At 37.9% G+C, this 72089-nt stretch overlaps 1 protein-coding gene and 1 pseudogene across 1 annotated transcript; one reads left to right on the top strand and one right to left on the bottom strand.

The window, feature by feature from the left end:
• Positions 1-24262: 24262 nt before the first annotated feature.
• On the bottom strand, positions 24263-24803 carry LOC134374626 (NEDD8-conjugating enzyme UBE2F-like; annotated as a pseudogene).
• An 11100-nt stretch (positions 24804-35903) lies between these two features.
• TMEM41B (transmembrane protein 41B) lies at positions 35904-61022 on the top strand. Its single transcript, XM_063095522.1, has 8 exons — positions 35904-35957; positions 36073-36198; positions 46191-46308; positions 49978-50106; positions 56518-56611; positions 57255-57359; positions 58588-58726; positions 60290-61022. The coding sequence occupies exons 2-8, from the start codon at positions 36078-36080 to the stop codon at positions 60457-60459; spliced, it is 876 nt and encodes a 291-aa protein (XP_062951592.1). The 5' UTR covers positions 35904-35957; positions 36073-36077; the 3' UTR covers positions 60460-61022.
• Positions 61023-72089: the final 11067 nt, after the last annotated feature.

The following is a 72089-nucleotide window of genomic DNA, read 5'->3' as shown; positions in this document are numbered from 1 at the left end:
TCTGATACAGGTTGATAATGCTTGAGTGGATACTGCAGGTGACTCCATGATCTGTTGCTAATGAATGCTTTCCTCAAAGGGCTCATTACACAAAGCTATATTTTCTCTGATTTTGTCCCAAGGGTTTCACTGTTCTTCAGAACAGTTATATAAAAAACACTCTATTCATGAGAAATGGTCCATGCCTGGCTTGAGTCCTATGGTGGCTTAGGGCCAACTGAGAGGAAGAGACTGGGATCTGGTACCACAAGAGGAGACAGTGTGACCTGCAGTAGCACTAGACAGGCCAAATCTGCCATTTTGGGGCACAGTGACAAATAGCAAGCAATAGTATAGGCAAGCAGTTGCATTCTGGGACCAAACAGGAAATGACATGCTCTCTTAATGGGATTTAGAGAATTCTGAGACAAGAAATACTCATCAGGATTTCCCACATATTGCACACAGGTATTGATATTCAACACTGTACCCCACAGATATGTACAATCAATTATGTTTCAATAAAAAAAAGGAGGGGGGATTTCAGACACAGATAAGTCTGGTCAGCAGGTATAGGACCCCAACTGCTAAGCTAAAGTTCAAGAGCATTCCGGTCCCAAGGAATGGGGAATTGAAAGGAGCAGGCAGGCCTCAGTTACAGAAGGATCAGGACCCTGGGAAAGGTATCAAGATTGGATCTAAGGCACTAGGCTGAAATCCATGCATTGGGTCTGGAGTCCAAGGTGAGGCTGCATCTCAAGAATGAGACTGAAGGTAAGTTATCTAATGGAACTGGGATGTAAGTTCAGGCTAGCAACAGCCTTGATAGAAAACCCTAGAGTTGGGGACTGAAGTGTCGTAAATTTCTCTTTCCTCTGGGCTGGATTATGCCTAGTGACTAGATCAAGACTGAGCCTGCAGGTAGTATTGAATGCCCCCACTAAAGAGAAGGAGGATACAGAGTGTATTCATCAGGGTTCTCTAGAGAGACAGAATCAGTAGGATATGTTATAATTATATGAGGGGGATTTATTAGGGGAATTAGCTCATGTGGCTATGAAGAAAAGTCCCACGATAGGCTGTCTATAACTGGATGCCAGTAGCGTGGCTCAGTCCAAGTCCAAAGTCCATCTGGTGGTGGCAACAGTGACCAAGGGGTCTCACACTGCAAGATGATGGAAGCAGAGAGAGCAGAGAGAGAGAAAGACAGACTCTCCTTTTAAAGCCCTCGGAACCACGCCCCTGACCACCATTTTTAATCCATTCACTAGTGCGCAGTCCTACGATCCAATCACCTCTTCAAGGCTCCACCTTTAAATTACCATAATAGGATTTCCCACCCTCTTAACAGTCACAGTAGAGGCTAAGTTTCTAATACATAAAACTTGGGGGACACAATTCAAGCTTCAATGAGTTTTGGGGGGACATAATCCACTACACAGAGGCTGGTCCCACAACAGGGTCTAAGAAACTCAAAAATGTAAGAAGCATGTGTTCTCTCATGGGAATGCATAACCTAATAGAAAACTAAGTTAAAATATTTCAGCTGGAATGCATTAAGAAACAAAGAGAACTGGGAAGAACAAATGCAATTGAAATAGGATGTTAAATGAGATTTTCCTGTTTTCTTAGTTTTGGAGCTTGGAACAATAGGTGACAAGTAGTCCCATGTTATAAGGAGATGTGTCTGGTTATTTATGCAGGACTTGCTCAAGGAGTTGCTCCTAAATTCGTTTTGAAACCAGTAGCTCATCATCCACTTTTGGCTTGAGAAAAGAAAATCAAGGAGAGGAAGTTTGAAAAGTGAGGATTTCTTTGAAGAAAACTGTCAGAGTGCTGTGGTTTTCTCACTCACCAGGAGGGTAGACTGTCATCTCACAGTGGATGTGTGCTGAGTGGAAGAAATACTCTGTGGCTGCTGTGAACCAGAGCAGTGGGTGGTGAGAGAGATCTCAGGACAATATGACCTGAGTCCCCTCAGTTGTCGTGTAGAGAGACCTGAGAGCTAGGTGAGAGACTGGCTAGAGAAGAGCAAGGACAGCAGATTATGGGGCTAAGAAGAGGGAGTCAATGAAGTGAATTCAAAAGGCAGTGGTAAGAAAAAATAAAATTGTTCCTTCCTTTGGACAAAAGGTAAGAAGCCTGAATTCTCTTTTCAGCTGTACCACCAATGAGCTGTGCTAATGTGGAAAACCACTTGATCTCTCTGGGTCTCAGTTTTCTCTTCTATAAAAGGAAGAATAGGACTAGACTGTCTATAAGGTACCCTAAAGGGACCTTCATGACTGTCTAATTCTGTGGTTGTATTCTGCTGAACTCCTTAGTGATTCATGGACTGGGATGTGTTTTTATGGTGTACACACACACACACACACACACACACACACACACACACACACACACACACACACACTCCATTATACTAAGCCTTAGAAATTCAGGTCTCGAGGGGGTGACATTCTTCCCTTCCTAACCCCTCTTCCCTTAACAAGTATTTTACAAATTAATTAATTTAAAACTTTAAAAATAAAAAGTTACCCATAATACCATTACTTGACACATTACTAATTATATTTTGGTGTATTCCTTTCCAGACCTTGACCACCTGTCCTTGCATTTGCCCCAGCTGCAATCACTAGCATACACTTTTTGTGTTCTTACAGCACATCAATTAAGTAAACTGTCCATAACCAAGAGGAGTGGAAGTTTGGGGTGCTTCCAATCATTGCACAATAAAAGCAGGGAAGGAACAAGCTGGCCTTTGATAAAACAGTCTTCAGGGGCACAGAACTACTCTGGTGTAGCCTTTCTTCTTCCTTAAGTCCCCTGCCTCCCTCCCCACCTCATTTCCTGATCTCTTCAGCAACAACAGGAACTCAAGAGGCCCAGTAAAGCTAAGCCATACAGCCTCTGACCTACATGACACTCACTTTGAGGCTGCTTCTCTGTTATAAATGCCAGGTGATTCATTTAGCAGACGTTGCAGCATGAAAGGGATGTGGCGATGCCCTACTGATCCTGCTGTTGTTAAGACAGGAATGAGATGTTGACAGGCACCTTGCTAGGTGATGACACTCCATCCACCTTCATGCTGACTCTGGTGTCTCAACCCTATAACTTCAGTTCTACTGACAGGAACATACCTAGTCCAGCCCAAGCAAACTCAACCTTTTCAGAGAAGTCTTTATACATTCTCATATAGGCATCGATGGAGCTGATTCAGATTGGGCCTTGAGAGGCAATCCCTTCAAACTTAGTCTAATATTGAGAAAGCTTAAAGAGGTGAGAAGTAGAGGGCAATGAGGCTACAGAAGCAGGTACATAGGGATTGGTTCTTGGAGTTCTTGGAGCTTACAGGGGTTGAAAACCTCGAATAATTTGCAGCAGAGATGCAACATGTTCAGATCTATATTTTAGAAAGATCACTCTGGTAACAGTGTGAGGAATGATTTAAACAGGGTGAGACTGGAGGCAGAGACCAGAGGTTATCATAATAGTTCAGTTTAAGACATCAAAATTTCTAGGAAAGCATAGGATTTCATCATTAGAAGAGTGGAAAAGGACAAAATGCATTAGAAGACAGAGGAAATTCTATCCCCTTAGAGAGCTCCACAGGTAAAATACCCTTTTCTGTGGGGTTGCCTTTTGGGTGCATTGAAATTTTTAAAGAAGTATATGTTTACATATTTTTCTGATTACAAAAGCATCTATACTCCTAAAAATTTCAAACAATCCAGAAATACTTACTTTAGGAAGTAAAAGACCTGTACAATCTTACCCACCAGGGGTAACGGCTATTATTAGTAAAATACCTTTCTCACAGTGGGAAATCCTGCTCTTACCAAATAAAGCAACTTGAAATACCTCACAACCAGTACTCAAAAGGCAATGCAATGCTCAGACTCCCTGAAGAATAAATGATGAAAGACTATTCAGAGGAGGAAAGACATACAGAAATAACTGGGGGGGGGGAAAGAGCAAATGCTAAAAGAGCTGACTAATTCTCAGTTATATTTTCTGCTCAGGGGTTCATTTGCCTGAAGCTGTCTAGGGTTCTCGACTAAGTGAGTGGCTAATGTTTACATCTGTGGAATAAATGAGCTCTAAAAGTTTACTGTTGGTTAACTGTTCGTATGTTGCAGTTTTCTTTTGAAAAGAAAGTGTCATCTGAAGCTGGAAAGGATTTTCCAATCCTAACAGGCCTTTTAACACAGTGGATAACAACACAAAATAATGCAGTGTTTTTATGCCCATTTGTTCGTATCAGATTGAGATAATAATATCTGTCTGCCTTCCCAGGAAAGTAAGAAGACAATTGGATGATTTCTTCTCGGTCACTTGCTCTTGAGAAAATTTCTTTTTTTCTTTTTCTTTTTTTGGCGGCTGGCCGGTGTAGGAATTGAACTCTGGACCTTGATGTTATCAACACTATGCTCTAACCAACTGAGCTAATTGGCCAGCCCTGCTTTTGAAATCATAGGGAAAAATTTAGGCTTGAGGCCTTTTAAAGGAAAGAATAGTCTTTCCTAATTCTTGGAGAGTTTCCTTAGAAAGAAAGCTTTTCTTGGAACTCATTTAGAGTTTAACAACTTTTACCATCAGAAATTCTGAGCTCTTTCAATTGCGTGTAAAAGAAACCCAACCCAACAAAAACCCAACTCCTTAAGTGGAAAGGGAAGGTTATTATTTCACCCTCTAAAGCCTGACAAAGGTAGAGGTGGCTTTGGGGTCACCAGCTCCAAAGAAGGAAAGTTGTCAGGACTTGCCTTCCCCATCTCTTCTACCATCTTTGTTCTCTTTGCATGTTGACCTCATTTCTTCTCCTATAAAAAACTGGCATTTTCCAGTCAGTCAGAAATGTGGTAGCTGGTTGGTCTGTTTTCCACACCAAAAACTCTGAAATCATATAGTTTATAGGTTCTTTTCCACTTGTGCCAGTCAGAAAAACCCTTGAAAAGACACAAATTGTTCAAGCCTGGGTCATCTGCCTCTTCTTCCTAACACTGGGGTCAGCGGCATGAGGTAGTATGATAGGCCAGTGGTTTGAGTATGTTGCCAGAAATAAAGGGGTGTGCTCAGAAGACAAAGACACTTCACTTTGATATAATCCAAGATCATCATAATACCGCTCAATAATGCCATTTTACTTCAGAAATATTTGATTCTCAGCTGTTTATTTTTAAATTCATTTAGTGGAAACCATAAATGAACTGGCTATTTTTATTAAACCTCATTATTTATTGTATTTGTGCTTTTTGCTATAATTAACTAAATTAAATCCAAGAGAAGCCCTAGAGCATTATGTTACTATACACCGAAACATATCTGACCTAAGAAGTCTCAAATTAATAAATCTGATGATTAAACAGAACATATATGAATCTAAAAAAATGAACATGTTCTCTTTAGACAGACATAGAACTCTAAAATTCAACATTATGGATATTTTTCGGAGAAAATGCACTATTTTTTAATATTTATTTTTGCATTCCCCATGTTTCATCCCCTGTCCCCTCCCATTTTTTCTTTCTTCTTTTTTTCTAACTGATATAGGCATTTTTATTTTATTTTTATTTTTATTTTTTATTTTATTTTGTCGATATACATTGTGGCTGATTATTGCTCCCCATCACCAAAACCTCCCTCCCTTCTCCCTCCCCCCTCACCCCCAACAATGTCCTTTCTGTTTGCTTGTCGTATCAACTTCAAATAATTGTGGTTGTTATATCTTCTTCCCCCCCCCCCCGGTTTGTGTGTGTGTGTGTGTGTGAATTTATATATTAATTTTTAGCTCCCACCAATAAGTGAGAACATGTGGTATTTCTCTTTCTGTGCCTGACTTGTTTCACTTAATATAATTCTGATATAGGCATTTTTAATTTTTTTAAGTAAGAACTTTATTTTTATAACAGCTTTAGGTTTAGAGAAAATTGAGCTGAAAGTACAGACAGTTCATATACCACCCAACACACAAGCACAGGTTTTTCTATTATTAGCATCTTACATTTGTACATTTGTTAGAGTTATGGACCAATATTGATACATTATTATTAACTAAAATTTACATTAGGGTTCACTTTTTGTGATGTACAGTTCTATGAGTTTGTCAAATGCATACTGTCATGTATTCGCCATTATGATATCATACAGAATAGTTTCTCTGCCCTAAAAATCCTCTGTGTTCCACCTATTCATCTCTCCCTCCCTTCCTCCTCCCCCGAAAGCCTGGTAACCACTGATTTTTTTCCCCATTACCTCAAATATTTAACATTTCTTTGTGTTCGGAACATTCAAAATCCTCCTTTTTAGTTAATTGAAATAGTATACAATAAATTGTTCTTTATTATAGTTACCCTACAGTACTATAGATCACTACTAGATCTTATTCCTCCTATCTAGCTGTAATTTTGTATCTGTTTACTAGCCTCTCCATATCCCCCACGCCATAGCCTTTCCAATCTCTGGTAACCACCATTCTACTCTGTACTTCTATGCAATCAACTTTCTTAGCTTCCACATATTTGGAACATGCAGTATTTCTCTTTCCATTCCTGGCTTATTTCACTTAACATAATGTCCTCCGAGCTCATCCATATTACTGTGAATGACAGGATTTCATTTTTACTATGGCTGAAAAGTAGTCCATTGTGTGTATACCACATTTTCTTTATTCATTCATGTGTTGACAGATACTTGGGTTAATTCCATATCTTGTATATTGTGAATAGTGCTGTAATAAATATGGGAGTGCAGATATCTCTTCGACATACTGATGTCATTTTCTTTGGGTAAATACCCAGTAGTGGGATTGCTGGATCACATATAGTTCTATTTTAAGTTTTTTGAGGAATCTCAATACCGTTTTCCATAATGGCTGTACTAATTTACATTTCTCTTTACCCTTGCCAACATTTGTTATTTTCTGTGTTTTTATAACAATAGCCATTATAACTGGGGTGAGATGATAGCTCATTGTGGTTTCGATTTGCATATGCCTGATAATTAGTGATGTTGAACTTTTTTCTCATGTACCTGTTGACTATTTGTATGTCTTCTTTTGCAAAAGGTCTTCAGCTCATTTGTCCATTTTTAAATTGGAATTTTTTTTTTTTTTTTTTTTTTTTGCTGTTGAATTGTTTGAGTTCCTTGTATATTCTGGACATTAATCCCTTATCAGATGCATGGTTTACAAATATTTCTCCCATTCTTCAGGTTGCCTCTTTACTCTGTTGATTGTTTCCTTTGCTGTGCAGAAGATTTTTAGTTTGGTATAATCCCATTTGTCTGTTTTTGCTTTTGTTGCCTGTGCTTCTCCATTTGTGGAGAAGACCTTGCCCAGACCAATGTCCTGAAGCATTTCCCTTATGTTTTCTTGTAGTTTTACAGATTTGGGTCTTATATTCAAGACTTTAACCCACTTTGAGTTGATTTTTATACATGGTGAGAGATAGGGGTCTAGTTTCTTTCTTTGGCATATGGATATCCAGTTTTCCCAGCACCATTTATTGAAAAGGCTGTCCTTTCCCAACGAATATTCTTAGTGCCTTTGTTGAAAATCAGTTGCCTATAAATATGTGGCTTTATTTTGTAGCTCTCTATTCTGTTGTATTGGTCTATGGGGCTCTTTATGTCAGTACCGTGCTGTTTTGGTTACTATAGCTTTGTAGTATATTTTGAAGTCAGGTAGTTTGATGCCTCCAGCTTTGTTCCTTTTGCTCAAGATTGCTTTGGCTATTTGGGGTCTTTTGTGGTTCTATGTGAATTTAAGGATTGTTTTTCCCTATTTTTGTAAAGAATGTCATTTTGTATTTTGAGGGATTGCATTCGGTCTGTAAATTGCTTTTGGTAGTATGGTCATTTTCACAATATTAATTCTTCCAATCCACAAACTTGAGATGTGTTTTTGTTTCTTATGTCCTCTTCAATTTCTTTCATCAGTCTTTTATAGCTTTCTTTGTAGAGATCTTCTACTTCCTTGGTTAAATTTATTCCTGGGTATTTGTATTAGTCCGTTTCTATTGCTTATAACAAAATACCTGAAACTGGATGATTTACAAAGAAAAACAAAATTTATTGCTTACAGTTTCTGAGGCTGGGAAGTCCAAAGTCCATCTGGTGGTGGTGTCAGTGACCAAGGGGTCTCACATTGCAAGGTGGTGGAAGCAGAGAGAGCAGAGAGAGAGAGCAAGACAGACTCTCCTCTTCTTTTAAAGCCCTCAGAACCACACCCCTGACCACCGTTTTTAATCCATTCACTAGTGCACAGTCCTACAATCCAACACCCCTTCCGGGCTCCACCTTTCAATTACTATAATAGGATTTCCCACCCTCTTAACAGTCACAGTGGGGGCCAAGTTTCTAATACATAAAACTTGGGGGACACAATTCAAGTTTCAGTGAGTTTTGGGGGGACATAATTCAATCCACTATAGTATTTTATTTTATTTGTAGCTATTGTAAGTAGGATTGCTTTCTTGATTTCTTTTTCATCTTGTTCATTAATGGTTTACAGAAATGCTACTGGTTTTTATATGTCGTTTTGTATCCTGCAAATTTACTGAATTCATTTATCAGTTCTAAGAGTTTTTTGGTGGAGCTTTTAGGGTATTCTATACATAAGATTATGTCAGTTTCCAACCAAGATGGTGGAATAGAGGGTTCCCAGTGTCACCCTCTCCCACAATCGACCAATTTACAATGATTAAAAAAGCAATGACAGCCAAGCTGGGGCTGCTGGAACTCAAGGAAAGAGGAGAGACCTATGGAGTGCATGAAGTCAGGAGAAACCACAATGAGAGAACCACCGCTCCTACCATTTCGAACCCCAGCTGCTTCAAGGCTGTCCCTGTTAAGCACATGCAGCAAGAGCCAGCAAAAGCCACTGCTGTGCCTTTGTATGAAGTTGCTTGGAAGCTGCTGGAAAGAAGAGGACCTTGGTGGCCCCCAGGCCAGAAACACCACTAACAGGGTTCCTGTGGACCCATATAGGAGCAAGGAGCCACAGACAACTGAAAAAAGGAGCCACTAAGAGGCCGGTGAGTCATCACAAGAGACTGGTGCATGGCCCAACCCATGGGAGGTGTTTGGAGTGCAGGAGGTGAGGAAGACAGGCCCACCAGGGGAGCACTGCGGCACAACATGGACAGCTGATCTGCCCTCCAATCAGCACAGTACCACTCAGTGCAGACTGGTCAGGAATATAGAACTGCAGGGGTGTAGTCTGCTAAAAGACTCAGGCCCAGGCATGTCAAAAAGTCCCCAGAGAGTTTCAAGATGGCGGCGGCTGCGGCGGCTGGCGCGGAGTAGCTGAGGTGGAAAAGGTGGCCACTGGGCCTCAGGCAGCCGGGAAACTTGTGGACCTTCCTCTGGCCATCTCTTAAGGGAGGACTGCTGCTGCTGGCCGGTCGTGGGGGCTCAACGCCACTTTGCCCCCGGCAGGAGAGGCTGCCTCATTTGCAGGCAACAGCTTTGAAGTGTGGAGCAGGAAAAGAACTGATTCTTAGCTGCAAAAGTGAGTCTTGAAACAGGGAACACGGCGCCAGGGCTGCTGTGGATGCAGCCAGGATCCCGGAGGCTGGGGCCGCACTGAAGGCGGCCAGCTGCCCTATCCAGGATTCGAGGTTTCAGGCCGGCATTAAAGAAGACTCCTGGGAGCGCCCGAGCGGCGCCGCGACTGAACAGCCCGAGGCGGCAGCGCCGAGAACACGGAAGGCAACAAACCAGAGACAGAGCGAGCGCCCGACCTGGCACAGCACTGTGAGTGATCCCTGGCACAGCTCTGTTCGGGGGGTGGATGCACACGCGGCTCCCCGCCTGCACCACCAGGCCACTCACTACCCCGGTGCTGCCTCCATTTTCCCAGGTGCGGGCAGCTCCGCCCTGCTCGGCCATCACTGAGCCCATTTGCTTGGCCTGGCGCGGGGCTTTCCGGACCCTGCGGGCCGACCTCCTCTCCCACTCCCTCCACGGTTCTCTGGCAGGGCTGGGGGTGTGGGGCGTCCCGACCAGTTTTGGGAGGGCTAGGAAGTACGGGCGGGCCGACTGTCACTCCACCACACCCTGGACTCCGGCCCCGGTAAACTTCCTGTTACTGGGAGGCAGATACCATCTCTGCAACCACCAGTTTGGAAAAAAGCCTAACGAATTTCTGGTTGGGAATAGTGTGGTAGGAGAGTTCCCAGGTCCGCTTGAACCTGCCGGAGAGCAGGCTGCAGGCGGGCACTAGACTCGGTTTATACCGGGGGGATACAAAGGTGAACAAGACCCGAGAAAGATCTACACAGTGCTACAAAGGCACCCAGAGAGACCGGTCGTCTGTGCCTAGCAGAAACCTGGTAGACTTCCTGGGCGAGGCGGTGCTGAGCAGGGTCTTGAAGGCCCAGCTGATAGGCGAGGGGTGCAGAAGACACGCCCCAACCCAGCACAGTGTGCACAGAGGGGGGAGACGTGCGGCCAGGGAGGCGGAGACTCGACAGAAACCACACACCCGGTGGGGTCGCCACTGCACGATCTAACAGCCTGGGCCAGAGCACACCGAACGGGGAGAAGTCCTGTACAGAAAGTGAAAGCTCAACAGAGATCACACACCCTGTGGTACGTGATCCACCAGCCCAGCAAAGTACAAGCTGACCAGAAAGGTGGATCCCCGGAGAAGCCCAAGACCCGAGGCAACCACACACACAAGACACTAGAGGCCAACTGAGCAGTCACGGTGGGAGCCATACCAAATTGGCAACCACAGCAACATCCTAGTTAGTCATTAGTCTTAAACCGGTGGACTGTGAAACCCCCTGCCACAATGAATAAACACCAAAAAAAAGACACCAGAAATACAAAAAATCAAGAAAGTACACCACCAAAACTTAATAAATCTCATACTCTAGATCCTATAGAACAAGAAGCCCTTGAAATAACTGACAAGGAATTTCGAGTGATAATTCTAAGGAAACTGAATGAGATACAAGAAAACTCAGCTAGACATCATGATGAAATGAGGAAAAGTATACAGGATCTGAAAGAGGAAATATACAAGGAAATCAATGTCCTGAAAAAAAATGTAGCAGAACTTGCTGAACTGAAGAAGTTATTCAGCGAAATAAAAAACACAACGGAGAGTTTAACCAGCAGGCTTGTCGAAGTTGAAGAGAGAACCTCTGAACTTGAAGATGGGCTGTTTGAAATAACACAAGCAGACAAAAAGAAAGAAAAAAGAATCAAGGACATGGAAGAAAATCTGAGAGAGATATCAGACAACCTCAAGCGCTCAAATATCCGAGTCATGGGTATTCCAGAAGGGGAGGAAAATGGAGATTCCATTGAAAACATATTCAACAAAATAGTGGCAGAAAACTTCCCAGGTATAGGAAAAATCACAAATCTTCAGATCCAGGAAGCTCAACGATCTCCAAACGTATTCAACCCCAAAAGGCCTTCTCCAAGACATGTCATAGTCAAATTGGCAAAACTCAGAGACAAAGAGAGAATCTTAAAAGCTGCAAGAGAGGAGCGTCAAATCACCTATAAGGGAGCCCCAATCAGGTTAACATCAGACTTTTCATCACAAACCCTAAAAGCTAGAAAGGAATGGGATGATATTTTCAAAATACTAAAAGACAAAGATTGCCAGCCAAGAATACTCTACCCTGCAAGGCTATCCTTCCGAAATGAGGGGCAAATAGTATATTTCTCAGACAAACAAAAACTGCGGGAGTTCACTACCACAAGACCACCCTTACAAGAAATCCTCAAGGGAGTACTGGGTTTGGTTCCTGAAAAATAACTACCACTGCCATAAAAACCTAAGAAAAATCTAAACCCGCTAGTACAATAAAAATGGCATTCATGAAGAGAAAACAAGCTAACAAAAACACTATCTACAACCTAAGGAACCAACAAACAAAGAAACCAAACAGTAAATCAGAAAGCAAGGAACAAAAGACACCTAAGACAACCAAACAACCAATAAAATGCTAAGAATAAATCAACACCTTTCAATAACAACTCTTAATGTTAAAGGCTTAAATTCCCCAATTAAAAGACACAGACTGGCTGACTGGATCAAAAAGCAGGACCCAACTATATGCTGCCTACAAGAGACCCACCTCACCCATAAAGATTCACACAGACTAAGAGTGAAAGGATGGAAAAAGATTTACCATGCAAACAGAAAAGAAAAACGAGCTGGAGTAGCTATTCTTATATCTGACAAAATAGACTTTAAACTAAAAACCATAAAAAGAGACAATGAGGGACACTACTTAATGATAAAAGGACTGATCCACCAAGAAGACATAACAATCATAAATATGTACGCACCCAATGTTGGAGCAGCCAGATTTATAAAACAAACTCTATTAGACCTAAAGAAGGAAATAGACACTAATACCATAATAGCAGGGGACCTGAACACTCCACTGTCAATATTAGACAGATCATCTAGGCAAAGAATCAGTAGAGAAACACAAGATCTAAACAAGACTCTAGACCAATTGGAATTGGCAGATATCTACAGAACATTCCACCCAACAACCTCAGAATATTCATTCTTCTCATCAGCACATGGATCATTCTCCAAGATAGATCACATATTAGGTCACAAATCAAGTCTCAACAAATTCAAAAAAAATTGGAATTATCCCATGTATCTTCTCAGACCACAATGGATTAAAACTAGAAATTAATAACAAACAAAACTCTGGAAACTATACAAACACATGGAAATTAAACAGCATTCTACTTAATGACATATGGGTCCAAGAAGAAATCAAGCAGGAAATCAAAAAGTTTATTGAAACTAATGAAAACAATGATACATCATACCAAAACCTGTGGGATACTGCAAAAGCAGTATTGAGGGGAAAATTTATTGCATTAAATGCTCACTTCAGAAGAATGGAAAGATGGCAAGTGAACAACCTAACACTTCACCTTAAAGAACTAGAAAAACAAGAACAATCCAATCCTAAAGTTAGCAGACGGAAAGAAATCATTAAGATCAGAGCAGAACTGAATGAAATTGAAAACCAAAAAACAATTCAAAAGATCAACGAATCAAAAAGTTGGTTTTTTGAAAAGATAAATAAAATTGACAAACCATTAGCATGGCTAACAAAAAAAAGAAGAGAGAAGACTCAAATAACAAAAATTAGAAATGAAAAAGGCGATATTACAACTGATTCATCTGAAATACAAGGAATCATTCGAGACTACTATAAACAACTATACGCCAACAAATTTGAAAATCTGGAGGAAATGGATAAATTTCTGGACACACACAAGCTCCCAAAACTGAACCGTGAAGACGTAGAAAATTTGAACAGACCAATAACAATAAAGGAGATTGAAGCTGTTATCAGAAGGCTCCCAACAAAGAAAAGCCCAGGACCAGATGGATTCACAGCAGAATTTTACCAAACATTCAAAGAGGAATTGACACCGATTCTTTACAAACTATTCCAAAAGATTGAAATGGACGCGAATCTCCCAAACTCATTCTATGAAGCAACCATCATCCTGATACCAAAACCAGGTAAAGATATAACCAAAAAAGAAAACTACAGGCCGATATCCTTGATGAATATAGATGCAAAAATCCTCACTAAAATACTAGCAAACAGAATACAGCAACACATACGAAAAATTATTCATCACGATCAAGTGGGATTCATCCCAGGGATGCAAGGTTGGTTCAACATACGCAAATCAATAAATGTGATACACCATATTAATAAACTCAAACACAAGGACCATATGATCATCTCTATAGATGCTGAAAAAGCATTTGATAAAGTTCAGCACTGATTCATGACAAAGACCCTCTATAAGTTAGGTATAGAGGGAAAGTATCTCAACATAATTAAAGCCATATATGCCAAACCCACTGCCAATATCATCCTGAATGGAGAAAAGCTGAAAGCTTTTCCTTTAAGAACAGGCACTAGACAAGGATGCCCACTCTCACCACTCCTATTCAACATAGTGTTGGAAGTACTAGCCAGAGCAATCAGAGAAGAGAAGGAAATAAAGGGCATCCAGATTGGAAAAGATGAAGTCAAACTGTCCCTGTTTGCAGATGACATGATCCTATATATCGAACAGCCTAAAACCTCTACAAAAAAACTGTTGGAATTGATAAATGATTTCAGCACAGTAGCAGGATACAAAATCAACACACAAAAATCAGTAGCATTTCTTTTCTCCAATAGTGAACATGCAGAAGGAGAAATCAAGAAAGCCTGCCCATTTACAATAGCCACCAAAAAAATAAAATACTTAGGAATTGAGTTAACCAAGGAGGTGAAAAATCTCTATAATGAGAACTACAAACCACTGCTGAGAGAAATTAGAGAGGATACAAGAAGATGGAAAGATATTCCATGCTCTTGGATTGGAAGAATCAACATAGTGAAAATGTCCATACTACCCAAAGTGATATACAAATTCAATGCAATCCCCATCAAAATTCCAAAGACATTTTTCTCAGAAATGGAAAAAACTATTCAGACATTTATATGGAACAATAAAAGACCACGAATAGCCAAAGCAATGCTCAGCAAAAAAAATAAAGCTGGAGGCATAACACTACCTGACTTTAAGCTATACTACAAAGCTATAATAACCAAAACAGTATGGTACTGGCATAAAAACAGACACACTGACCAATGGAATAGAATAGAGAATCCAGAAATCAACCCTCACAGCTACTGCCATCTGATCTTTGACAAAGGCACCAAGCCTATTCACTGGGGAAGGGACTGCCTCTTCAGCAAGTGGTGCTGGGATAACTGGATATCGATATGCAGGAGAATGAAACTAGATCCATACCTCTCACCGTATACTAAAATCAACTCAAAATGGATTAAGGATTTAAATATACACACTGAGACAATAAAACTTCTTAAAGAAAACATAGGGGAAACACTTCAGGAAATAGGACTGGGCACAGACTTCATGAATACGACCCCAAAAGCACGGGCAACCAAAGGAAAAATAAACAAATGGGATTATATCAAACTAAAAAGCTTCTGCACAGCAAAAGAAACAATTAAAAGAGTTAAAAGACAACCAACAGAGTGGGAGAAAATATTTGCAAAATATACATCTGACAAAGGATTAATATCCAGAATATATAAGGAACTCAAACAACTTTACAAGAAGAAAACAAGCAACCCAATTAAAAAATGGGCAAAAGAGCTAAGTAGGCATTTCTCTAAGGAAGATATCCAAATGGCCAACAGACATATGAAAAAATGCTCAACATCACTCAGCATCCGGGAAATGCAAATCAAAACCACATTGAGATACCATCTAACCCCAGTTAGGATGGCTAAAATCCAAAAGACTATGAACGATAAATGCTGGCGAGGCTGCGGAGAAAAAGGAACTCTCATACATTGTTGGTGGGACTGCAAAATGGTGCAGCCTCTATGGAAAATGGTATGGAGGTTCCTTAAACAATTGCAAATAGATCTACCATACGACCCAGCCATCCCACTGTTGGGAATATACCCAGAGGAATGGAAATCATCAAGTCGAAGGTATACCTGTTCCCCAATGTTCATCGCAGCACTCTTTACAATAGCCAAGAGTTGGAACCAGCCCAAATGCCCATCATCAGATGAGTGGATACGGAAAATGTGGTACATCTACACAATGGAATACTACTCAGCTATAAAAACGAATGAAATACTGCCATTTGCAACAACATGGATGGACCTTGAGAGAATTATATTAAGTGAAACAAGTCAGGCACAGAAAGAGAAATACCACATGTTCTCACTTATTGGTGGGAGCTAAAAATTAATATATAAATTCACACACACACATACACACATACACACACAAACCGGGGGGGGGGGAAGAAGATATAACAACCACAATTATTTGAAGTTGATACAACAAACAAACAGAAAGGACATGGTTGGGGGGGATGGGGGGAGGGAGAAGGGAGGGAGGTTTTGGTGATGGGGAGCATTAATCAGCTACAATGTATATCAACAAAATAAAATTTAAAAAAAAATAATAATAAAATAAAATGATTATTGATAAGGAAAAAAATAAAAAATAAAAAAAATAAAAGACTCAGGCCCAGACCAGAGTTTCCACACAAACCAGGTGTACTGGACCTCACAAAGACCTGGAAGTACTTACAAGGTCAACAATTAAAACCTGAGCTGCACAAACAGCTTTCCCCAAAGAATCAGCAGCAAAGCGGCAATTTAGCTCAACCATAGGGCTCAAGTGCTGGTTCCCACAAGAAGTTCCCCATTTTAAAAGTAACCAAAGGACAACAAATTAGTTCCAGTGCAGAGTTTAAGTGCCTGGAATGGCAAATAATCCAACACAGAACTGAAAGAAAAAACAAAAAACCCACAGATCAGAGACAAAATTCTGATATTAACCAGTAAAGGTCTAATACCACTGAAGAACACCTATAAAACCTAGAAGGACTAGAAGCCCCCTGGGCTCCCAAACTGAGGTGGTGGGGGGCTGAGGGCCTCAGCCACGCCCCCCTGATGTCTGCATCCAGCCTAACAACAACCACCAAGCCACTGCCAGAAGCGCACTGGGCTCCCAAGCCAGGGCAGTGGGGACTTGAAGGCCTCAGCCACACCGCCCCCCCCAAAGTCTGCATCCAGCCTGGCCACAACCGAGCTGGTGCTGGAAGCCCCCTGGGCTCCCCTGCCAAAATGAGGGGGGTGCCACAGGCCTCAACCACACCCCCCTTCCTTCTTCCTTCTCCTCCCACTCTATCCCCTTCCCCTTTTCCTTCTCACCCTCCCCCCAACTGTTCTGCAACAACATCTTGGAATGTAAAAATAATAATAATAATAATAAATAAATATATCTTTAAAAAGATTATGTCATCTGCAAATGGACAATTTGACTTTCTCCTTTCCAATTTGAATGCTCTTTATTTCTTTCTCTTGTCAAATGCTCTGGCTAGGACGATATGGGCATTTTTAAAAAAGCAGTCACCCTTCTGCAAGTATGAATCTGAAAAGAAATTTTTTTTTAAAAAAGGAAGAAAAAGGTAACCACTTTGCCATTAGTATACCTAGGAGAATTAATAATAATTCCTCAATATCATCTAATATTTAGACTACATTCAAATTTCCCTGACTGTCTCAAGGATATCTTCTTACTATTGTTCATTGTTGCTAAATTCAATGGGCACTTTTTCTGTCCTTTTAAATTTTGTCTTCTTTATCCATGTGCAGACTCTTTTCACCTTAATTGAGTAAATTTTTTCATTACTAAATCTGCATGTTTCTTTGAATAATAATGTGTTTTAGGATGACTTTTCCAATAGCTATTGAGGAAAATTTGTGTTATGGTTACTCTAAGATTTCCTTTCGTCTCAGATACCAGTGGTGAAACTAGCACTGTTTGTGGGTGGGGTACAGTTGTCCCAGGTACCAGAAACCCAGGGCCAAGGGCACAACAAGAAGCTGGCAGTGGACATGATAATACCAATTCACTTTTCTTTTTGGTAAGGAGATAATTCATTGAAAATTAAAATCCTCCTTTCAAATCCTTAAACAAATCACTCCTCCAAAGCTCTTGCTCTTAATCACTATTGCCTGCCATCTATCATCCACCTACTCAATTACAAATAGATATAAAAAACCTGCTCTGTGCTTGACACTACTCTATTAACCATGGCAGACAAGGTATTTGCTTTCATGGTGCTTTCAGACATTTGACTGAAACCTGAATAAGAAGGCAGCCACTCAAAGATGTGGGTAGAGGAGCTGGCTGGTTGGCTCAGTTGTTTAGAGCATGGCATTGTAATACCAAGGTCAAAGGGTCCTGTGCCAGCCAGCCACCAAAAAAAAAAAAAAGATTTGGGAGAAGAGCCTCTTAAGCCAAGGGGAGAGCATGTGCAAGGGCCCAGGGAATTATTTGGGAGCTTTCAATGTTTTGGGTACTCAGAATGCTGGCCATGAACTAGTGTCATGTATTCCCCTTTGTTGCCCCTCCCTCCAGCCTTCCTCCCCACCCCCTACTCAAGAGACTCCAGCAGGAAGTACAATGCAAGATTGGAAGATTTTGCTTAATTTACAGTAGATAGTAGACCTGGCATGGAAATAAGCAGAAGTCAAGAAGAAAACGGAGGTGAATTGGAGCCTGAAAGTGTACTAGGCCAGCTAAGAAGTTTTACTATTGTGAAGGTGCATTCTAGGAAGTTTGATTTAGTTTTGTTGATTCAATAAAGTTATTAACTATCAAGGAATCCTCCCTAAAACTCGTCTATGCTTAGTGCATCACTTTATTAGTAACCAAATGTTTTCCTGAAGTAAAATAGGAAACAGCCATTTTGCTTTCTATATGTAAACTTCTCAATAGAGACCCTATAGTAGACTTTCTCACACTTTTGGTAAACTGCTTTTACCCATGCTTCAAGGCAATAAAAATCGTTTTCATATGATTATGTCTTTGGAAGTCTGGCGTAAAATGTGATTTCACTTAGTGAGTATGGTGTGACAGCTGTAAATTGCCACATTACAGCTTAGTGCTTCAATATTGTATTTTCAGTGTATTTGAGTTGCTCACTTCTTCTGGCTTTGACTGCCTTTTCCACAGAAAGGCTGGCACTCAGACAAATCCCCTGAGACACCCTCACAAAGAGATGTTGACAGATCACAGTCTCTCAGAGGTTCTCAGTGGGAAGCATCCCATCCAGATGTACTGGGCATGAGCGTGATTGTCTGTGTCTGTTGGCCTGTGGAGGGTCTTGTAATCCTGTCTGTTCAGCAGTCAAGAGGCATAGAGAGCCTCTGGGATGGGAATTCTGCCCTGGGGCAGGCATGCTTCGGTAGAAAGGCATTGGGCTAGTTTAATTGGGCAGGGAGTATTATTCAGGGAAGTCAGAAGTAATGTAGTGGACTGAAGAATCAAATTCCTCTCCAAAGTGTATGGTTGGGTCATTGTGTAAATACTTAGTAACTAAACTGTAGAGTGTTCAGGCACACTCCTGGGTACTTGAGATGCATAAGTGAATGGCTAACTGGAGGAACTCATCTTAACTTATTTGGGGAAATACCCGATAGCTGCTAATCTTTTGTTTTTAGCCACCCCACCCCAACCCCAAAACTGCCTACAACTCATTCAGTAAATTTTCAAATAGTTTTATCAAGTACTTCTGTCTATGCCAGGCAATGTGCTCTGCTTAGGATATACAGAAATAAACAAGACAGATTGTTCTAGGACTAATATTGTATGCAAAAATGTTATCACAGCTATCTTGAGGGAGTAGAATTAGAGGGAGATATGGACAGAAACTCTTGATTTTTACTTTTTGAGTTTTACCATTTGACCTTTTTGTAACAATTTTTTGGCAATAATTTTTATGTAACTTGACAAAAATCTGAGCAATTGTTTGTGCCAGGCACTGTTCTGTACTTTGAGAAGACAACAATGAATAAAGCAGAAAAAGTCCCCTGTCTTCATGCAGCTAACATTCCAATTGGGGTAGTACCACAAAACAAACAAATCCATACAAATATGTCATATAATATAATGATGATGGATGATATATTTTACGGAAAAAATAATTTTGAAAAATAAAGCTGTTCTTTTAAAAAGGTTATCATATTCTGATTTGTTCAGATTATCTTCACTGTTTAGAGACCAGGATTCTTTACCTACCTGGACAAAGAGCAGCACTGAGAGAAATGGGCCAGAGGGCCAAACCTCAAAGCCTGAACCATTTGGACTGTTGTCCAGTACTCTCTCCACCCAGCGCAAATGAAAAGTCAATTTGAGTCGTGTTCTTTTGGCACATGAGTGATGTCAATCTAGAGTTTGCTGGTTGCCCTTGACTGGAGCGCAGGCCCTTCCCCACACAGTTTGGGGACAGAACTCAATCTGTGCCAGTATTTGAAGCTGCCGACTCTGTCTACCCTGCATCCGTAGCCTGCTGCTTCTTTCCACCTTTACCAGCTAGTTAACAGAGACCCGATACCGCTAGCTTCTGGTCTGCCTTGTGTGAGAGCTGCCTAAACACTGGGACTAGATAATTAGTTCTGAATGCCTGACTCCAGCCACCACATTCTGATCTATTTTTAGCACAACATCCTCCTTCTTTGGCTCCTAGAGAAACTGCTGTTCTTTTCCTGTTTCTAAACTGTTTCCATTCCCACTTCAGACTGAGGTGTTCTCACCAGGGAATGCAAAGCTTTGGGATTCCTGTTTCTGCTCACAACCAAGGAGAAGATGCTGTTTTCACTAAATTCCAGTAGTCATAGAAGAGGTAAGGCTTGATATGATATTAAATTAAATACAACAAACGTATGCACACTAACATTACAAGCATTTAAAACTCTTTTTTGCTTTAATTCTTTTATTCCAATGATGAAAGTAACACCAACTTATTGCAAAAACTTTAGAAAATATGGTATAAATAAAATACTTTAACGTATTATTTTCATTTTGATCTGTTCTAGTGCTCACAAGTTTGTTATCGGTTGAATATATTATTTATGCACACAGTGCAAAATTCAACAAGTGAAATCTCACTGTCCTGCTGTCCAACTCCTCTCCCTAAAAGTATCCACTGTTAAGAGTTTCTTTATAATCTTTGCAGTGATATTCCAGGCATATGAAAACATATGTATACATTCCTTTTTAAAAATACGAATATAAAATTTAAAAAGAAAAGCAAAAAAAAAAAAAAAAAGGAAACAACAAAAAAAGATAAAAACACAAATGTAACATATTATGCACCTGACTCGCACCGCACTTTTTATCTCTTAATAGTATTCCTTGGAACTTCTGTACTAGAGCTTCATATAAATGGAATCATATAGTATGTACTCGGTGTAAAGCTTCTTTAACTCAGCATAATGGTTTTGAGATTTATCACCATTGTTGCATGTATCAAAAGTTTGGTCCTTTTAATTGTTGAGTAGTATTTCCGTGTGTGAGTATACCACAATTTGTTTATTCATTCTCGTATTATTGGATGTTTGAGTTATGTCCAGCTTTGGACTCTTAAGAATAAAGCCATTGGGTTGGCCGGTTAGCTCAGTTGGTTAGAGTGGGTGTTGGGAACATCAAGATTTGGATCCCCATATGGGCCAGCTGCCAAAAATAAAAAATAAAAAAAGAATAAAGCCACTATTGACATGCTTATACATGCTCTTTGTGGGCATATGTTTTCATTTCTCTTGGATAGATACCTAGAAATGGAATTGCTGAGCCATAGGGTAAATGTATGTTTACCTTTTAAAGAAAGAGCTAAATATGTTTTCAAAGTGGTTGTATCATTTTACAGTTCCATTCGTAATGTATAAGCATTCTGAGAGTTGAACATCATCTCTAACACTGAATGTTGTCAGATATTTAGGATTTAGTCATTGTAGTGGGTGTGAAATAGTATCTCATTGTGGTTTTAGTTTGCATTTCCCTTATGACTAATGATGTTGAGCACTTTTCCATGTGCTTCTTCTTGGCCATTTGTATATCTTCCTTTGTAAAGTGACTGTTCAAATCTTCTGCCCATTTTTATTTTATTTTATTTTATTTTATTTATTTATTTTTTTTTAAATTTTTTTTTTTTTTTTGTTGTTGTTGTTGTTGTTGGTTTTTCGTGACAGGCACTCAGCCAGTGAGTGCACCGGTCATTCCTATATAGGATCCGAACCCACGGCGGGAGCGTCGCGGCGCTCCCAGCGCCGCACTCTACCGAGTGCGCCACAGGCTCGGCCCTTCTGCCCATTTTTAAATTGTTTGCCCTATTTCTAGGAGTTCTTGATATATTCAGGATACAAGTTTATGTTAAGATGTTTATACTGCAAATCTTTTCTTCTGCTCTGTGCCTATTCAGCCTTTTGATGAAGAGAAATTTTTAATTTGATGCAATGCAATTATCAATATTTTTCCTTTTATGATTAGTGCTTTTTGGGTTCTTCCTGTCCCAAGTTTACAAAGATATTTTTCTATATTTTCTTCTAGAAGCATTATTATTTTAGCTATTACATTTAGGGCTATGATCTATTTCAAATTAATTCTTTGCAAATGGTGTAAGATAGGGTTGAAATTCATTTTCTTCTTTTTTGATATTCAACTGTTCCAGCATCATTTCTTGAAAAAACTTTTGCTTTGTTAAAAACAAATAGACTGAATAGGTGTGGGTCTATCTCCGGACTCTGTATCCATTCCATCAATCTAGTCGCTGGCACTATCACACTGTCTTGAATACAATAATTTTACAATAAATTTTGAAATCAGATAGTGTAAATACTCCACCTTTGTACTTCATTTTCAAGATTGTTTTTGCTATCCTAGCACTTTTGCACTTCCATATAAATTTTAAAACCAGCATGATAATTTCTATTTTTAAAAAAGTCTGATGGGATTTTTATTGGTATTATAGGTGTTAAATCAAACTAAGAAGTTTTGGCCTGAGAAAGCCTCTGTATTCTCATTCCTGAGCTCTCACATTTGAACTGCAACCTAACTTAGCATGTAAGCACATGGGCAAATTGAAAACCTAACTAGACGTGTGCTTCTGTGACAATAGCTGAATCTCAGCCAATTGCAGGCAGTCAACTGTTCTGTACCTCACTTCTTTTTCCTGTACCATCATTTCCCTTTTTCTGCTGTAAATCTAACTGACCATGCGTTTTTGGCCATAGTCCCTCTGAATGTGTTCTGACTCTAGGGACTGCCCAATTCACAAATAGTTTTTTAATTTTATTTTTCCTTTTCTTCCCCAAATTCAACTTTGTTAAATTCAATTTGCCTAAAGTTTTTCCTTTAACAGGGAATTCATCGATCAATTTGGGAAGAATAACTCTTACACTAATAATTCTTCCAATACACGAATACGGTATACCACTCTGTTTATTTAGGTCTCCTCTAATATCTCTCTGTAATAATTAGAAAATTTTGGTGTACCAGCCTTGCATATATTTCATTAAATTTATAACTAAGTATTTTGTTTTCTATGCTATTGAATATTTTGTTTTAAATTTTTTATTTTCCAGTGTTCATAGCTAATATAGAAGAATTCAGTTGATTTTTATATATTGGCCTTCTGATCCTATAACCTTGAGAAATTCACTTATTTGTTTTAGTAGGTTTATGTGCGTACACGTGTGTGTAGATTCCTTAGGATTTTCTACTTAAGACAGTTTGATCTACTAATATGTGCTTAAAATTTTTTATATCTGTGTTCATGAGGAATATTAGTCCACATTTTTTCTTCTTGTAGTATCTTTATCTGGATTTGGTATCAGGGCAATGACAGACATATAATTAAAAGGGAAGTGTTTCCTCTTCTTTAACTTCTGTGAGAGTTTGTGTAATATTGATATTATTTATTCCTTTAATATTTGATAATTCACCAGTGAATCATTTGGGCATAGCCTTTTCTAGGTGGAAAGGTGTTTTAAAACACAACACAATTTCTCTAGTAGATATAGGTCTACTTAGAATCTTTGTCTGTTTTCATTTTTATTATCCAGATCTAGGTTCAAAGAGCTCTGAAACATTCTTGCCACATCTAAACTTGAAAGCAAGAACAGATTTTTAAGAACAGAATTCTCGTTGTATTGAATAGAATGAAGAATGTGTCTTCCATATTCTCTTTGTATAGCTCTTCAATAGTTACTTGACCCAACATTTCCATCTTCTCTATAAAATGAAAATACAAAGTAAATGAGAATAGAAAAATTAAAGCATTAATTTGCACAAATTACAAATCTGTTCTAAAATATATTTAAATAAAATATGCATTTGAGTAGGAGATCTACAGTGAATGACTGTATGCATTCTGGGAAGCTTCATGACATCTAGGCAGGGCCAACATGTGTGGAAGAAGCTGAGAGACTCTGCACCCAATCGCAGTTTGTAGCGGGGTTCTTATTGCCAATCTGAGAGTTACACCGAACACACCATTAGCATCACCTTTGTAGGAAAATGATTTTGCTTATGAAAAGGGTAAAGCAAGCTCTACCTCAATTTTGAGTTCATTATAACTTCTCAAGAATTTCATCCACAGCCTATACAGGACAGATTCAAAAAAGTAAACATCTTAAGGTAAGCAGACAACACTTTAGAAGCCCACACACATTTTCTTGCTGTATTTATGTTGAATTCTGCATCTACAATGGGCAGTCATGAAGATGGTTTTCTTCAGGACAACATGGTCACAGGACAATCCAGTGGGACTGAGAGGAAGCACCAGGACTGGGGAGAGGAGGGGCTAACTCCCACTGTTTGATGTTAGGGACAAGTTGTAACACACAGTCCACAGGCTTGCAATCTTCTCCTTTTATCATCTGGCATAACACTTGATGTAGTTGTCTACTTTATTCTGGAAGTCCTCCTTGTCCCGCAAATGATGTTCCTGGCTTTAATATTTAGTGGATCGTCAAAATCCAAAAGATCAGTAAAAAATGAGTTTAATCCCCAAACAACATCTTTTAATGTTCTCTTGGGAGCACAGCCAGTGCCCAATCGAACGTTCTCTCAATAAACTTAGACATATTTCACCTGTCTATAATGTTAGGGTACCAGAATTGGTCAAGTATTTCACTTTGGGAGGCATCATGTTGTACATATGGGGAACTTCAGTTTCAAACTGTAATTTCCTCCTGGTGGTAACTCTCATCTGGGGTTACAGTTAGCTGAAAGGAATGAAGCCTGTTTGGTTCAGGAAAATGCACTTTACATGTGCAAGGTAAATTAGCTTCAAGTTCTGAAACCTCTTTAACCAGCAGCTTGTCTCTCATGGAAACCCTCCATGTGGAGTCAGCTGCCATTCCAGACCCTTTGAGATCGTCATCCCACTTCCATTTGCTTGCCAGCGTTAGCATTACTGCTATCTTTACTCTAGGCACCTACAGACGGCGACCAACACCATGCCCGGCCTGGGTGGCAGTGGGAGACGTGGCCCTTCTCAGCTACACCAGCTTCAGGTGGTGGGCTACTTAGAATCATTATTTAATCTTTTGCCAGTTTTAGTAATTTTGTCTTTCAAGGAATGCATCTGTTATTTTTATTGAGATTTAATTCACATACCATATATTCACTATTTTGAAGTGTAAAACTCAAAGGTTTTCAGTACATTCACAAAACTGTGCAACCATCATTGCTATGCAATTCCAGAGTATTTTCATCACCCCCCCAAAACAAATTCTGTACCAATTAGTTGTCACTCTCCATTCACCCCCACCACCCAACCTCTGGCAACTGGTAATCGACTTTCTGTGGCTATAGATTTCCTATTCTGGACAATTCATATTGATGGAATCATACAGTTTCTCATCTTTTAGTTCTGACTTCTATCACTTACCATACTGTTTTTGAGGTTTATCCATGGTGAAGCGTGTATCAGTATTTACTCATTTTCATAGCTGAATAATATTCCTTTGTTTGTATTTACCACATTTTATTTATCCATTCATCAGTTGGTGGACATTTGGTTGTTTCCACTTTTTTGACTATTATGAACAGTGATGATGATTAGTATACAAGTTTTTGTGTGAAAATGTTTTTCATTTCTCCTGGGTGTGTACTTGGGAGTCAAATTGCTGGACCATATGGTAACTCCATGTTTAACCTTTTGAGGAACTGTTATACTTTTCCACAACAGCTACACCATTTTAAATTCGTACCAGCAATATATGAGTTTCTAATTTCACAATATCCTTGCCAAGACATGTTATGGTCCATCTTTTTTATTTCAACTACCCAAGTGGGTCTGAAGTGATATCTCATTTGGTTTTGATTTGCATTTTCTTTATGATTAATGATGTTGAGCATTTTTCATGTGCTTAATGTCATTTGTATATTTTTCTTGGAGAAACATCCATTTGCATCCTTTGCTCATTTTAAAACTGGATTATCTGTCTTTTTATTGTTGAATTGTAAGAATTTTTTATATACTCTGGATACTAGGTCCTTATTACCTATATGATTTAGAAGTATTTTTCTCTTGTTCTGTGGGTTGTCTTTTCACTCTCTTGATAGTGTCTTTTAAAGTTTAAAAGTTTTTAATTTTGAAGAAGTCTAGTTTTTTCTTTTTTCTCTTTTTGGTTGTCGCCTATGCTTTTTGTGTCACATCCAAGAAATCGCTGCCAAATCCAGGGTCATGAAGATTTTTCTCTATGTTATCTCCCAAGAGTTTTGTAATTGTAGGTCTTACATTTAGGCTTTTGGTCCATTTTGACTCAATTTTTCTACATGGTGTGAAGTAGGGGTCCCACTTTATTCTTTTGCATTGTGGATATTCAATTGTTCCAAGACACAATTGGTTGAAAATATCATTTTTTCTCCATGGAATTGTCTTGGCACTCTGGTCAAAAATCAATTGCCCATAAACTTAACAAAAGAACAAACAGTGCAATTAAAAAATGTGCAATGGACTTTAGCAGACATTTCTCCAAAGAAGATAAGCACGTGAAAAGATGCTCAATATCATTAATCATTAAGAAAATACAAGTTAAAACCACAATGAGACACCACCTCACACCCATTAGGATGACTACTATTAAAAACAAAAACAAAAACAAAAAGCAGGGCTGGCCAGTTAGCACACTTGGGAGAGCATGGTGCTGATATCACCAAGGTTGAGGGTTTGGATTCCTATACCAGCCAACTGCTAAACAAAACAAAACAGAAAATAACAAGTGTTGGCGAGGATGTGGATAAACTGGAACTCTTAATGCACTGTTGGTGGGAATGTAAAATGGTATACTGCTGTGGAAAACAATACGACAGTTCCTCAAAATTTTAAAAATGGAATTATCATATGACTTAGCAATTCCACTACTGGGTATATACACAAAAGAATTGAAATCAGAGTCTCAAGGAGATATTTGTACACCACTGTCTATTGCAGCATTATTTATGATAGCTAAAATGTGGAAGCAACCCAAGTGTTCTGCAACAGATGAATGGATAAGCAAAATGTATATACATACAATGGAACATTAGCCTTAAAAAGGAAGGAAATTCTGACATATCTACAACATAGATGAACCTTTAGGACATTATAGTAAGTGAAATAAGCTAGTCACAAAAAGACAAATACTGTTTGATTCCACTTATATGAGTTACCTAGAGTAGTCAAAATCATAGAGATAGACAGAATGGTGGTTTCTAGGGCCTTGAGGGCAGAGTAGTGGAGAGTTATTGTTTAGTGAGTCTAGAGTCTCCACTTGCAAGATGAAAAGAGTCCTAGAGATAGATGGTGATGATGGTTGCACAACAATATGAATGTACCTAATATCACTGAAATGTACATTTAAAAATGGTTATATGCTAAATTTTATTTTATGTGTATTTTACCACAATAAAAACTTTTGAAAAAAAATCAATTGCCCACAAACATATGGGTTCTTTTCTGGACTTTCAATTCTACTGCGTTGATGTATATGTCTATCCTTATACCAATACCATACAGTCTTGAGTACTATAGCTTTGCAGTAATTTTTGAGACTGGGAAGTGTGAGTCTTCCAACTTTGTTCTTTTTAAAGATTGTTTTGCTATTCTGGGTCCCTTGGATTCCATGTGAATTTTAGGATCGACTTGTTGAATTTTAGGACAAATTCTGCAAAGAAGCAGCAGCTGGGACTTTAATAGAGATTGTATTGAATCTATATTGAATCTGTCTTCTTAATAATATTAAATCTTTCAATTGATAAACACAGGATGTCTTTCCATGTATATGTCTTTTAAAATTTTCTTTCAATGATGTTTTATACTTTCTAGTGTATGAGTCTTGCACTTCTTTTGCTAAATTTACTCCTAAGTATTTTATTTTTGATGCTAATGTAAATGAAATTGTTTTCTTAATTTACTTAATTTGTTCATTGCTAGTGTATAGAAATGCAATTATATTTTTATATTTTGATCTTGTATCTTAAAATCTTGCTGAACTCTTTTACTAGTTCTCATAATTACTCATGAATTCCCTAGGGTCTTCTACATACAAGATCATGTCATCTACCATAGAGAAAGTTGTACTTCTCCCTTTCCAATATTGATGGAAATATTTCCAATATAGATTCAATACTGAATCTAAAACCATAATTTCACACTGATACCTTCAATTTCAATCCAATATCACAGGTTTCATTTTACTTTTCTCCCTTTCCATGTTTCTAATCTCATATTTCCATTGTCCCTAATATTATTACTTTTTTTTAAAATCAGTGTCAGTTTGTAACCAATCCCTTATTTCTTCACTCTTTTCTCTCTTGCACTGATACCCAACTTTTTCCATGTGAACTCCAACACCCTGCACCAGGTTGCCCTATGCAGATGTGCTTTTAATCCATTTTGACTCTGACTCCTGGTACCAGGCTAGTACCATCATTGCCCATTGTGTGGACACTCTCTTCATCCTCCTTTGGCTTTGAAGCTTGCTTTGAGCTGCTGTTCCTCAAGGATATCCTTATCACCTAGTGTGCAGAAAAGAGTTAATATAGCAGGCCTGAGACTGCTATCCATAGAAAGATCTGCTTTTAAGGTTGGCCCTTGGCTGACATCTGGGAACTTGGGTTTCAGAAGGGTTCGAACCATTTCAATACTAAGGAGAGTAGCCCACTGTGCCCAAACTGTATAAACAATGTAGTTTATACTGAACAACTGCTTTCCTTGTGGGAGTCTGGAATTTTTGGTACATGCTAGGCAGAGAGTGCCTACACGACCAGCCCCCAATAAAAACCCTGGGCACTGAGTCTCTGATGAGCTTCCCTCCCAGACAATACTGCACATGTGTTGTCACAACTTGTTGCTGGAGGAATGAAGCACGTCCCGTGTGATTTCATTGGAAGAAAACTCTTAGAAGCTTATATCTTGTTTCCTCTGAACTTTGCCCCCTGTGTCTTTCCCATTGCTGATTTTGGTTTATTTCATTTTGCCATAATAAAGTCTAGCCATGATTATGACTAAATGCTGAGTCCTATGAGTACTGCTAGTTAATCATCAAACTTGGGAGCGGACTTGGAGACCCCTGACACTTCTTGCTTGGGTTCTGAAACCCTACATTGGCATGCCTCTCTGTAAGAACACTCTCTTCTTGGGTTTTAACTTCTTGGTTAAAACCCACTCTACTTGGGTTTTAATCCACTCTCCTCGGGTTTCAACTTCCTATGCCAAGCTACTTTCTTCATTCCATCTTGGCTCTGACACCCGACGCCAGGCTGCCACACTTCAGGGATACTGACATCACCCACTTATTTCCAGTTTTTAGTTGTGAATAAAAAGCTACTATAAACATTTGTGTGTAAGACTTTCTGTGGACATATATTTTCAATTGGCATGGATAAATACCTAAGAATGGCAGTGATAGGTCATAAGGTAGATGTTTGTTTAGTTTTTTTTTTTTTTTTGGAGGTAAACATTTTTAATATATTGGCAAAGTCTATGTCTATGTGTCTTAACATCATGATATTTAATATTTTTTATTTTTTGTTTTGTTTGATTTTTTATTAATTTTTTTTACATTCTATGATGCTGGGAGGGAGAGGGAAAGGAGAAAGGGGAAGGGAAAGAGATGGAAGGAGGAGGAAGAAGGAGGGGCAGGATTGAGGCCTGTGTCACCAACCACATTCCCACAGGGGAGATCAGGGGGCTTCCAGAGGTGGCCTGGTCATTGCCAGGCTGGGTGCAGATGTCACGGGGGTGTGGCAAAAGCCCTCACCTCCCACCACTCCAGCTCAGGAACCCAAGGCCCTTCTTGCTGCAGCTTGATGGTCATTGCTGGGCTGGTTGTTCCCGTCGGGGGACGTGACTGAGGCCCTCGGTGTCTGGCCCCCCACTGCCCCTGCTTGGGAGAGTCCAGGGTGCTTCCTGCAGCAACTCAATGGTCATCACTGGAGTGGTTGCACATGTTGGGGTGTGTAGCTGAAGCCCTCAGCCCCCACCCATGGAACTGGTTGTGGGTGTTGGGGGCACAGCTGAGGCCCCCAGCCCTCCCACCTTTCTGACTTGGTAGCCTAGGAGACTTCTGGTCCTTCTAGGTGTTACAGGTATTCTTTAGTGACATGAGACACTTACTAGTTACCATCAAATTTTGTCTCTGGTTGTGGGTACTTTGTTTTTCTTTCAGTTCTGTGTTGGATTATTTGCTGTTCCCACCACTCAGCCTCTGCACTGGAACTAATTTGTTGTCCTTTGCTTACTTCTAAAATGGGGGAACTTCTTGTGGGGACCTGTACTTGAGCTCTGTGGTTGAGCTAAATTGCTGCTTTGCTGCTGATTCTCTGGGGAAGGCTTTTTGTGCAGCTCAGGTTTTAATGGTTGACTTTATAGGTACTTCTGGATCTGGTGAGATTGGGTGCACCTGGGTTGTGTAGAAACTCTGGTCTGGGACTGAGTCTTTACATCAAACTGCACCCCGTGCAATTCTATTTTCCTGACCAGTCTCCCCTAAGTGGTCCTGCACTGATTGGGAGTCAGATCAGCTGTCCTTGCTGTGCCCCAGTGATCCCCCAGTGGGCCTGTTTACCCCACTACCTGTGCTCCAAACACTTCCCATGGGATGGGCCATGCTCCAATCCCTTGCGATGACTCACCGGCCTCTGAGTGGCTCTTTTTTTCAGTTGTTGTGGCTCCTCACTCTTATGTGGGTCTACGGGCACCCTATTAGTGGTCTTGCCACCAAGGCCCTCTTCTCCCCTGCTTCCTCTAAGCAACTTCATCCAAAAGGTACAGCTGCAGTTTTTTGCCAGCTCCTGCCTGCTCCGTGCATTCAGCAGCTCCAGCCTGGAAGCTGCTGGGGCTCGAAACAGTCCAAGTGGTTTTTTCTTTCTCTCATCATCCCACCTTCATGCACTCCATAGGTCTTTCCTCCTCTTCCCGTGAGCTCTAGCAGCCCCAGGTTGGCTGTTGTTGCTTTTTTTTTTTTTTTTTTTTTTTTGTCCTTTTTCGTGACCGGCACTCAGCCAGTGAGTGCACCGGCCAGTCCTATATAGGATCCGAACCCGCGGTGGGAGCGTCGCAGCGCTCCCAGCGCCGCACTCTACCAAGTGCGCCACGGGCTCGGCCCTGTTGTTGCTTTTTTATAGTTGTAAATTGGTTGATTTGTGGGAAAAAGTGACGCTGGGGACTGTCTATTCTGCCATCTTGACTGGACATCCTCGATGCTTGTTTAGTTTTATAAGAAAATACTAAACCTTTTTCTAAGGTGCTTGTACCATTTAATATTCCTACCAACAATGTATGAGTACCAGTTATCTTCTAAGAAATAATGTAATGAGAAAAAAAGTTTCTTCTACTTACCCATGTTATCATTTTTAGCACTCGTCATTCCTCTGTGGGTCTGCATTTCCTTCATTTTCCTTCAACATTTCTTGTATTCTAGGTCTGCTAATGGCAAACCTCTCAGTATTTGTTTGTCTGAAATGTCCTTATTTCACCTTTATATTTGAAGATATTTTTGCTGGATTAAAAATTCTTGGTTCACAGTTTTGTTTTTATTTTCTTTAAGCACTTTAGGAAAGTTCTTCCATTTTCTTGTTTGCATTGGTTTATTTGTTTGTTTTTAATTTAAATTTTGTGTGTGTGTGTGGCTGGCCAGTACTGGGATTGAACTCCGGAGCTTGGGGTTTTTTGTTTTTTTTAAAAAATGAGAAGTCAGCATTTATTTTTATTGTTGCTCCCCGAATGAAATATGTGCTTCTCCCCAAGCCTTCCTTTAGCTGTTCCAAAATTTTCTGTTCATCTTTGACTGTCGGTATCATTATAATATGCCTAAGTTTATTTGTCCTTTTACTCCAAGATAATAAAAACATTTTTTCTATTTTATCTTCTAGTACTTTCATAGATTTGCTTGTTAAATTTAAAGCTTTAATACCATCTGGTAATTATTTTTATATGTGGTATATGACAGGTATCTGACTTTTAAAAAATTGGTTAGATAATTATCTCAGCAACATTTATTGAATAATCTATCTTTTATTCTGAGTTAAAATGCTGCTTTTATCATATATTGGTCTCTTACTTAGATGGGTCTATTTGATCTCATTTATTTATCTAGTTTTTTCCTGTCCCAATACCCCTATGTTCATTATTACAGCTTTATATTATTTTTTACATCTGCTGGTGCAGGTCTACCATCCTCAGTCTTCTTTTTTCAAAACGTATCAATATGTTCAACATCAGGCTGTTTCAATCTCCACTGAGCAACAAACTTTTATATTTAACCATGTAGTGATCATATGCATTTCGAGAGCTTTTATGCATTTCAAAAGCATTCATTGTACGAAAACATGTCAAGGCACTGTGCTGAATCACCAAAGAACGCTTAAAGTTTTGTGGCAGATAATAAGTAAATAATTAAAATATAATTAGATAATTACTTAAACAGTGGCAATCCAGGAAAGGAAGTACCTATCAGGACTGGTACCCTTGAGCTAACTCTTCAAAGATAAGCAATAGTCGATCACAAGGAAACACTGGAGAGAGGACACTTAAGGCACAGGGACTATTGCAAGGGCGTAGCAGCACAAGTGAGTATGGCATGTTCAGAATACTGTATGTGGTTCAGAATTGTTTCTTTTATTCTATTATTTGTTTATTCATTCTGGATTCAGAATCAGCTAGATCATTTAAGCTTATGTCAAATCATGAAGACCTTCAAGACTCTCTCTTAGAGACTGCTCTAAAGGTAATATGGAAAACTCATTAGGAGGTGAGTGAGAAGAGATATCATGCAATCTACGTGAAGAATGTAAGGAGATGGAGACCTGCCTGAACCCAGTGTTTGACTGAATGTGGGCATGAAGGACAAGAAGGAATTCACTCACTGAACAAGTTAAAATTAGTGAATGTTAAATGAGAATTCTTAGGTTTCTGGCCTGAGCAAAAGTGGAGCTCGTGGTACCATCTTTGAATATCATGAATACAGGGAGTAGATCAAGTCTGGGAGATAAGATACTGATTTCATATTTGGATGTTCTGAGGTTGAGGTGCTTGTGGTACACCCTGGTGTAACTGTCAAATAAGCTTTATGTGTATCATTCTGGTATTTGAGATAAACATTTATTTATCATCTATGTACATGTAAGTGGTTGTTGAGGTCATAACCAAGATTGGCTAGAAAAACGGTATAGACTGAGAAGAGAGTCTGTCTTGGGGAAGATACCAGTATGTAAGCAGTGGGGAAAAAAAGAGTATTCTTCAAAAGAGGACAAAGAATTATCATGAAAACCATGAAGTAGGGAGCAGTTAATGTATTAAGCAATGCAGAGGAGTAGTAAATGACTAGAAACAAACCACCATATCCTACAAAAAGAAGACACTGGTGACCATAACAAGAAAAATTTCAGCTGAGAAAAGGCAGAAGTCAGGAAATAAGGAAGTACAGATAGAAAATATCCAAAACAAAATTCAACATCTTTCCTTCCAATTCAACTCCTTTTCCTGTAGTCTTTTAGCACAAATATTCCCTTCAGCCTCCTAAACCAGAAACTTGTTAAATACCTAGCTCCTTCCCTCTCACTAATATACTTATCTAATTAAGACACTAAATACTCTCGATTCTACTTCTTTAATATTTCTAATATTCCAGAAAGATAAATCCCAAATACATAATTACCTATGAATAGTGATATTAGAGATGATTTTAATATTTTTCTGTCTGATAGTTTGCTTTTTCAATATTTTTCTGGAATGACTATATATTCATATAATTAAAGTTTTAAAATAGTTTTTTTCATGCATCATTTTATATCTGATATCTTCTTTTTGTTTCAATCTACTACCCTGGGTCAAGCCAGAATTACAGTAGTCCCCCCTTATCCACAGTTTATTACTGGTTGCCAGCTGCAGTCCAAAAATATAGTATTTTGAGTGAGAGAGAGAGACCATGACCGCATAACTTTTACTACAGTCTATTGTTATAAGTGTTCTATTTTATTATTAGTTATTGTTAACCTCTTACTGTGGTTAATTTATAAACTTTATCATAGACATGTATGCATAGGAAAAAAACAGAATATTCATAGGGTTCAGTACCATCTGAGGTTTCAGGCATCCACTGGATGTCTTGGAACATATTTCCCTTGGCGGGGACTGCTATATTACAATTACCTCCTAACTTCTCTTTCTCCTGCTACTGTTGCACTTTTCCAATTCTGTCACAGGGCAATCAGAATAAGCTTTGTAAATACAAATCTTAATAAGTCCCTCTCTAGTTAAAAGTTTTTCAGTGGCTTCAGATGTCTTGTAGGATTAAGTTCAAACTTTTAGCACTTTGTGATAAAGTCCTTGTCTTATCTGTCTCATCCCCTATTTCCATTCTCCTATCGTTTGTTTGAAGCTCTTTTTCAAAGATAAACAGTAGCAAAAAGCTACTGGATCCCCATACCAGTAGGGGGATTTTTTTCTTTTTTCCTTTTTTCTGGCCTCCCAGCCACAGCAGGGATCTGCCAAAACAAACAAACAAACAAACAAAATTCACAACTATGACTGAAGAAAAAAAAGAAAAAGAAAATTCAACAAATTTACTGGGCGGCTGGCTTGTTAGGTCAGTTGGTTAGAGCAGGTGTTGGTAATACCAGGGTCAAGGGTTCGGATCCCCTTACCGGCCAGCTACCAAAAAATATATATATATATATTTATGTTTTTATATATATTTTGTTTTATATATATATAAAACAAACAAAAAAACCAAATTTACTGAATGCCCAGTTAGGAGCTGGAACTCTGTCAGCTGCTGGGGATACAAGGGTGATCAAAAAGACAAGGCCCCAGCCTTAATAAAACTTACATTCTAGAGGTGGAGGCAAACAACTAAGTAAACAAATAATCCACATAATTATTGCTTTTTAATAACGACTATGAAGGAAATAAAATGGGTAGCCACCTCTTAAGTCACTGAAAGTTTCAATAGAAGTAGGTAAAGGATGTGTACATAAAACAGTTCCATTGAATGGGTCTTCCATAATTTACTTAACCATTTTTCCTTCTTTCTCTCTCTTTTGGCGGCTGGCCTGTATGGGGATCCGAACCCTTGACATTGGTGTTATGAGCACCATGCTCTCCCAAGTGAACTAACCGGCCACCCCCATTTTTCTTTAGTGTTGGGGTTTTAGATTGCTTCCACGTTTTCACCTTTATACTAATAAATAGTGTTGTTAGGAACAACTTCTTTATTTTCATGGAAGTTTCCTAGAAATGTAATTACTGGATAAGAAAAATCATAATATTTTTATACACACTGCCAAGTTACTTTGAAGAGGGAATCCCAATACACTCACCAATAAGAGTAAGCTGAATGCTGCTCTGAGAGGTAGTAGAAAAAACTCAAAAAGGCACGTTTGGGCTCAGCAAAAGGAAAAAGTTGAGTGTAAATAAGGTGACGTGGGTTTACTAGCGACGGGGCGGCAGGGACTGACAAGGATGAAAGAATTTGCTCGGGGAAACAAGAAAACCCGATACTAAATCCATTTCCGCTACCCTGTGACCTTCAGAGGGAACAGCTCTTCCACGAGCCTTAGTTTCTTGAAATTCAGGCAAGTTTGGCTCAGTCTTTATGTTTTCCACAAACTTGAGACCAAATATTCTCTAACCTCTCCAGATACCAGACAGCAGCTTGTGAACCTGATGAAGATGAAATGGGCTGAATCAACGTCAGCCGCGAAGCGCCTACTAATCACTCGCAGGCACTTCCGGAGGTCGGGACAAAGGGCTGAAGGCTCTGCGATTGCACTTCCGTATAATTCAAACTGCGCATTACGTCTGTGTTCACGAGCTTGGTGACCCGGGTGTACTTCCAGGGCGCGAGGCGGAGCGGGGGCACTGGACGGGGCGGGGCACTGGACGGGCGGGGCACTGGACGGGGCGGGCTGGGACTGGGCACTGGACGGGGCGGGCTGGGACTCTGACTTGTCTCGCGGTTACTGGGCAGGCGCGAGTGCGCGACGCTCGGGAGCGACGTGGGGCGGAGTCTAGGCCAAGCGGGCGCTGCGGATCACAACTGAGCGTCACTGTGCTCGCCGGGCTGAGGTCGGCTCAGGTGAGGAGGTTGAGCCGGAAGTGGCTCTACTCTTGGCGCTTCGGTGTTGTAAGTATCCTGCGTTTTCCTGTTAAGGGGGCGCGGCATCACCTCATCCCCTCCACCTTCCCTGCAGCAACCATGGCGAAAGGCAGAGTCTCCGAACGATCGCAGACGGGGGCACTCCGCGCGACCCCAGAGGGGGACGGAGTAGCGGGGACGCGGGGTCCTGCGGCGCCGGGCGGCGGAGACCACCTGAAGGGTGAGTGGACCTGGGGACCAGAGCTGGGGCTGGCCCAGAGGCGCCAGTGTGCTGGGAGGGGCTCCGGAGGGGAAGGGACCTCAGCGGTTCTCGGGGGTTTGCGGGAAAGATTGGGCCTGCTGGCGCCGGCGGGCGGGAGCAGAGACAGTGAGGGACATGGGCTTGGGTCCCGCGCAGCACAAGGCCGGACGCCTAGGAGGTGTGTCGTAAATGCTTTTTTAGTTGAATTCATCTAAAAGAAGGAATGATACTGGTTTGTTGATGCCTAGGGAGATTGTAAGTTTTATAATAACGACTCTAGGCAGAACTGGAAGGAACTTTAGCATTTGTTGCGTTGTTTTGACAGGTGAAGAAATTGAGGCCCAGGGTGGATATATTTCTTGTACAGAGTCACAAATCCATATGTGGCAGGAACACCTGGATTTGAGTCCCTGCTCTGCCATTTATTTGTGACCTTGGACTTGTTAACCTTCAAAAGCTCAGTGTTTTGAACTGTAAAATGGGACTAATAATAGTATCTACTTCATAGGTTGGTGCGTGGATTAAACGAAGTAATTCATGTAAAGGTTTTAGGATAATGCTTGGTGTATATGAAATGGGGGCTAAATAAATGTTAGCAGTTACTGTTATAGCTAAAGTTCGCTCATTCTAAAGCTTTTTTCCCACTACATCATCTTGGCATTTCTCAGATCTTTAAGTATTGTCTTAAGAATAAAAGTGTACTTAGAAACTAAATACTTTTAATTTCATCTTGTCATGGAGTTGTTTATTGTTTTTCCACAGTTGAAATGATTAAGCTCTTTAAATACTTTTAACGTTCATAAACTTGAAATGATCCTAACAAATGGCCACCAGTGATGGCTAAGGAGAAGTTCTTTTAATAGTGTATAGCAGAAAATGTTAATGTATTTCAAATAATTTAAAATGTCTCCAACAGTCTAATTTCGTTCTTTAAACTTTATGTATTTGGGGCCGAGCCCGTGGCGCCCTCGGGAGAGTGCGGCGCTGGGAGCGCAGCGTCGCTCCCGCCGCGGGTTCGGATCCTATAAAGGAATGGCCCGTGCACTCACTGGCTGAGTACCGGTCACGAAAAAGACCAAAAAAAAAAAAAAAAAAAAAAACTTTATGTATTTGGGTATTTTCCAACTTACAGATAGTAGAGCCAAATAACTTCATGTAACTACAAAAACTCACAAATGAATTGTTGTTAAAGTATAAATCTGCTTTAAAGTAAAGGAACATTGTTTTGAAGATCCAAATTTTGGGTTTCCTGAAAAAATATTTTCCAGGTAGCGCATCCCTGAAGATTGTCATTTGGTTTGAGATAGCATTTAGTTTTATTAATGGTTTTTTACCTACTATTTGGGGGGAAAAAACCGAAAGAAACTCTGCAACTTTCAAAGTGTTTTTATAATTGTCTTATTTTGTCATTAGAACAACACATTCAACACAATTATTCTTTTTATGGTGCTGTCAAGCGACTTTTGCAGACCACAAATCTATAGGAAGACAGAGGAAAGAGATGTGAAGGCATACCTTCATGAAGAAGTAACATTTGGATAAGTGGAAAGGTAGGGGATTCTGGGCTAGGGGAAACAGAGGTTAGTGTGAACCTTTAAGCCTATGTGTGTCAGTAAAGAGATCAGCCTGTCATGAGTGGATAGTTTCTGTTGGCTGGTAGTAGGAGATAAGGTTGGCCTGTTCAGAATAGTGTCAGAACGTAGAGGGCTTTACATGCTAGGCAAAGGAAATTTTTTGATCCATCCTATTTATTAATGATTCCCAGTTTCCTTTTCTTCTTTCCCCTCTCTCTGTTTGTTTCTCTCTCTCTTTAATTAATGTTAGGAATTCTCTTTATAGGCAAAAGATTTTGTGGACCTCTTACATGATATGGTTTGGTTTACTTGGTGGTAATCAGCTGTTGATGTGATGGTATTAGTGAAAGGTTTGGAGAAGAGATAAAAATTTTAATAACCTTTGGTTGAGAAATACACAGAAATAGTATGTTCCTATAAATTCCATGACACTGACATGAATTTGTATTAAGTGACACATCTACATAACTTTGACAAGTAGTTGTCATCATGTACATGTTTGAAATATTTTACACTCTACCTGCAGTGTTTGGTACATTTAGTGGATTCCTTGCTCTTTTGATACATTTAGTGGCTCTGGTCTCTAGTTTAGGATCTGAGCCTACTAGATTATGGATGACTTTGAAGACTCGAGAAGGCAATAACACAGAAAGGCTAAATCTTGCATGATGAGAAAGGGTGAGACAGACGAGGTAGAACCAGTTAAGAGGCTCTTAACATAATCTATGTTTGAGAGTACCTGGACCAGAGTACGTATATTTTTTCTCTTTTGTGTAGTTTGCCCTGACCTGTTTACTAGCAAGTTCCTCATTTTAATTTAAGAGAACTCCTGTGACTGTTTTTTTTAATATATAGGTCGTTACGCTTGTGAGGGGTGAGAAATCAATTTGATGGATAATGCTGAGCATTAAAAACAAACAAAAAAAATGAATAGAAGAGAAAATATCAGAGTGCTTTGCATGTAGTAGAGGGCAAGTATTGTTTCTTGAAATCTTTTTTTCAGTTATATAGATTTTGCATAAACCAAATCATGATGTAAAGTTCCTTATTTTGGAACACACTCAAAAAATTTGAAAAACACTGTCTCAAAGTTGATTTTATTGTTTTTAGAAGATGATATTGTTCAAACTTGGATAATAAATCCCTCTCAATCCCTGTTCTGGATCCTGCCTTGCTAATTTGGTTCAATAAAGGCTCCTTAAGCATCTGCTATGAGCAAGGTACTGGCTTAGAGGAAAAAGGAAGTTATGATTACTGATAAATGGGACCTAAGGCTAGAATTGGCAGCTAGACATCAACCAACGTATCAGTATGATTTGTTGATGCCAGTCTCTACCCAACTCTTATGTATCAGGATTGTTTCCCTTATAATCAGTAACAAACCCAAATGAAACCCTGGCTGAAAGTTTATTCGCTTATGTAACTAAAAACTCAAGAAATGAAATAGGATTCATGGCTTTAGGCTGGAATCAGGGGCTCACTGATATCTTCAGGATTAGATTTCTTTCATATATTGGTTTGCTTAGTTGACATCAGCTTTACTTTAAGCTTGGTTCCTCTTGAAGCTCTGGGTAAGCTAAATGCTTCCTTATTAATTTTGAGAATCTTTGTCCTAGAATTAGAAGTAAAATTCTTTATATTTATTGATTAGATTGCCTCAGATCAAGTGCTCATCCCTGAACCTGTCACTTTTGTCAGAGGGTAAGAATAACCCGATTGGCTCAGCCTGATGCATCTTTCAAACCCAGAAAATAAAGTAGGAATGGGACTGTTAGTTTTTCCAGTGACATAGATCTCTGTGGTGGGGTCACTCATGATTTTTCTCTATTTGTGCTCAATGATCTTTTTTTTTGACCGGTGATCGCAACCCTTGGCAAACTGTGGTCCTTACCACGCTCAGCCAGTGAGCACACTGGCCATCCCTATATAGGATCCGAACCCGTGGCCTCGGCTCTACCAGTATTGCACTCTCCCAAGTGAGCCATGGGGCCGGCCCTGTGCTCAATAATCTTGAAGAAAGTTAACTTGTACCACTGATTTTGGGTTAGAGAGCTATAAGGAAAGGATAAGGATTTTAGTCAGAGGTGCTAGTTCAGATGATATATCAATGGAGTCCAGGCTGGGCATGGAAGGAAGAGAATCCAGGAGCCCAACAGCAGGTGTAAAATGGAGTGAGTAAACTCATGAAAGAAAAAACGTGATCAAGGAATGGAATATTGGAATTTTATTTTATTTTATTTGTCTTATTCTATCACTTTTCATTAAATATTGGAATTTTAAATGACCAAGGTAGAGAAATTCAGGTCATATGAAAACTTAGTGTATAGCCCCAGAAGTGGATGGCTAAAGTTGAATAGAAATGAGAGTATAAGAATTTTGAGGCTGGGCAGATTATATAAATGATTAATGAAATCTTTTAGGATTATGGAGAAGTTTACTACAAGTTGAATATTCCTTATTCTAAATGCTTGAGACCAGAAGTATTTCAGATTTCAGATTTTGGAATATTTGCATATACATAATAAGATATCTTGGGGATGAGACCCAAGTCTAAACATGAAATTCATTTATGTTTCATACTTATGCACATAGCCTGAGGGTAATTTTATATAATACTTTTAATAATTTTGTACATGAAACAAGTTTTGTGTATATTGAGCCTTCAGAAAGTAAAAGTGTTCCTATCTCAGCCACTCATGTGGACCATTTGTGGTTGTTTGGCATCACCATCATTCCTGACTCCGAATTTATATGCTACTGATAGCGATCATATTCTTATACTTATATTCACGCATAAATACTTAACAATAAAAAATATGACATACCATTAATACAGTGAAAAAAATAATGTGTTCAGGGTAACTAAGCAACACAGTAGTATCACTAGAATACCTATATCAGCTGATCAGCAAAAAGTTTTGGATTTTGAAGCATTTCGGATTTCGAATTTTCAGATTTGGGACATCCAACCTTGGTCTCAATCTCCAGTTAATGAGAGGGTGTACCTAAAAGTGGGTAGATAAAAGTGAGTGAGGTTATGTATGTTGATTGTAGCAGAGTTGCAGGGCATAAGCCTTAGAGAATGAGCATTTATACAAGATTGGTAGTGCTGCTTGTCCTGCTACCTGTGAACGTGCTTTCTGTGTGGGTTTTTTAAATAGTTGTTTGTATTTTATAGTTCTTTTAGCTGTTTAAATTTATACTTATGATACACTATCATTTACAATTACTACTCATTAAAAAAATTTTAAAGCTCTTGAAATAAAGTTTACTTCCCATAATATTACAATGGATTCTTGTGACCTTGAAAGACTTGTTGGCCTGTAAGCTATGTCCTCAGGAGAAATGGGCCTTTTCCTTGCTTCATGTTGAGATCAAGTAGATCTAGAAAGAGAGGAATGTTGAGAACTAGTGGACTAGGTAGATGACCATTAAGAGTCTTCTAAGATCTTGTAGCTATAGGAAGATTCTGCTTTCTAAAAGGTTTTGATATGAAAGTAATAGGAGAATTAAGGAGCTACTAGAGAGGCATTAAGGTTAAATAATGGTTTTTCGGAATGGATTTATCCATATTAGATATTAGAGAAAAGGTGCTTATAAGAAGGAAAAATTGAAGATGTTGGGTGAATGGAGAAGAGAGAATTCAGAGAGGACCATCTGGAAGGAAGTATGCTGGCATTTAATGAAAAGAAGAGGTAGAGGTTGGGGAGCTCAGTGATGTGGGAGGCAGTGTTATTGGTTGCAAGTAGAGGAAGGGAGAATTAAAGTCTTGAAGAGATTTTAAATAGCCCTGTTGGAGAGTGCTGTAAAAGGATTACTGTTTGCCAGTGATAACTCTAACTAGGATTAGGAAACCATGTGAACTTGTTGTAAGCCTAGGGAACATGGTTTTTTGTTTTTTTGTTTTTTGGCTGGTATTGGGATCTGAATGGGAATGGGATTCTGACTTTCTCTAAAAATCTAAAACTCTTTGGCCAGAGAGGAGGTTGGAGAAGCAGATAATAGGATAATTCAGACTGGGAGTTAGTATGACAGAAGATTTGGAAGCTAATGAATATAAAGTACCTGTGTGAGTAGCTCCAAATGCTAAATGGCACAAGCATCTAATGCAGCCGTTAAGAGGGCACGTTAGAAATGTGTATGCTACAAGTTTAGATGTAGAATTATCATAAAAACAAGATTTATAACTTTTATCTGTGTTTAGAACTCTAAATGAATTACATGCTGATGTCTGGGTTTATTAGAATTATGCTCAAGAAGGATTGTGAATCATAATTGCCAACACTCCCTATTTACCAGTTTGTGTGAAAGAAAAGAGAGCCTCAAAATTGAATGTCACTCAGTTTTATTGCGTTGTTATCAGTTGCTGTCTTGTGTGTTCTGTTGAATACAATGTTTGGAAAAGTTTTCCCAGTTTGATTTTATTTGTCATGTAGACAGAATTAAGCCTAATTTGAGAGTGTGAAGAAAACAGGTATCACATTAAAACCTGGAGGTTAATTTTATTCAAGTGTCTATGTATTTCATCATCCAACTGTAAGACAACAAGCTGCAATTAGAACATACTCAAGGAAAACTCAAGATAGTTAATGTTCTGCAGCTCGGTAAAACATTGTCTGACACCTTTCTCCCATCTGACCCTTTACTTAGGACTGGTGAATTCATAATGTCAAGAAAAATATTATAGTTTCATTTTAGAGTGAACATACTAAATGCCTTATTTAGATTTTAATTGAAGAGGACTGCGTTACCTGTTTAAGTCTTTAAAATGTAGTTAGCTACATATAGTACAGATTAGAAGGCTGTTAACTCTTTTCCCATTTTTTGATCTTCAACTAAATTTCCACCTACTCCATGAATCTTGCCTTCATCACTCCAGTCCAGTTATCTTACCTTCCTGTAACATCTAAGCCCCTTTTAACTCTACTGTTCCTTGGAGGGGAGGGGGATGTTCTAGCTAACAGTGGCATGAGCTTCTTAGGAGCAAAGATTGAACAAAATATTTTGTACGTAATAGTTGCTCAGCAGACAGCCTTAAATAACTCCATATTTGAGTGCATAGCTTGGAGACAAGTTCTAAGAAAAGGAGAAAGATCAGCCATTTGTTATTAGAAGTCATTCTTGTGTCTATACATATCTTCAGGATGACAAACAACAAAATTATTAGTGGTTTTGAAGGGTTTAAAAGATGCCCATAATATTAAATTATCTGAGTTAGTCCTTTTTGTACTCTTGACCTGATTCTAGCAAGAAAGTACGTTAAAACCGTGGGCTGGGGCTAGTTAATTCCAGATAGATTTAAAAGTAGCATACCTTTAAGAAGCAATAGTTATCCTGAAAAAATATACAGACTACTTATGTTTCTTAACATGTCTTTGCTTTGCTGTCAGCCCACAGAAAACTGGTTTCCTAAACTCAATATGTATCACCCTCATTCCTTTTCTAGTAGAGTACCTTTTTATTTAGGAAAGTAGGAAATTAACCATTTTAGCCTTGTGAGAACCATTTATGTTTATAAATAGGTTTTCTATTTAGAAACTAAAACTACAGTTTTAATTGAATTAGTTTTAGTACAAAGCGATATTTTTGTAACTTTTGGCTGATTACTCTTTTTTTCCTTTTCTGTTTTAGGATGAGTGGATATCATTTACTTATATGCATTGAATTATATACCATAACCAGGGAAAAAATGTAGTGGGCAGTTAGGCATTTGTTATTATGAGATTCTGCAGAGACCTTTTCGTATTCAGCCTACGTCATGTTTAAGGTGTGTTTTTAATACTCTGTGCTGCAAAAAAAAGCATACATATTAGCATGTTAGTAGATTAATGAACTCGAACATTAAGAAGCAGGCATGCCTGGTTTATTACTCCATTGAAGGCACCTTCTGTACTATTTTATGATCCCATCCCCTTTCTGCAATAGATTTTAGAAGTGTGATGAGCAAATCTTTTTGAGATGAAGATGAAACATAATAGAGTTAGAATGATGAGGACTGATTGGGAGGTTAGGCTGATTACAGAAAATTAGAAAAGATAATTTTTTGACTTTGTTTTTCACATACTAGAACTTGATAAACCTTACAGAAAATCTTTTAATTAATAGGTAAGAATAGTTTATGCTTAGTATATCAAAGCACTAACCTAAACAGTTTTTTTTTTTTTTTGACGGCTGGCCAGTATAGGAATCAAATCCTGGACCTTGGTGTTGTCAGCACTGCACTGTAACCAACTGAGCTAACCAGCCAGCACAGCAATTGTTTCAGCAGAAATTACAGGTTTAATAAGTGGATATTAATTACAGGTTTAATAAATGGATTTTAAAGTGCTTTGGAGCTGTACTTTACACTATTCGGTTCCTTAGGATTTTATTTATTTATTTTTTAGCAGATAGTGCAACCTCTTTTGGGCCTCTGTTTACTTATCTATAAAATAGGTAAGGTGGGCCAGATCCTTGCTTCTCAGACTTTAATATGCCTGTGGATCACCTGGATGTCTTGTTAAAATGCAGATTTTCATTTAGTAGGTATGGGACAGGGGCTTGAGATTCTGCCTTTCTAACAAGCTCCTTAGTAATACTGATTCATGTAGTTCACAGAACACACTTTGAGTAACAATGGGCTAGATTTAGCAAATTCTTATTAATTCAGCTATAGTGTGTAAAAACTGCCATAAAGGAGAAGAGATAAAATGCACTTTGTTATTTAGTCAAGAGCTTTTGGTTGAACAGAAATCAGTTTAAATCAGCACACATGGGCTGGCCTGTGGCTCACTTGGGAGAGTGTGGTGCTGATAACACCAAGGCCGTGGGTTTGGATCCCTATATAGGGATGGCTGGTTAGCTCACTTGCGAGAGTGTGGTGCTGACAACACCAAGTCAAGGGTTAAGATCCCCTTACCGGTCATCTTTTAAAAAAAAAAATAAATAAATCAGCACACATAAGAAAGAAAATTGTTGTAAGAAAATACAAGACAATCTTACTGGCATACATGAGCAAGAAATGAAATATAGCCAGGCTTCAAGGGAAATGGAATGTTAGAACTCAACAAGTAGGTTAGCTATGTTTTTCATGTCTGCTTCTCTGTTTTCTGTTCCAGTCTCTCTTATATTTGGTACATGTCTTTGACGTTTACCATGCTATTGACTATGGCCACCACTGTTTGATCTTTCAACCCCAAGACCTGCCAACCCTTTATAAACAGTATCTCTTTCTTAATTCAGATTCTCAAGAGAAAATCTGGTCAGCCAATAATGAATTATTTCTACTTATAAATAATTAAATAAAGAAAGACTTCTTTCAAAATATGCTATTCAAGTCAGCCTTCTGTGTTTGGGAGGGTTGGGTGTTAAAATCACAAAGAATAGAACTATGGAGATTGGCCCCTCTGGGGGGCAAGGGAAGTGTGTTAGTTCTCCGGGAAGGGGGATGTGGGTAGAGCAGGCAATGATACCTCTCTAAACACATTTATAAACTTTTATACAGGAAGATTTGCTAAATTGGTAGAGTACAGGCAGTCTACTTCTTTTGTTTAGGATACTTTATAAAAGCATGTATGAAAGCAACATGGGCAGTAGTTGGGGGAGGGGTGTAGCGGTAGATTCATTCTTAGGTAACTAAAAATAATAAATCCTAATTATAGTATACATATTTTTCAGTCCTGTGTTATTGTTATATACATGGGATAATGGTAAATGTACGCAGTAAAAGTGAGTCACCTACTCCTGTGTCTTTCCCAGTGAGCATTGTATTGAGCTGTCCACTGTTGATCGCCTCCTGGCAAAGCAGTCTTGCTCGTTCTTCTGCTTGCTGTTTCCTGGATCTCATTCCATACCTTTATCTTGTATATAATTTAAAAGATAACACTGAGATTACCTTTTGAGGGAATACAAATATTCTCCCTTTCTTGGAGTCACAGACAGAACCACGCAAAACATTTGAGGTTCAACTTAAGGTTCTGAAGGCATTGGTTTAAAGAGAAATTATAACATCCTTCAGTTGAATTAATGAATATCTGTGTGGTGAAAACAACTGAAATAGTTGCCAAATTATCTCATTTTTCCTAAGAGGTCATTCTGCCTATGTTGTCACCTTCCAATATAGATATAACATTTAGAACTTTTTTTCTCCTTTGGCTTATCAATATATCAGTGCTGCAAATTCTGGTGTCCTTTTTTTTTCATGCTTCTAAAATGTATATATTCCCCCCAAAATATTATAATATGCCCAGTTAATAAACTTCAAGTACTTTATAATACTTAAAATTTCAAGGCGCAGTGTTTTTGCAAAAGTGTCAACAGTTTTCTGGGAGTAAAGTATTTAAGGAAATTATTTGCTGACTTGGAATACTGTTTTCCTTTATATTTATCTTAATTATGCTTTTTTTTTTTTTCTTTCAGAGAAAGCCTGGGCAGAAGCTGGGTCAGCAAGAATGTCACTCCTTATATTGGTGTCCATTTTCTTATCTGCAGCTTTTGTTATGTTTTTGGTATATAAAAATTTTCCTCAGCTTAGTGAGTAAGTATACTGAGAGAGAACCCGAAAATGTCTAGATATTTATAAGATGAAAGTAGATTAATAAAAGTTAAGACTTAAACTTACTTTAAGCAACAGAAGTATTATGGTGATTGTGTATCAGCTTTCATGGCTTGTAGCAAGTCCATATCAACACTATTCTTTAAATAACTTCTTGGGGCTGACTGGTTAGCTCACTTGGTTAGAGCATGGTGTTATAACACCAAGGTCAAGGGTTCGGATCTCTTTACTGATCAGCTGCAAAAAAAAGGTTAAATAAATACTTCTTTCCAAAATGCCTCTTGATTTTCTATGCAAGGTTTTCCTAGCAGTGCTTCTCCAAGTACAGCTTCATCTTTCTAATGGCTTTCAATTTAAAAATATATATATAACTACAATAAGAAATACACTTTTATATCATTATCCTGTACACATGTGCCTTCTCTCTCTCCGGTACTTGGCAATCTTGTATACTTATAAAACTAAGTTAAAGTTTCATGAGACAGGTGTTTTCTGATATTTTGCACTTATTTCATTTTATTTTTTAATGCTAGTAGTGACCATAATATTGACCTGCAGTTTGAATAAGACATACTGTTTGTCTCTGCTTTCCCCCTTTTTCCGTTCCTATTTTCTTCCTTCCTAGATTTCCTTTTGATCAATTTTTGCCTTTTTCTATTTGTCCTTTCCTTCCCTACCACATCTCTGTCCTCTAGCTCTTTTTCGCTTCCCTGTTTTGTAGAAATTGTATGGTTCAAATAGCTACTTTTCACAGTGAAATTGTAAAAGTGAACTTGTAAAAGACTGTACATCTATACATATCCACAAGGCTTTAGCTAAAACCTTGGTAAAATGTGTTTCAGAATTTAAAATTTTTCCATTTTGTAAAGATAACATGGAATATATATTGTGTAATACTGTATATTGTGTAATACTTTCAGTAAAGTCTGGGGCAGCATCCCACAATCAAATGCATTAATACAGGGGGTCTTCAAAAAGTTCATGGAAAGTGCATACTATGAAAAAACTATGCATGGATGCAAAATATTTTTGCTCTGAAATAAACTTGTACTAGTTAAAACATGTTGGAGCAGGATCTAATTTGAGGCACTAAGTAGGATAAGACATCAGTTTGAAAAGAGCTCCTATCAGAGCAACATGAATTCTACTAAAATTGAAGCAAGAACAAATATCAAATTTATGGTGAGCTGGGTTGGAAGAATGATGAAATCATTGATGCTTTATGGAAAGTTTATGGGGACAATGCCCCACAGAATTCAGTAGTTTACAAATGGATAATGCATTTTAAGAAGGGATAAGATAATGTGGAAGAAGAAACCCTCAGTGACAGAACATCCACATCAATTTTGTGAGGAAAAAATTAATCTGGTTTGTGCCCTGATTGAAGAGAACCAATGATTAACAGCAGAAATTATAGATACCATAGATATCTCAATTGATTCAACTTTACACAATTCTGACTGAAGAGTTAAAGTTGAGCAAACTTTCCACTTAATGGGTACCCAAACTGTTGTGCCCAGATCAGCTACAGACAAGGGCAGAGCTTTCAATGGAAATTTTAAGCAAGTGGGATCGAGATCTAGAAGCTTTCTTTGAAGAATTGTGACAGGAGATAAATGTGGCTTTACCACTATGATCTTGAAGACAAACACAGTCAAAGCCATGGCTACCAAGAGGTGGAAGTGGTCCAGTCAGAGCAAAGGTGGGTCAGTGAAGAGCAAGTATCATGGCAACAGTTTTTTGGAATGCGCAAGGCATTTTGCTTGTTGACGTTTTTGGAGGGCAAAGAATGATAACATCTGCTTATTATGAGAATATTTGGAGAAAGCCAAAATTTCAGCTGAAAAACGCCTGGGAAAGCTTCACCAGGGAGTCTTTCTCTGCCACAACAATTGTCCTGCTCATTCCTCATCAAAGGCAATTTTGCAAGAGTTTCAATGGGAAATCATTAGGCATCCAGCTAACAGTCCTGATTTGATGACTTCTGACTTCTTTTTGTTTCCTAATCTTAAAAAATCTTTAAAGGGCACCCATTTTTCTTCAGCTGATAATCTTAAAAAGATTGCATTGATGTGGTTTAATTCCCAGGACTCTTCATTCTTTAGAGATGGACTAAATGGCTGGTGTCTTGGCTTACAAGTGTCTTGATCTTGATGGAACTTATATTGAGAAATTAAGTTTTTATTTTTTATTTTTTAATTCTGTTTTTTCACAAACTTTTTGAAGTCCCTTTGTATTTTTACAGAGAAACCTGAATAATAACACTAAGCATGATAAAAGACTATAAATAACTTTACTTATAAATAAGTGTGGGTCAGTTGTGCTGACAAATTAACAGGTGTAAAGATTTGGTTATCAGAATTTTTTTAACTTTAGGAAAGAGATTGTGGTATTGCAGCATATTTTAGTAGGGCAGAATATCCCAGGGCTATTTAACCACAGTAATACCACCCTGGTATAATTGTAGATTATATAAAGGATGACTAAAATGTAGTTAGACTTTCAACTAGGGCCAGCCTGATGTGGTAATGGATAACTGAAATGTGATTTCAAGGTTTCAGCAAGTTTGTTTCCTACGAATTCCTTTCATTCACAATTCTTTATGTTTGAAATTTTATAGTTAAACTTAATTATTTTTATTTTAATATTTTGATTCCTTACATCAATGTAAATGCCTTTGGGAGGGGAGCATGTTAATTGTTGATATTAGTATGATGGAATTTTAAATCTTTTCTGATTTTGATGAAGGAATAGGGAATAAAGAGCTGACTGAAACAGGGAAAGAAAAAGCTCTAGATTAAGGTTGTCTTTGCTCTCAATCTGCTCTAGGAAAGATCACTTGTGTAAAATAATGTACTATTACAAAAATTTTATATTCTGCTTATTTCGCTCTATATATGTATATATGTGTTTGTGCATGACCATGCATGGACACTTCTATATAGAGTCTTTTTAGTTTTTAAATTTTGTAAATGAGAAACCATTTTAGTTTACCAGGTATTTTTATAGGACTTAAAAAAGCATCATCCCATCATTGTTCTGCAGTGTCAGTTAAATTTTATCATGTAGACAAATGAGTATAATATATATTAAATACAATGGTGATTATTTGAGGCTTCATAAGCAGGAAATCATTTAGTTCCAAATAAGGCAACAAATATAAAGTAAAACTATAAAGAAAGGGAAAAACGTTTAAGTTCTTTTCTGATGCTTTAGCTGGGATAGTCCAGAAAAGGTGTGAACTGTGAATTTATTAAATTTTTTACTTAATTTCTGTTGTAAATGATTATTGACTTTAGCTTATCATGAGGATTACCCAAAATGATGTTAAATATGTTTTTTGATATACTAACATCAGTGGTTCATTTTTTATACTAGATTTAAAATTTAAACCAATGTGGGAGCAAATGTTCCAATCTTTAGTTTGGGTCATCTTGAACTTTCATATATAGATTATATATCATGAAATTATAGCATTAAAAAACAAGTCATTTATAGACTTTTGGACTTAAAAATTGCTAATTAGACTTTAACAGATCAAGGTGGCAAATCATTTTGGATAAAACTTCATGTTTTAAACTTGACCTTGATATTAATTATTTTGGCAAAATTCTGTTTTAAAAATTTTTTCACGTAATTTTATTTCTTTAGAGAAGAAAGAATGAATATGAAGGTTCCCAGAGATATGGATGATGCCAAGGCTCTAGGAAAAGTTTTATCCAAATATAAGGACACCTTTTACGTACAAGTACTTGTAGCTTATTTTGCTACATATATTTTGTATCCTTTTAACTAAAAAATGTTTTCTAGTTTTGGTCAAGAAGTTGTTTAAAAGGTCTGCTGTTCAGTTATGTATAATTATTTTTCCTTTTAAAAATTGTTAATGCAATATAACAATATTAAATATAATATTGAAAAATTGAAATGAAAAAAATTTCCTCTTTAATCCTATCTCAACTCAATTTTTTTATTTCTGAATATTCGTTACCAGTTCCTTTTTATTCTGCTTATTTCACTTATCACTTTCCTTTCCTGTCTTATTCAAGATATTTACTTTATTTATTGACTACTTATTTTATTTATAATTATTTTATTAATTAACTGATTATTTTAACTTAAATAATTATTTTAAATTAACTGTCACCATATCACTGTTTTTAAAGTATTCCCTTAGGTTTGGAGGTATAATTTATTTTAATTTTTTTTCTTTTATAGATGTTGCATTATGAATCTCCTTTGTTCATGATTTTTTTCTTTCATTTAATTGTTTTCTTTGTAAAAGTTCGCAGGAGAATAATTTGCCATTCAAAGGAATAAATGTTTTTTATAGTTCTTGGTATATATTATTTGTTTATAGAAATACGTTATATTTTAAATAGTCAGGAAAATGGCTTTATTCTTTATATACTTTCAAACTACTTATACTATTGGTGATTAATCTTCCAGTTTGTGGACATTAGCTTTCATTTCTGATTTTTCTATCTTTTATACTTGTCCAACCTATTTTCCACATCTTCTTGGTTAATGAAGGCATTACCTCTTGATGTTATAAAAATAATCATTATCTTTTTAAAGCCATTTTGTATTTTAAAAAGGCAAATTAGTTACTTTGTTACTTCTCTCAAAGTATTTATATTCTTGCTTCCTTTTTATTCTGAATTTCTTTTGGCTGGACTTTTTGACTAAAACCTTTTCTCCTGCAAAATTTAATAGCTTTTTCTTTTCTTGAATTTATATTGGATTAAATATTTATGTATATGTTTCTATAGTTAACATCCTTATGCAAATGTTTTGAGTATCTGTGTAAACACATTGGAGTAATTACTCCTAGCAAAAGCAACATAGGGACAAGTACATTCACAAAAGCTTTTGCTGCTAATAAAAACATTACTCCTTTACCCATGTGATGAAGATGCATTTGGATTTAGGTAGTGTGCTTTATGTAGGTATTTTATCATTATCCTCCCTATTTATTATTAGAAAAACTCAAATTTGGGGAAAATCTGGAGAATAATTTTTATGCACCTATCTTTTTGACAGGTCATTTTGGGCAATTTAGTTGTACATACACTATTTTAAGAATTCTGTAACTGCTGCCTTTTCTATTAACTTTATTTTGTCACTTATCTGTGAAAACCTTGGTGTTAGGCTTTCAGGTTATTTTGCCTTTATATACTTTAATCATAAATTGAAGTACTTCCCCCAAATAGAAGACAACTTAGTTCATCCCTTTCATTTGTGTCGTATAAGGTTTTTGTGAACACTTTGTGAACAAGCCATATAATTTCTGTGCACTTTGGAAAGTTATCTTTTTTGCCCCATTTTGTCTCCCAGCTTTGGGAGGGATACGTGGCGAGGGATAAAGGGAATACACACTCCTCTAGCCAATCAGCCAATTAGCATAAATGAGTCTTGGCCACCTATGGGGTAATAAATGCTGTAGCCTCGTCTTAATATCCATATGCAGTTTAGTAGAAAATAATAAATTGTCCTACAGAAGGTGAATTGAAAGTATGAGGATGTGTTTATTATTACAAAATACATTTGGTTTAAAATTTAAAATAAGTTATTGGATAATATTGTCAGTTCAGTTTTTATTGCACATTGTTACTGTTAACTTAGTAATTAAATAATTGTAATGATTTTACATCATGTTTTAGATTTTTATAAGAACTTAAGTCCAAATTTTCTTATAATTTTCTGTTTATTTTCACCTGAATCTTAAGCTCTGAATGTTAAAAAGGTACTTCTAAACTGAACAAAAAGGACTTTATCATAGGACATATAACAGAGATTTGATTTTACTAGTACGGGGCTAATTAATAGAAATATAATGTGAGCCACATTTAGGTTTTAAATTTTCTAGTAGGCATGTTAGAAGAAGTAAAAAAGGACATTTGAAATTAATTTTACTAATATATTTTACTTGAATCTTTAGTTTGAAAGTATCAAAATTTTTCATTTCAACATGTAATTTGTATAAAAATTATTAATGAGATATTTTACATTCCTTTTTTTAATACTAAGTCTTTGAGATTTGGTGTGTAGTTTATACTCACCACACTTCTTAATTCGGACTTGCCACATTTCAGTGTCTCAATAGCCATATGTGGCTAGTGGCCACATGTTCAACAGTGCAGTATTAGTACCTTCTTGAATAATACCTCATTTCAAACTCTTGTGTATAAATTACTTTTTGTATTATAGTCTTTATTTTAACCCTAACACTTACTCATTCAACTAGTTTTTTTGTTAATTTGTTTTTGGGTTTTCTTTGGTGGCTGGCAGTCTGGGGATCTGAATCCTTGACTGGGGTATTATAATACTGCACTGTAACCAACTGAGCTGAGCGGTCAGCCCCTAACTAGTTTTTAAAAAGTAGTAATTAAGTGCTAACTATGAATATATTGCTTTGAGTATTCAAAAGCACAACAACTATTTCTAGTTGGAGTAATGGGGAATAATGGATGGAGGTACCACACAGTCATTCCAGACAGAGCAAGTCTAGAGCAGAGTTTATAAGCACAGGGCAGTGTTAGGAAGTGATTAGTAGTCAGTTTTAGTTGGAGTATAGAGTATGAGGAGGGGAGGATTGTAAAGTAAGTCTAGCAAGCTGGCCAACTGTACTCAGACTTTGAAAACGAGACTAATGCATTTAGAATATTCATTTGGTAGTCATTGAGGACTTTTGAGCAGAGAATGATATTAAAAGTGTCACCCTCACCTCTTTTTTTGTTTGTTTCCCCAGGCTAAAATCTTAAGTCTCTTTTTAAAGTAAATTTATTTTTTTTGGAATATTTAAAACATACGTAAAAATAGAGAAATTCTGTAATGAAGTCCTGTGTACCCAACATCCAGCTTCAGCTGTTACCAATATTATGCCAATCTTATCTTTGACATTTTATTTTTGTCCTTTCAGAGAAAATGGGAATAGGTAGAGTACCATGTTTGAGGCTGAGGAAAAAGGATAATCATTTACTTTGATTAGAACATGCTGAGTTTTAAATACTCATATGGAAGTTTCCACACCTAAATTCAATCAATAGGATACTAGCAGAGTAAACTAAGGTAAATCCAAACATGAGATTCTATTTAGCTGTTAAAAAGAATGAGAAATATCTCTGTATGCTGTTAAGGCATTAACTCAGGTTAACCTAGTTAAGTGAGAAAGCAAAGTGCAGAATAGTGTGTAAGTATGGTATATTTTATCTAAGAAGGGGATGATATGAGTGCGTACATACACAAATATTTTGTTATGTTTTTTCAAAGGAAAACCAATAAAAATGTTTACCTGTGAAAAAGGAGATGAAACCGGGATGCAAGTGAAACTTCTCTGAATGTACCTCATTTTGTAGATATGAATCTAAAACAAAGTAAATGTTTTACATAATTATGTAACAATCAAAGTGAAAAAAGAAACAGGAATCTTGAAAATCTAAAGCAACCTCACACCAATTAGGGTGACTGCTATCAAAAACACAGAAAATAACAAGTGTTGGCAAAGAAAAATTGGAACCTTTGTGCACTGTTGGTGGGAGTGTAAAATGCAGCTGCTATAGAAAACAGTATGGCAATTCCTCAAAAATTAAAAATAGAATTATCATATGATCAGCAATTCTGGATATATACCCAAATGAATTGAAAGCAGGGTATTGAAGAGAGATTTGTACACCTGTGTTCATAGCAACAGTGTTCACAATAGCCAGAAAAGGTGGAAGCAATCCAGGTGTCCCTTGACAGATGAATGGATAAACAAAATGTAGTGTATGCACACAATGGAATATTATTTAGCCATGAAAAGTAATAAAGTACTGATCTATTACATGGATTAGCCTTGAAAACATACAAGTCAAAGAAGTAGATACAAAAAGGACAAATATGGTATAATTCCACTTATATGAAGTACTTAGAATGAGCAAATTCATAGAGAGGGAAAAAACTTCAGAGAAATTTCTTAAATTGTTTTCAGTAATCATATTGTTCGTCATAATATTGTTATTCTGAAATACTTAACTATGTGGAAAAGTTTCAGAACAATACTAATATATAGTATATATTTTATATAACATTTTTAATAGTATGTAAGTCAAATAGGTAATTATATTGATGTCATTAAGACCCAAGATTTTTTAGTGTGAGAGGAGAGAAATACGAATCTAAACAGCTAGAAAGTTAAGTTCACGTTACATTCCCATGCAAAAGCAAGAATAGTTTTGTTAACTGTTACTACAAGATAAAGGACAGAAGCACATATTAAACTATCCTAAGGGACACAGTAAGCAAAATTCAATAAGTGGTAAATTCTACAAATGATCTGGTTTCTTCAGTACATTGCAAGAAAAAAAATAAAAGGACCCTGTACTTAAGAGACACATTGCGCAAATAGCATGGGTGGACCTTGTTTAGATTCTGATTTGAACACACCATTTGTAAAAAAAAATTATGAGGCATTTGGGAAATCTAAACAAGATTAGATATTTATGACAGTAAGGAATTATAGTTAATTTCTTGAAGTCTGACATTGATGTTATGTTAGAAAAGGAATCCTTTTAATTGTATTAAAGTATTTGCACATGAGATGTGTTAATTTAGGGCACTATTATTAACTAGATTCTCTACTTTCCTGTATGTTTGAAACTTTCTATGATAAGGTCTTAAAAAACCCTGAAAAGAGTGTGTGTGTATGTATATTATTTTGTTAATGCGGGCATCTGGTAGACAGATGGAAATTTTTGTACTGGTATTTAATTAGAGAGATTGAATCAAAGATAGAGAATTCAGAGTTATCAGTATACTTGACACCATGGAAATTGCTGGACTTTTTAAAGGAAAGGGAGAGTGTGGCTGCCACAGTGTTGTTAGAGATATCCCATACTTGAGGGCAAGGAGAAAAATCTAAAGAGGAAATGATTTGTAATGTAAAAGAAAAGTACAGTTTACTGAAGGTGAGTTTCATGCAAGAGATCTAATTTTATGCAGGGATCAATAAAAGATGACTACTGAGAAAAAGTCATTAATTTTGGCCTTGAAGTTTTAAGAGAGTGGTGAATGGGTAAGCCAGGTTGTAGGGGACAAGGTGAGAATTTCCTGTGAGAAAGTGAAGATGAGAAGCAGTAGCTGGACAGGATACACTGGTTTAGGAAAGCCTAGATTTATTTTTAATTTATAGGCATCTGAGTAATTTTGTAGAGGAAGGGTCCAGTGAAAGAGCAAGAAGTTGAAGATGAGAGAACCCAGGAGGAAGAAGGAGAAAATTGAAATGAAAACATGAAGAAAGTGAGAACTAAAGAAAAAAGGAAAAGGGAGAAGTAATGAGTGAAGATAGAAATTTTAAAGTAGGATGGAGGGAGATTGAGGGAATTCACTCAGTCTGTCTGACTTGTAAGTAAATCATGTTAAGGGTGTAAAGGGGATCCAGACCAAACCAGGGAACTAGAGGAAAACAGAAAAAGCGTAATTCTGTTTTAAAAATAAAATTTGTAGGACCAGCCCGTGGCTCACTTGGTAGAGTGCGGTGTTGATAACCCCAAGGCCACGGGTTCGGATCCCTTTATAGGGATGGCCGGTTAGCTCACTTGGGAGAGCGTGGTGCTGACAACACCAAGTCAAGGGTTAAGATCCCCTTACTGGTCATCTTTAATAAATAAATAAATAAATAAAATTTGTGATTTTTACTATATCGCTATCCTTTTTTTAATGAGCAGTGAATTGAGGTGAATTTTCATAAATTAGAAGCAAATAATTATTATACTTTATATGTACCTAGATTTCTACAGAAATCATGTTTCCTGAAAACATTTGGGAGTAAATCAAATGCATTAGAGAAGCTTGTTATTTAAGAGGTTACTGATGATCTTCTCTTTCTTTCTTTTTTTGCCAAAATGCCCAATTCCTCTCTATCTGGTACATGTTGGATATTAGTCTTGGTTTTTCTTTTAGTAGCATATACTTATTAGTATTGCATTTATGATACTGTTTAGTAAATTGTCAACTTAGAGGCATTACACCTGAGTCATCATATATATTTTAAACTTTTGGATATAATTTTACTTTGTTTTATAATACTGAACTATGGATATAATCTCATTAACATGGTAATTTCTGCATTTGTACTTTTTCCCTGAAAAGTTGGATTTGTCTTTAAAAAATTCCATTTCATTATGTTTTAATCCTTAACTTAGAAGTTAACAGCTTGCAAACATTTGCTATTCCAGGCTCTATATTCCTCAGTATACTCTCAGGGTTTCTTTATCCCTTTCCATTAGCCTTATTTCTTGTTTGTTTGGTAAGTATAAAGTGAAATTGGGATTCTGGAAAAAAATAGCTTTACTTAGAATGTTGAGGAGGAGGATGGCATCCTAGTCCCATTAATCTGTGTAACCATGAACCATTAGTTTAATAGGAGTTTATGTTAAAGTGATACTGTTAAGTCTCTCTATAAGGAGAGTTTTATAGTTTTTTGTGTTTTTTTTCCTCTATAATAGGGGTATCATAGACTAATTGCACTTATAAGCTCTGTATTAGCTTTTCTTTTCTATTGCATTTTGTAACTTAGATAGTCCAAGAGTGTTGGTGGGTATGGTCCCAGGGCTGGTAGTGTTATTTTCAAGCATAGCAATTGAAAAAAAAAAAAAAAAATTTGCTACTGCAATTTTATTTTTGGGCTTTAGGCTAACATTAATTATCTGGATATAGTCACTAAGTTTAATCACAAGTGCCAGTTTGTTTAACTGGTCTCATTCGAGTTACAGTTTGGTCTGAGAAAGAACTCAGATCAAATGGGTTCTTGTTCTTTGCACAATAGATGTCATGCAGAGTATTCTCCCCCCCACCCCCCAAAAGAAGTAAACTAGTTGAGCTTTTCTTCAGGTGAATATATCCATGTGAATAAGACGGGAAAATGCTTATGGCTACTTGTTATTTTTCAGTGTTCTGGACTCGGTGCCTCATTTTGCTATATGCTCTCCTATTTAGTTGGGAGACCAGTTGTATATAAATACCTGACAGAGAAAGCAGTAAAATGGTCACAGCAGGTAAACATGTATTTTTAAATTATTCAATGTAGCTCTTTGGTTAATTGGAAGGTCAGTGTATAGTCCCTACATAAATTAACTACATGTATTAACTCTACATAAATTAAACTTAATAACAAAATTATGTAGTCCCTGCATAAATTAACTCTAGTAATAGAATTATCTTTTGACCAAAATAAAATCAAGTGGTAGGTAAATATGAACGTTAATAATTTCAAATACAAATTTTTTGTACCTGTAATGGTAATTTAAATTCTTTATACTAATAAGTTCAATCAGTAGAGAAGTCAAAGTGTCAATATAAAGGCATCCACATAATTAAAAACCTCATCTTTTTTGTATTGATGCAGGATGCTGTCATGGGAAACTGAAAAACTTGTATCAGCCAACTTCTAATGCATTTCGCCAGTAGGAACAATTGTAATCTTCAGTCAGGATCACTGCACAGACTAGCAATGATAAATATAAGCACTACTTCACAGAAGGGACTAAGAGAGTCCTATTTTATAAAGAATCAAAACAGACTTAAAATTCATAGGGATTTTAGAGGTCATACTGCCCTACCCCTTTGTTTTACAGATGAGGAAACTAAGAGAAATTAAGTATTTTGCCCCAAATCACGATCATTTACTTGTAAAGAAAGGTTTAGAATCTCAGATTTCTAGACTTCTATAGTGTAGTGCTCATTATACCATATCAGTACTGAATATTAAAATAGTTTTACATGTAAGTTTTTTTTGGAATTGTTATTTTATTTTCTCCAAGTGAGCATATTACTTATTCAGTGGAAGTATAAACTGCAATCAGTGCTTATATTTAATTGGCTAAATATTTCCATATATTTGTTTAATCTCATTTATCAACAATAAATTCACTTGTGTGTTGTATATTGTGGTAGCATAAAATAAAGATTACCTGAAATTTTTTTAATTGGGGACTAGATTTGTTGATGTGAAATCATTAAATGATCATTAAGCTGATGTAGAACCATCTTTAGTAGCATAACATTGAGCTATAAGCACAAGTAAGAAAAAACAACTGATGTCATTTATCTTTAGTGATGAGCATTTGACAAATAGTTCATTGTCATTGTTAAACTTTTTTGATAGTTTCTGTTAGATAAATTGATGTATTGGGGATGAGAATTTGAAATAAGATGTTGTATATTAAGCAATTTATTTTCAAGATTGGCCTTATCTGGTACTATTTCTTGTCTTTCTCATGACAGGTTGAACGTCATAGAGAACATCTCATTAACTACATTATATTTTTGAGAATAACACCATTTCTGCCCAATTGGTTTATTAACATTACATCTCCTGTGATAAACGTGCCATTGAAGGTTTTTTTTATTGGCACTTTTCTAGGTAAGGCCTCTGGTTCATTTGTGTTAGAGCTCATTATGTGCGTTTCTAAAAGTGTCCAGCTGGGCTGAATTGCATGCTCCGTGCGGATATGCCAGCACCATGTATAACACTTGGGCACAAAGCCTGGCCTGTATTAAGTAGATGCTCAGAAATGTTTATTGTATTTTGTTCACTTAGATATTTTAGTGTTACCTTTTTTTGTTTGTTTTTTTTTTGTTGTTTTTTTTTTCGTGACCGGCGCTCAGCCAGGGAGTGCACCGGTCATTCTTATATAGGATCCGAACCCGCAGCGGGAGCGTCGCCGCGCTGCTAGCGCAGCACGCTACCGAGTGCGCCACGGGCTCAGCCCTTAGTGTTACCTTTTTAAAGAAGAGCATTTTCTACTGCTTATTGTTTTAATGATGTAGGGTTAAACAGGACTTTTCAGTGGAGAGAGAAAAAAATCAGGTTGCCTTATTTGAATAATTTTCTCCTTAGTCTTCTAATCAAGTGTTAAAATATTGAACTTTAATTTTCATTAGAAAATTGATCCTGTTTTTCATTTTATTGAAATCAGCATTTATTGTGGGTATTACCAAAAGTATGGGGGAAGCAAAGATTCAAACATTCTTGCTTTCAAAGAACTGATACTTAATTTTGAAACCAATCAGTGGACTGATTGAAATAAGATTTATTTATATATTTTGAATTCTGTTGGTTCTTTAGTGAGAGTGATCTGCTTTTCTTTCCTATTTAAGTTGAATTGTTTAGATACCAACAAAATGAGATTTCTCATGTATTGAATGTCTGTTAAATTAAAGCTTAAATTAATACTTGTGAAAATAGATTTTTTGGAAAAGAATCAAAATTAATTGCTACTTTAAAAAATCCATTGACGGGCTTAATTTTATCATCATGGGTAATTTCGAATTTTGTAAAATGTTATATTCATGGAATCAAGAGAATTTTTGTGCCTATCTCCTTATTTTACAGGTGAAATAGCTAGTGAGTTAGTTAAGTTCAGCATTGGCTAAAGTAATGTTTTCACTTTGTTTTGATTTTTAATGAATTGTGATCATTCTGTGTGTACTCTTGTATAAACTGCTCTTTGTGCTTATTTTGAGTATCTTTCCAAGTCAGTATATTTCCTACTACTTTATTTTTATTTCAAGTATGTTCTGTCAAGGGTGATCTATCTAGTCAACCTTATTTTTGAACATTTAGACTGTTTCCAGATTTTTGTTATTATAATGCTTTAATTAACATCCTGGAAACCAGATCTTTGCTCATATACATTATTTCCTAAAGTTGAAATTGCTGGATCAGAGCACACTTTGTTTTTTTAAAGGCTGTTGATAAATGTTGTAAAATTATTCTCTGATATACTTTGACTTTTTAAAATTCATTATCCTTAAGAGGTGATTCTTTATACAGAAATAAACTTGAGTAGCTTTAAATTCTTTATGATTTTTTTTTCCAAAATATAAATAGCTGTATTCTTATAAGAAATTTTATGCACACAGAAAATTTTTAATTTTTGAAAACAATTGGTGGTTTTTACTATGTTTTTATTTTTTGTTTTAGGTGTCGCTCCTCCCTCATTTGTAGCAATTAAGGCAGGAACAACACTGTACCAGCTTACGACAGCAGGGGAAGCTGTTTCCTGGAACTCAGTATTTATTCTGATGATTTTGGCTGTTCTTTCTATTCTGCCAGCCATCTTCCAGAAGAAACTAAAGCAGAAATTTGAGTAAAAAAATCATCTGGTTTTTAGTTTTCCTATCATCATCATCATCATCATCATCATCATCATCATCATCATTTTAGGATTAGCAGTTGCTTCCATTTATGTTTTTAAATCATCTCTTCAGTAACTGAAACAAGGAATTTGTAAAATAAAATTTTCTATCAGACAGTTAAAATAATGCATTTAAGTGTCAAGAGGAGAAAAAAGTAAAAATGGAAATTGATGTACTATGAACAATGCTGTCAATAGTTAACAGTAAACATCTTATAAATCACTAAACTAAGGGTAGCTATAAATAATTAATAGTGGCATGGTAGGAAATTTTTGATCCAACTGAAACATTCAATTTAACTTAACATTTTTCTCTCTTATCTCTTGCTAATAACTAAAATAGATATTTAGAAATTCTAGATTTTTAAAAAGTGTTGCTGTTCTTGCTAATGTTAGCCCTTTTTTCAAAGCATAAACTGGAAAACGAAAGCTTTAAAGAGATTTACATTTTTTTCCTCTTTTTAAAAAACCTTTGAGGTAATAGGTTTGTTTAGAGGTCATGTCTTAGATCACTGAATATGGACAGTATATCAGTTTATCTATTTTATGAAATTTAGTTTTTTTTCTGTTCTAGATTTTTATCATGTATTAGTCTGAAATTTAGAATTCTGGTCAGTCTGTTTTCATCCTTTTTTCTAACTTTTACAGTATTTCCACTGTGCATTTACAGAATGAGAATTACATGATAACTGTATCATATTTGGTGTTGATAATTTATATTCAGATAATATTTTGTTACAGTGTTTCTTTAATATCTCAAAAGGGGATCTAAAAAGCAAACACTCGAAGTATGCAGTTTTTACACATTAGGTTAATTATATTTTGAAACAGAAACAGTCAGTACAACATTTAAATGGTTAAATACAGTTTATTTGTTCCAATGACTGTAAAATTTACCTAATTTATTTATTAGTCTGGTCATTAAGGAATATATTATGTAATTACTCTTTTTATGCATGATACAGCTATAAGAATGCCTTGTTTCATTTCTGTTGATGGCTTTTTTGTTTGGGATTGCTTTTGATTAATGCAGTTTCACAGTTTAGAGTTTTTACTTTTTCTAATTCACAAGTTAAAACTAACTTCTCATGTGAATACTGCTATATTTAAATAGTTCTGGAAAGACTAAACTGCCTTTTGCTGCTTGGTTAATGGTAATGCCTTTGATTCCTTGATTGTAGGACATAACCTGTCTAAAGTACTCTGTCAGTTTTACCTTCACCCACGACTGTCGTTATGTTAAAAAGTACTTTAGCTGTGTGAGAAATCCTTATATGTTTTTATTGTGAGAGGTATGGTCATCATCAAAGCCTGTTTCTACTACATAATGTGGACTGATTCATTATTTTTTCTATCACAGTATTAACAAATGGATTTATTGTAAATACAAAGAAAATATATTGATTAATATAGTATTCTTATGTCACCTGGCCTTTTGTGTGAAATTATTTATTGTTATTTCTAGCAAGGTTTTCTTCCTTTCTTATTGACCAGAGACTGAGTGATAAAGCTTTTGTTCTTTTTACAAAAGAACTTAAAACATAGCCTTTTTGGACATTGTTCGCTAAATATTACTGTATAAAATGTAATTGAGTAAGTTTTTATCAGACTTTTAAAATAAAAGCAAGAGCTTAAACTCAGGAGAAACCTCACTGTTTACTCCAGTGTGTATATATTGTACTTACCCTGTTCTCAGAGTATTTTCCCTATCCTTACCATTGATTCTTTCCCTTTACTATTTTTTTTTTTTTCTGTTAGAAAACTATAACTGCCACTTTAGGTGAAGTATATTTTCTTCTCCCAAGAGAATAGCCAGTCTTTCCAGATTCATCATCATTGACTGTCAAGGAAGACCCCTTCAGCATACTGTCTCCTGTATGCAGTTGGTGGCCTGTATTCACGGATTCACACTTACCTGATGCCAAATGTAAATTCAAGCTTCAGTCACATCTTGAATTCAATTACACAGTAATAATTACAAGAGAGCAAGCATCTGTAGTGGGGAGGTGAGCAGGCTAACTCCAAAGCTGACACACTAAGAAACTGAGAAAGTGAGACTGTTCCCTCCTTAGTTAATGGTCTTTCTCTGGAGATTTATCACTTTGTAATATTTCCAAGATACTTAATAAATGCAAACAAAAATGTAATAAGAATAAATTATATTGGAGAAACTTAAATGTCATACTTGGGATTTATTTCATGGAAGTACTTATATTAAAAAAGTTTATTGAATAAAAATACATTCTCTTGAAATTCTAGTGCATATTATCACCACTAAGAACAAATAAAATTTTTAAAACTTTTAATAGTTGCCTTTGGAGGATCCTAAAGCCATTTTTTTTTTTTTTTCCTGGTTGCCTAGTAGAGGGATTGAACCCTGGACCTTGGTGTTAACAGCACCACTAAAGCAATTTTAAAATTGTAGCAGTAAGTAAATATAGGTAAACATTTCTACTACATACAGTGATTTCTTTTTTTTCCCCTAAATGATAGACTTTATAGCAGTTTTAGATTTACAGAGAAATTGAGGAGACAGTGCAAATAGTTCCCACTCCCCTGGCCCCCGTTTCTTTTATTATTAACATGTTACATTAGTGTGGTATATTTGTTACAATTACGAACCAATATTTCCATATTTACTTGAAAAAAATTTTTTTGTCACAACATAGTTGATTACATCTGTGGGGTAGAGATGAATATCATTACCTGTGTGCAATATATGATGCTCAAATCATGATAATTAGTATATTCAACATTATCAATGTAATAGTTTTTTGAGGCCCTTTACCAAATCCACATTTACCTCCTACTTCCTCCCTCTTTCCCACCTCTGGTAACCTTGGTTCGTTCTCTCCTTTTGAAAATTCACCGTATTATTGTGATTGTTCTTTTTTTTTTTTAAATTTGTTTATTTTTTAGCTCCCACTCATGAGTGAGGACATAAGATATTTCTCTTTCTGTACCTGGCTTACTTCACTTAACATGATTTTCTCTAAGTTCCTCCATGTTGTAGCTAATGGCAGTATTTCATTCTTTTTAATGGTAGAGTAATATTCCATTGTATATGTATACCACATTTTCCATTGTCTGGCAATGAATATTTAGGTTGGTTCCAGCTCTTGGCTATTGTAAGTAGAGCTGCAGTAAACATGGGGGTGCAGATATCCCTTTGACATGATAATTTCCACAATTCCACTGCTGGATTGTATCGCAATTCTATCTATAGTTTGAGGAAACTCCATACCATTTTCTGTAATGGCTGCACCAATTTACAGTTCCACCAACAGTGTAGGGGGGTTCCACTTTCTCTGCATTCTCTCCAGCATTTGTTATTCTGTGTTTTTTTGATAATAGTCTAAGTGGGATGAGATGATATCTCAGTGTAGTTTTGATTTGCATTTCCCTGAGGCTGAGTGATGTTGAGCATTTTTTCATGTGTCTGTTAGCCATTTGTATATCTTCCTTTGAGAGATGCCTATTCAGCTCTTTTGCCCATTTTTCATTCGGGTTATTTGTTTTTTTCCTGTTTGAGTTCCTTGTATATTCTGAATATTAATCCTTTGTTGAATGCATAGTTTGCAAATATTTTCTCCTACTCTGTAGGTTGTCCAAGACAGGTTTTTTATTAGATGTGGGTGTCTGTTTTGCTGTGTATGTGAATTTCTAGAACACTAGAGTTACCTTCTATCTGATTTGAGATGACCCTGTGGGGTGAAATAAGTTCCCTGCTCATTTTGTTCCACAGGCCTATCTGATTCTCACCCAACAGTTGTGGAGACCAGATGTGCAAGATTAAGGTCCAGAAGGATTGGTTTTTTCTGAGGGCCATGAGGGAAGGATATGTTCCAGGTTTCTCTCCTCGGCTTGTAGATGGCCATCTTCTCCCTGTGTCTTCACATGGTCTTCCCTCTATTTCTATGTTGTTATTAACTCAGCTTTACATTAGGGTTCCCTATTCGTGTTGTACAGTTCTATGTGCTTTGTTAAATGCATGTCATGTATTTACCATTACAGTGTTATGCAGAACAGTTTCATTGCTCTTAAAATCTGTGCTCCACCTATTCATCCCTCCCTCCCCCAAGCCCTGGAAACCACTAATTTTGAGGGGGCAGCTGGCTGGTGTGGGGATCAGAACCCATGACCTTTGTGTTATAAGGCTGTACTCTAACCAACTGATCTAACTGGCCAGCCCAATCACTGATCTTTTTTCTACGCCCCCCCATTACCTCAAACATTTATCATTTATTTGTGTTGGGAACACTCAAAAACCTCTCTTCTAGTTAATTGAAAGTATACTATAAGTTGTTGTTAATTATAGTCACCCTACAGTGCTATGGAATACTGGATGTTATTTTTCCTGTCTAGATGTAATTTTGTATGTTAACCAACCTCTTGCTATCCCCCTACCCCCATACCCGTTCCAGCCTCTGGTAATCACCATTCTACTCTCTACTTCTATGTGATCAACTTTCTTAGCTTCCACATATATGTGAGAACATGTGGTATTTCTCTTTCTTTTCTTTTTTTTTTGGGGGGGGGGGCAGCTGGCCAGTATAGGGATCCAAATCCTTGATCTTGGTGTTATCAGCATGTATTTGTCTTTCGGTTCCTGGTTTACTTCACTGAGCATAATGTCCTCCAAGCTCATCCATGTTGCCGCAAATGACAAGATCTCATTCTTTTCTATGGCTGAATAGTATTCCATTGTGTGTATATACCATATTTTCTTTTTGATTCATCTGGACACTTGGGTTGATTCCATATCTTGGCTGTTGTAAATAGTGTTGCAAAAAACATGGATGTGCATTCCCTTACTGGCCAGCTGCCAGAAAAGAAACAGAACAAAACATGGAAGTGCAAATATCTCTTCGATAAACTGATTTTCTTTCCTTTGGATATGTCCAGTAGTGGGATTGATGGATCATATTTTTAGTTTTCTGAGGAACCTCAATACTGTTTTCTATAATGGCTGTACTAACTTACATTCCCACCAACAATATATAAGTGTTCCCCTTTCTCTGCATCCTCACCAGCATTTCATATAATGATTTCTTTATAAAGGAATCTTGTAACAGTTCTCTTTGGCTTTTTGAAAATAAATAGAGTAAATCAAAAAGGCCAATGCCTCCCTGGTGTGAAAATGGTCATCCAGTGATTGTAGTTTAGATGTGTAGAAGGTGGATCTTATTGCAATTTTATTTATTTTTTATTTATTTATTTATTTATTTTTTGGTCTTTTTCGTGACCGGCACTCAGCCAGTGAGTGCACCGGCCATTCCTATATAGGATCCGAACCCGCGGCGGGAGCGTCGCCGCGCTCCCAGCGCCGCACTCTCCCGAGTGCGCCACGGGCTCGGCCCTTACTGCAATTTTAATACTACATTCTGGGCCGAGCCCGTGGCGCACTTGGGAGAGTGCGGCGCTGGGAGCGCGGCGACGCTCCCGCCGCGGGTTCGGATCCTATATAGGAATGGCCGGTGCACTCACTGGCTGAGTGCCGGTCACGAAAAAGACCAAAAAAAAAAAAAAATAGTATATTCTGATTATTCTTTTTTTTTCCTGCCCCATATTTGGAGGATATTCTGGTTATTATTCTTCTTTTTGTTTTCTTATCTGAGACAAACTTACTAATTTGGGTGACTTTGAGGTGGGTGGGGGGTATTGCTTAAGCTCTCTGGGCCTCATTTTTCTTTTCTTTTCTTTTTTTTTTCTTTTAAAAGATGACCGGTAAGGGGATCTTAACCCTTGACTTGGTGTTGTCAGCACCACGCTCACCCAGTGAGCTAACCGGCCATCCCTATATGGGATCCGAACCCATGGCCTTGGTGTTATCAGCACCACACTCTGCCGAGTGAGCCACAGGCCAGCCCTGGGCCTCATTTTTCTCATCTGGAGTGAGCTCTAAAATCCAGGATCCTTACAGCTCATATATGATAGGGTTCTCTGATATTCAGGAAAAAGAATAAGCCCTCTAATTTGAAATATTAAATTAAGCATAACTTTCTTTGTATAACTGTTTTATAGCTTACAGTGTGCTTTCACATAAGTTATTTCACTTAAGCAAATTAACCATCTTATTTGTAACGAAACACTTGAACAAAAAAACCTACAGCGTCAGAAAAAAAAAAAAACAAGGGCTTCTGTTTGGTGTTTTATTGCCACTATTACAATAAATTGATTTCCATTTATTTTACTTAGTAATACAAAGTAAGATAAAGTAAAAATTCAATAGAGGGGTAAAAAGTCCTTTTGTCCTTGAAATACTTGGTATGAACAGAAACCATTATATCAAGTCTTCTGAAGACTACTGTGTGTTAGCCTGGACTGCACTTTGAGAGTAGAAGGTGGGGAACTGCACTGAGCTGCTAGATTGTGTTTTGGGGACCTATCTGGGCTCTCAGATGCAGTATCATCCAGCATTTAGAGCTGTGCAAAGTGGACACTCTTCGTGATGATAGATGAATAGTGCCAGGGAGTAGAAACTGGCCCTGTATTAGCCATTATGGTTCTGGATTACCACTTCAAAGTCTAAGGAGAGTTTTGAAAACTACTCTGAAATCATCAATAGAACATTATATTATGGAAGCTGAGCGAAGAAATACATTGTTCAAGTTCGTATATTTTAGATGGAAAACTAGCTATATTTTAGCATTGTCTCAACCTTCTAGAATCTCCTATCATGAAGATGGTGTTTTGCTCCACATCAACTGATACTTCATTGAGAAAGTGAGTTCTTTCGTGAACAGCTAACAGACCACAGGCAGACATGAATGTGTTGATTCAAGACCCCTACTAACTTTCACCTCTGAGACAGGATTGCCTGATGAGTAGATCATTCTAGGATAGACTTTTGAATTGGTGTTTGTATTAGTTTGTTTTTGTGTTGCTATAACAGAAAATCTGAGACTGGGTAATTTATAAAGAAGTTTATTTGGCTCACTATTCTGGGATAGCTGCATCTGGCGTGGGCCTCAGGCTGTTTCCACTCATGGCGGAAAGAGGAAGGGCAGTTAGCATGTGCAAGGAGATCACATGGCAAGAGAAGAAACGAGAGAAGGGAGCTGGCTGGCTCCTTTTAACTAACCAGCTCTCTTATAGAGTGAGAACTCCCCCCTCACTCTCCCCTATAGGGAGGGCATTGATCTATTTGTGAGACATCTGCCCCCATGACTCAAATAGCTCCCACTAGGCTGTACCCCGCAACACTGCCACATTGGGGATCAGATTTCAACATGAGCTTCAGGGGGACAAATATAGCCAAACCATATGAGTGTTAGAACACCAGTCAAGGTTATAGGCCACTGTTAACTAGAAACAAATGCAACAATGATAGGTATTTGTAAGGAAAATAGAAAAAGTATTGTCAGGATCTCTCCCCTTGCATCTGTTACAAATGGGCAAGATTCAGCACATTCACTAGAAACAGTTATAAAAGTAGTGTAACTGCACATGTGTGCCCATTTACTGATTCAGCATGATTGTTGTAATTATGTAATGCTTGGCTCGTGGCCGCTATTGTGTACTAGAAGGATAAAGGTAACTGCTCTCAACTGCTGGTCAGTGGAGCATGGAAGGAGGGCAGAGCATGGAGGGTCATTGAAGTAGAGCCTGAACCTGTCTCTGAGAATAAAGCATGTCTCTGAATCTCATATCTGAATAATAAAGTATGTCTACCTTGCGTAAAGCTGCCAGTATCTTCTTTTGGTTACCTGACTCATGACCTGCACAGGAAGGGGCAGAAGGATCTGGGATTCCTGCACCACAGTTTTGCACTGGGAAATTAGAACATGTTAAATGTTATAGAAGTGGAGGCTTTGGAAGTGATGAAGGTAAGTGATTAATTCAAAACTTAGAATTTGTCATCAGCAATTATATGTTGTGATCTCACTTATGTGTAGAATCTAAAAAAGTCAAACTTACAGAAGTAGAGAGTAGAATGATGGTTATCAGAGACTGGAGGGGGTTAGTGGGGAATAGAGAAATGTTGACCAAAGGGTACAAAGTTTCATTTAGATGAGAGGAGTAAGTTTTTGAGATCTATTGCATAGCAAGGTGACCATAGTTAATAATAATGATGTATATTTCAGAATTGCTAGAATAGATTTTTTTCTTTTTTTTTTTTTTGGCAACTGGCCAGTAAGAGGATCTGAACCCATGACTTTGGTGTTGCCAGCACCGTGCTCTCCCAAGTGAGCTAACCAGCCAGCCCCCAGGAATAGATTTGAAATGTTCACACTACAAAAAATGGATAAGTATGTGAGGTGATGGATAGATATGTTAATTAGCTAGATATAATCATTCCACAATGCATATATATATCAAAACATCACATTCTACCCCACAAATACACACAATTATTACTTGCCAATTAAAAAGAAAAATTTTTTAAATTGTATGTTTATGTGGTCTCAAAAATGTCACCAGGAGCCTCTTAATTTGTCTGCCTCTTCCCAGGCTTGCCCCTCTACACTCCATTTCTATACAGCAGCCAGCATGATCTCTTATTCTGGCAGCTGGCCAGTGTGGGGGATCCAAACCCTTGACCTTGTTGTTAACACCACGCTCTAACCAACTGGGCTAACCAGCCAGCCAGCATGATCTCTTAAAAGCTTAAATTGCCTATCAAGATTGTGAATGAGCACAGCTTGCTGGCTTCCTCTCCAAAATCAGCCCTGGAGAAACAACACAAGCAAGAGAGAAACATGGATCTGAGAATTAATGACAAAAACCAAGAGAAACTTTAGTTAACTGTGTGTGTGTGCATGCACGTGAACTCATGCATGTGAGTGTGCTGATACTATTAGCTGTAGCCATGGTGGGGGACTGCAGGACAATTAGATGATAGGCTGAAAAATTTGAGGTTTGATTTTTCTTCTTTCCACTTTGGATAACAGCCCAGACTTCTTGTGTCAGCAGTACAAACAACATTATAGTGCAGAAAGCCTTGTTGGGGTGAGAAATTGATGATTATAGGTGCTTAGCAGCCTCAACATTCACTTGTCTTTCTCTACCTCCCCTCCATCAAGGACTGGGGAATTATAACCTAAGGAGACTACCTCCTACATTTGGTCCCCCACCCCCAAAAGTTTATAGGTAAATCCCTGACCAGAGAAGTGGCCTAATAAAGTGGCAGTCAGAAATAGAAGGGGCTGGCTGGTTAGCTCAGTTGGTTAGAGCCTGGTATTATGACACCAAGGGCAAGGGTTTGGATCCCCATACCAGCCAGCTGCTCTCCTCTAGCCGCTCCCCACCCCTCCACCCCCCCAAAAGGTAGAGATGATTAGAACTTTGGTGCATGAGGATTTTTACCTTGGGGCTTATTCTAGTCTCCTCCTTAAATTCACTGGGAGAGACACTGGGACTTGGCCTTCAGTCCCCCCTTGATACATCTTAACAGACAGTAACTAATACTAGAACATGAGAACTGTAAGCCCAAATAACTAGACACTCAAGAAAATCACTATGAAAGACAACAAATTGAACAACATGTAACACTTGAAACAGAATTATTGGATTAGACGGATTTTAAAATAAACATAAATATACTCAAGATGATAAAAAAAGGTATTAATAATATGATACGTGAATAAGAAATCATGAAGAACTAAGTAAAATTATTAGGTATGAAATATATAATTATTCAAATAAAGACTGCAATAGGTGTATGCTTAAAAAGAGACGAAGGTTTAAAATACAAGGATTGAAAAGGTATACCAGGTATATAAATCAAAAGAAAGCCAGAATAGCAGTCTTAACATCTGACAAAATAGGCTTAAAGGCAAAAATATGGTAGGAGATTTTTTTCTACCATTGTAGATGTAGTCTTTTTTTTTTTTTGGCAGTTAGTGCAGGGATCGAACCCAGGATCTTGGTGTTATCAGCACCTTATTCTAACCAATTGAGCTAACCGGCCAACCCCATAGGGGATTAAAAATATATTATTGTTGGGAAAATAGAATAGTTTGGTCAGGGCCCTCCCATCGGGTCCAGTTGGGTGTGGTTCAGCATCCTTTGTAAGCAAATTGTGCATGTGTGTGGAGTGAGTGAGCATGCGCGCCAATTTATCTTTTTAGTTTTGTTGCTATTCTTGTGTTTTTGAGAGAGAGAGAGGTGGGGTTTCAAGATGGCAGTGGCTGAGGCGGTTGGCGCGGAGTAGCTGAGGTGGAAAAGGCAGCCACTGGGCCTTAGGCAGCTGGGAAACTTGTGGACCTTCCTCTTGCCATCTCTTAAGGGAGGACCGCTGCTGGTGGCCGGTCGTGGGGGCTGACCGCCACTTTGCCCTCGGCAGGAGAGGCTGCCTCATTTACAGGCAACAGCTTTGAAGTATGGAGCAGGAAAAGAACTGTTTCGTAGCTGCAAAAGTGAGTCTCTAAACAGGGAACACAGTGCCAGGGCTGCTGTGGATGCAGACAGGATCCCGGAGGTTGGGGCCGCACTGAAGGCGGCCAGCTGCCCTATTCATGATTCGAGGTTTCAGGCCGGCATAAAAGAAGATTCCTGGGAATGCCCGAGCCGTGCCGCAGGACCGAGCAAGCAGCCCGAGGTGGCAGGAACCGAGAACGGGGAAGGCGACAAACCAGAGGCAGAGAGTGAGCACCCGACCTGGCACAGCCCTGTGAGTGACCCCTGGCCCGGCCCTGCTCAGGGGGCTGATGCCCACCCGGCTTCCGCCTGCATCACCGGGCCACTCACCACCCCGGAGCTGCCTCCATTTTCTCAGGTGTGGCAGCTCCAGCCCGGCTCAGCTCCTCACTGAGCCTTCCCACTTGCTTGCCCCAGCGTGGGGCTTCCCATGGCCTGTGGGCTGGCCTCCCCTCCCACTCCCTCCACGATTCTCTGGCGGGGCTGGTGGTGTGGGGTGTCCCCGGCCACTGTCGGGAGGGCAAGGAAGTACGGGCGGGGCCGACTGTCACTCCACCACACCCTGGACCCCAGCCCCCGGTAAACTTCCTGTTACTGGGAGGCAGATACCATCTCTGCGGCCACCAGTTCGGAAAAACACCTAACCAATTTCTGGTTGGGAATAGTGTGGTTGGAGACTTTCCAAGTCTGCTTGAACCTGCCGGAGAGCTGTCTGCAGGCAAGCACTGGACTCGTCCGGGCCGGGGGGATACAAAGGTGAACCATGTGCTGCGGGCTCCTCCCCCAAGGAGCTCACGCTCTGGTGTGGTAGATAAGACAAGTACACAAATAACCGCGATACCAGGAGGAAGGTGATAAGTCCCGAGAAAGATCTACACAGTGCTACAAAGGCACCCAGAGCGACCGGTCGTCTGTACCTAGCAGAAACCTGGTAGACTTCCTGGGCGAGGCGGTGCCGAGCAGGGTCTCGAAGGCCCAGCTGATAGACGAGGGTTGCAGAAGACACATCCCAGCCCAGCCCAGTGCGCACAGAGCAGGGAGACGTGCGGCCAGGGAGGCGGAGACTCGACAGAAACCACACACCCTGTGGGGTCGCCACTGCACGATCCAACAGCCCGGGCCAGAGCACACGGAACAGGGAGAAGTCCTGCACAGGAAGTGAAAGCTCAACAGAGATCACACACCCTGTGGTACATGATCCAGCAGCCCAGCAGAGTCCAAGTT

The sequence above is a fragment of the Cynocephalus volans genome, chromosome 4 (genome assembly GCF_027409185.1).
Source record: "Cynocephalus volans isolate mCynVol1 chromosome 4, mCynVol1.pri, whole genome shotgun sequence".
Lineage (NCBI taxonomy): Eukaryota > Metazoa > Chordata > Mammalia > Dermoptera > Cynocephalidae > Cynocephalus > Cynocephalus volans.
Note: the sequence above shows the minus strand (reverse complement) of the source record. Positions and strands in the feature narration are given on the sequence as shown.

Bases quoted from the DNA above. Each gene is read 5' to 3' on its own strand.
- TMEM41B (XM_063095522.1), top strand. From the start codon at position 36,078: ATGGCGAAAGGCAGAGTCTCCGAACGATCGCAGACGGGGGCACTCCGC. The intron at 46,309-49,977 runs GTAAGTATACTG...TTATTTCTTTAG, and splicing joins AATTTTCCTCAGCTTAGTGA to AGAAGAAAGAATGAATATGA. The intron at 50,107-56,517 runs GTATCCTTTTAA...AGAAGTTAACAG, and splicing joins TATTTTGCTACATATATTTT to CTTGCAAACATTTGCTATTC.